This window comes from Pieris rapae, chromosome 12 (assembly GCF_905147795.1).
Source record: "Pieris rapae chromosome 12, ilPieRapa1.1, whole genome shotgun sequence".
NCBI lineage: Eukaryota > Metazoa > Arthropoda > Insecta > Lepidoptera > Pieridae > Pieris > Pieris rapae.
Window position 1 is genome coordinate 1,018,192 of NC_059520.1, and position 57,575 is coordinate 1,075,766.

Genomic DNA, 57,575 nt, shown 5'->3' on the forward strand with positions numbered 1-57,575 from the left:
CAGTTAGTAAAAACTGTTTTAGTGCTAGATATTATTATAGTGCCTTATTTTGTAAAAAAAAATCTAAAACCGTATTGCCAAAATTTATTACATAGGAAATCTATATCTAAAATTATTCGCTGAATATATTTGAATATCACTGTCTAGCGCTGCCAATTTAAGCCTTTCATATCTATTTCATAGTGTTTCATACGAAGTTTTGCAGTTTTATTCGCTCCCCGAGTGCGAATTCCGTTTTTAATAATTCCTTGATGCTGCCAACATTTTTCATTTCGTCCACAATCCAATTAAAATCTGGCAAAGTATAAACAGCGGATTACTTCCACGCGACTACATTTTCTATTTGTTTTATCAATACGATACTAGCTAGTACCCCAGGCATGGGTGACGAGATGTTTTTAGTTATGTGGCCTCATTTAGAACATAAGATTATCATGGTAACACCGTACAAGCCGTATTAACTCAAATTACATCAGCATCACCTTGATATGTGGAAATCTCTCACGGTCCGCTGTTTACCATTTTTTGCAAACTAGCGATCTGTAAAATCGACTCCCGATGGGGTTTTCCCTAGTATATACGACCTCCAATTGTTCAAAGAAAGAGTATACTCCTCCCTGAAAAGCCGGCAACACAACCACTAAAAATGTGTGTCCCTATGGACTAATGTAAAAACTGGCCTCTATCTCTCCCGTGGTTTGCCGCTAATCGCCAATTTCAAAAATTTACGTTACAAAGCTAATAGCAATACCAACTATTTATTTTAATATTCTACGGTTTTCATATTTGTAAATATGTAAGGAACATGTTTATGTACTAACAATACAACAATATAACTGTATAGTTTTATTCCACGAGTACATTGTCTTCTCTTATAATTATTAAAAACATGTATTTAGGTTACTGTTAACCCTACTTTAGTAAGAGTAAGTGGGAGGTTCTTGCCCATTTCTATCCAAACGAAATTACTTTTTGGAAGGGGCAATTAGAAACATCTTTAAACAAAAAAAAACGCCATTTTAGGTCGTCTAATTGGAATAAATGATTTGACTCCTTTGAATTAATTTCTACGGCACATGGGCACTTAGTACCAACCCGTAGAGTTATTTATCTAGATCATGTACTGATCAGATCACATTCGCAATCACGCGTGGCTGTTTGCCCGTATTATTATTGATTATTGTCCGTAATTATAGAAATCTATTAAAATTTAATTTAATTAAATTATAGTAATAATTTAGTTAAAACCTCTGCTATAATACATAAATATACTAAATATTTTTAGGGTCGATTCGAGCGTTGATGAAACTGTTGCTGTTTTTACCAACGATTATAAAATAATAGCACAAAAATCGTAAACAAAATGCTAGAAGTTTTAGAAAGCCTATAGCACGTGGCTTGCTACTTGTATTAGTCGAAGAGATTACCTGAATCACGTAAATTGCGTAACAACGAACTGCTCCTTAGATAACACACGCAATATCGAAATTTCTCTAATAACATCCCTTTCAATACCTCAAAAATTTACGTGACCTTTCCCTCATTACGACAAAAACCAAATACATATGCTTTCAGATATCCACCAAATCATCCATTCCTGGAACCGAGGATAAATACGTGGGCTTAATTGATTCGGGCCTATATAGGGGGCCCTCAAATATATTACCTTTGTTCTCGAGTCGCAAACTTAAAATGTATTTAAACGCCTCAGAAAACCTTCCAATTAGCAGTGTGTATACCAGTGTGTATGCCAGTCGCTATGGGGTAGAGTATCGTATTCAGCGGAAATTTAGCATGAAGTTTTATGATAAAGCAACCTGCATCAACGAATACTTACATACAAACCTCTTTCAGAGGCATTTTCAATTTTGATTCAAAGCTTTATACTAACTTTTTTTTTTATAGAACAGGGGGCAAACGGGCAGGAGGCTCACCTGATGTTAAGTGATACCGCCGCCCATGGACACTCTCAATGCCAGAGGGCTCGCGAGTGCGTTGCCGGGAACTAATTTAAGCAACATTTAAACCTGTCTTATATAAGTCATACCGCCGAACATGAACTTAGTATGTATAACTATAACTATGTCAAATGGAAGTGACTAGCTGCACGACACAGGGAATCCTAGTTATAGTGCATTTTCATATTTGCCGGTTTATCTTATTACTGGGTATTACTGTTTTTCATATTCTTTTCCTTTATAGAGTTAGATAATACATTTTCAATCAATCTGTACCGTCAGAAGGATTAATGTTTTATGAATATTGAGAAACGGGGAAACTTTCAAAATACTGTGTGATTCGCAGCCCCTGGATATGATTTTTTTTAATGCATTAGATTTTCGCGGAATCTACCTGCCTTTTTATTTAGAGGTACGTTGTTTTTATTGTCATTACAATATTGGAACCTTCTTACGGGCAGGTACTCTTAAAGAAGTAAACGATAGATTTAGTAAATAATCTTAATATTTGCACACTAATTTTTATTTAACAATAATTGTGACTCTTCAATTGTTTACCAAAATAATGCAGACGCCAACACATGAGATTACTCTTCTTTCTACCCAAAAACCGATGATTGCGCATGTGTATTGCACGTCTTTGAAGAAAATATAGTCAAGGTCATAATCAGTGGTTGTGTTATTTTTGGCGCCAATTGCCAATCTTTCAACGACTCGGCGTTGTTAAGTTTATTAATTATGTTAAGTACATTCTCCTTTTCGCAATGTGGAGCCAATAAATAAATAATGTATCTTGTAAAATGTGTTAACTATGATGGTGCATGCCGTCTCACAACAGTGCTGTGCCTAACCAAGGTCAAGGTCAACATTAGGAAAATAAATAATCTTAGGTTTGTGAAATGTTTATAAACTTATTATCTTTTTTTCTTCTTGAGTTAAATGTGTATTCCGTTTTAGGCTACTTAATTGTATTATTATTATATCTAGCTATAGACATTGATAACAATTAAAAAATAATTTAATCCCATATTTAAAATATTTTCATGGAATATCCACGTCTTCGGAGTATCGTTGATTTTTGTATGCTATAGCCAGTGTATGATAATACTTGTCAGAAGGGACCGTCAATTATTGTTTAGTAGTTTCTTCGCGTCTTACAAATAAACAAATCTTAAAAACGATATATATATACATATAATGTCATAATCCAAGAGCCATAAAGGGATTTGGTAAGCCATAAAAGGCGGCTACCGCGTCCATTTCACACCCTTTTGGTTAGTGAATGCATTGACGACCTTTTCTACTTTTTTAAAATACCTACTCACCGGGAAGACCTACACTGGGAGCTGATTCAACAATTCGCTAGTTCGCAATAGAAAATGAAATAGTTGTTCGACTTAGGGTCCTTCAAGAAAAATTACCGTAGCTCGTACGTAGCGTACCAATTCTTAAAAGGCCGGCAACGCACTCGCGAGTCCTCTGACATTGAGAGGGTCCATGGGAGGTATCACTTAACTTCAGGTGAGCCTCCTGCCCGTTTGCCCCCTGTTGTAAAAAAAAATTGATAATCGATATAAAAATACATTGTGTTGTATTAGGTTTAAGGCACTAAATACTTAAATACAACACAATCAGTACAACTGTGTTTATCGTATTTATGTAATTTAATATAAAAAATTTATTTACAGACCCGGTTAGAGAGTTCACGAAAGAACGTTACCTTGATAAAATAATTCTAATCTGTATCATGTTATACCCAAATAATCTACGAGTAGAAATATTGGAAGATCACAGTTATTACATTCATATTGTAATATATTTGTATACGGTTCGTGCTCAGATTTTCTCCCCAAAGCCTTCGTAATGCCACGCTCGTGGGCTGTGAAACTATAAGTTATACTCTATTGGTTTTCCGCACTAAATGTTCACAACGTAGAGTGATCGTTTTATCCCCTAATCCTGTATCACGCATCACTAATGCACTATATACACTGACGAGAACAACTTGGCTATATTGACCAATTCACGTGAAAATAGAACGAATCAATCATCGCTTTGTAAAAACTATTAGCAGGTTTAAATTGATTTGAATTAATCGTACATTTTCCTTCACAAATAAGGCTATATAAATCTTCGATATTTACATAAATGTTAAATATGAAGCTTCCATTATTTACCTATATTTGAATATAATATATTTAATATCGTTTACATTATAGGATTTGTTTTCAGGCATTAATCGTTTAGCCTTATAACCATTGTAGAGGTAGCTTTATATAAATACGTTGCCAAATATAGTGACATATATCAACGGGTAAAAAGTGTCAGTTGGAAGCGGATGATTCTTGTAAATTTATCAAGCGGGTGACGGTCATTTGTTTTCGCGTTAGAATTTGTAATTACGTCGCGTGGAAATGAATCCTTTTTCATGAAGATTGTGCTTTGAAAATGATTATATTTTGCGTTGGGTTTTACATATATGTCAGACGTGGGATTTTTATTCGATATTCGAATTTTATAATGATTTTTGAGATACAAAAACCGTCCAGATCGCCTCCCACGAGTTGTATAACTGACTGTATTTTTCTTTGATATATTGCTAAAGTTCTGATGTAATTAATGTGTATGTGTGTTAAATTTGTGATGTCATATTTTCTTGTATTATTTAGACATTTTCAACACATTGTTTTAGAATATATATATATATATATATAAATAAAATACAAAGTGTGAGCTATAGACGCAGATGATTACTAGTTAGGAGCAAAATTTGTTGCAGGTCCGTCCAAAATCGTCATGCAGAAATCTTTTTAATTTCTATGAGATAGCAATAATAATCACTTTTCAAATTTGCCGCTTTAAAAATCTGACACCCTAGGCTCCAGGCTACTCAGTCTGCTGATAAATCCGCTATTTAATCATTAAATAGACTTCTTAACACTCATAGTTGTCCGAATATTTCGGATAGTACCCGACATACATGTACTTCACAGTACATTGGGTTCCCGCAGACTGTGGCGCGTGACTCATTTACATCCAGCCTGCTCAGTTTTTTTTTTATTTGCTTGCTTTTGCGCGATTTTCACACTGTTTTTGTGAATTACTTCCGAGTTACATTGATGAACTGGTAACTCTGGTTAACATTACAATTTGTAACAGGTTTCGATCTCGAGAATAATGGGAGTACTTACGAAATGCAATCCCTTTCACGGTCTTTGTCGATTTTACCAATATTAGCTAACTATGCTGTTAGTCTGTTGGCAGCCAATGTTAACTTGGAAAAAAATGTATATACACAAAACGTGTTTTTGAAAACATGTTTTGTGTATATACATGTATTTACAATACAGACAAGAAATACTAGAGAAGAAAATACAAAAATTACAAATGTTATAACAGTTAAATATTTAATGTACACGGTTCTCTTAAATGAAAATTCTAAAATTAATTATTCCTAGCTCTCGGATCCGAGTATTAAGCAAGTAATGTGCTGTGTGCCGACCACTCGGAAAAATGATTTTTTAAATATAAATACTTAATCAAAATTCGCCACAAAAAGTGTTGGTTTCCGGCTATTATTTTGTATCAATTGTTTAAGCATTAAATGTGTAAAAAACCCTCAGTTGTGGAACAATTGTATTTCTTACTTCCGCATGCGTGTGTTGTGTGTTTTGTATATGTTGTAGCAATAATTTAAATACTAAGGGTGACGTATTACCAATTTGTTCAGGAACATAAATATTGTTTGTTGTCGGAACAATAGTATCGTTTTACGCATTTTCAAACCTGTATTACTTAATTGGACGACTTATTAGGACAAAAATACGAGAATAGCATTAAATTCAGATCACATGATGAGCTAAGTACAACGTCTAGCGTGTGATTAATCTAGTTGCGATGAGCTTGGGGTAAGCAGGTGCTCATGATTAATTATACACGAAATCACTCAGAAACAATTATTTATCATTTAATTCAATGGGCGAATTTCGTTCCACATTACATTATTATTTTTTAATATGACTATTGGTAAATGTTAAGTAAGGCAAGTTGTAACGAGTTCTCCGAGTTGAGATTTTTGTAACTAACCTATATAAAAAAATAATATATACATTAAAAATAAATATTAGTGGTGCCTCAGATTTCTATATCGGGTTCATAAGTATTTGTTACTCTAAATGGCAAGTAGATGATCTGTCTCCTGTGCCTGACACACATGCAAAAACTACAAGGCATCTTAGTTTTGCCACGTTCTTTTCCTTCACTGTTCGAGCAAAAGATAAATGTAGGTATATATAGAAAGAAAGTCCAATTCACAGCCGGGGATCGTACGTACCTCACGTACGGACCTCAGGCAAGAGATTCTAAACCTACGTTTATACATTCGTAAAAGAATTATTAGTAAGACACCTATCTAGACCTTCTATTAATAGTTGGAGAAAAAGGCAGAAATAATATTTACTTGGGTAGACCCAAGTAGGAGAGGCGTAGATTTTTTCTACCCAACTTATTGTTTACCCATAGTTGTCCTATACAAGTTTTCTAAAAATTTTCGCCGAAATGTTACACAGCCACGTAACGATAGGGGAAGAAAAATTGTATTATGTCACTGGATTGATGGAAGAAGAAAAATTATGCTGTCAGAATAAAAATGTTAACTCCGCATATTTTTTCCACATTTTCTTAACCTGTTTATAGGAAACTATTTTTATCGTGAAAACCAATTTATCATCTACTATATATATTAGTTCACATGGCTAAATTCGCATCTAAGCGTACGGTAGAAAGATATTAATACCATGTAGTGATCATCATATATTATTAGCATGTATTGTTTATGAAGAATGGGTAATGCTGAAGTTTTTTGTCGCCTTTATTCAGAAAAATAAATAAAATAAAAAATGCCTTTTTATTTCTTGCAAACGAACAAATACTATTTTTTTCGTATTTTTAGATTTTTATTAAAGTGTTAATTCGTCATCGTTGTTGTGAAAAGAGATGAAATTTGAAGTTGTCGAAAGATAGCGATCTAGAATGAATAATAAAATAATCTGTCAAAGACTATATGCTCGATTGAACCGAAAAAAAATTATTAAAAATTTGTTTGATTTTGATAAAGATACGTTTCTTACATTTCTATTACACTGTTATCGGTCCGAACTATAGAGTAACTGGACCATAAGGGCGTCCCGGTGGTGAAGCTCCATTGCGAAACGATACAGAAGAAGATCGCTCATGACATGGGCGGATGACATAATCATGGGCTGGCTCGAGCTGGATACAGTTTGCCCATGACACATATACCTAGAGAAACTTGTAGGAGGCAAGCAAGGAGTTCTTGTAAATTAATTTAGTACGGATAAAAAATTGTGGCTTATATTTTCTTTAAAAAAATATAATAGAATTAAGTTAACTTAGATTTTGCAAGAAATAAAGGGCTTTTTATTATGTCCCACTGTTATAAAAACTACGCTCTTCATAATATATAAGATTCTATGAATTGTCTATACCACATATATATAGAACAGTTACGAATAATTCAATATTTTATTTATTTATAGGGTTATATGAACATTTTGGCATTTTCAAAAAAGGAACATAAATCAAATAATTATAATTCTTTATTCAAAACCAGTGACGCTCTTCAAAAGTTAATGATGTGACAGTGAAGACCCTTGCATGAAAACGCCACCGCTCCGGTCGCACTTGAAGAATTTTTCACTGCTTTTTATTTAAGATACTTGTTTCTAATTTCGTTAATTTGTGTAATATATACGCTACCTACGCTAAACGTGTATTTAGATACTACTACATCTTTCTCCAATAAATTAATTACAGTTTAGATTTTTTATCACTTTTTGATCGGATAATATAGTATCAGGAGTCAGATTTTTAATTCATTTATTTTATTTATAAAATACATATAGTATTACGGCGTACTTAGTATTTAACTAGTCTTAAATACTAAGTACGCCTTTTAACTGAAGGGGTAGACAGAGAACATTCGCTAAGACATTCTTCTCTCTCATCACCCACTTTCATGACTTTCACTATGTACGCAGTATGCAACTAGACCTACCCAACCCGACGACACCATCCACGGTTGATCGTATATGTCGCAGTAAGGTAGTTAAATCAGAAAGTAAATTGAATCTCTAGACAGTTAATTAAAGATCGATATTCAATCAAGTCGCTACCACTTTGATTTAAATAAAGCAGCGTCAAAAACGTTTAACTATCTGCCAGCGTATTGATTATAATGTAAAACTGTCTAGAGATTAAATTGACTCTCTGATTTAACTATTTTACTGTGACATATTATATATTACATGTAAGCCGCTTTTAAGCCGCTTTTAAGCCACTGTACTCACGTATCTAACTATTACTTTTGGTCTACTATTATGATTGAAAAATTAAAAGAAAATATAAAAATTTTAAAAAGATTTTACCGTTTTACTATTTACACAGAATGTTTAAGGTTGCTACTGTAAACTCGATCTATATTAAAGGCTGGGCTAATTTCGGCTATTGTATTTATCTTTTAAAATAACTAAGAATTGAATTATACTTTTACCACATATTCATATGTTCACACTATTGACACGTATGTTCTATATCTTAATATATATAAATCTCCTATCACGATGTTTGTCCGCGATGGACTCCTAAACTACTTAACCGATTTTAAATTAAATTAGCACACCGTGAGCAGTCTGGACCAACTTATATATATATATAGGAGATAGGATAGCTTAGATCTTTAACTATAGTCGCAATTTTATATTATTGCATATTATTTATCTGTAATTAATTGATAGTCACAATTATCTGTTAACTGCAGAAGATTCTATCACATGTCGATAATTTTCGACTGGATTGAGTAAGTAATCAATAAATGGCACTACTATGGTAAACCGACAAACGTGTCATATAAGCTACAATTCAATATCATAATATAATAAGTAAATTTATTTTGTGAAACGAAGTTTGCGGGGGCAGCTAGTAAAACATATAGTTGTTAAACAAATTTTTGCGGTGAGTACCATATACCGACGAAGCGCTGTTCAGCGCTCTCTGAGTGTATACATATTGCTATTGTTCTGTTAGTTTAACTTTTTGATTTTTGGGATTGATTAGAGTAGTTTGTTGTTCATAGTGTAAAAATGTTAAAACTGCAGTTTCGACTCATAAAAAAGTTGATGTATGGTCCACTGTATGTGGTAGTTACATGTTTAATAAAACCTTATAGGTTGTTTTTCCAGGTGTTAATAAATGTATTTCTGAATAATTTTTGTTTTAGAATGTTAATTATTTTGAGAAATGAATGAATGAAACATATTCTTGTCAACACTAAAAATTAATGTCAATGACATTAATCATTAAAAAATAATCCTAAAAATAAAGGAATATTAAATACATTTAACTAAGTAATACCTAATTCGGATGTGTTTTGTGACTTTGTCTGTGTGAAAAGAATAAATATGTTATCGACCTATAAAAATCTATCCATCCCCACATCATAAATAATGTTTTTGAAAGCAGTTTTCCGTATACTTGACGTCAAATAGCACATTTCCCATTCGGGGTCGTAAATTCGACAACTGTGCTTCCATTTGCAATTGAAAGGATTCTTTATTCATGGATATGTCCACTTTTACGAGTGACTACAATTTCAATGTATTTAACCATATATTTCACTGATTATATATTTCACTGTGTCATTGAAGTTAACAGTGCACAAACACTTGGAATTATGGTAGCACACATAGATTTTGAAGGAGCTCTGAACAGAAGTTCAGATTATGATTTTTTACACACGTAAAATTTTCTGTTAGCTTCCAGCAAATCATTTCAACTCCGCGGTTTCTAAAATATATAATATCAGTTAACAGTTAAAGGCTACCAGAACTCTTCGCTTACACATAGTAAAAAAATAAAATAATTATATATTTCCACTTGAAAATAAAAGAATAATTATTAAAAACATTGCCATTTTAGTCAACACAGTTTAGTTTTAATAACACAACAAAGTCTTTTTTTTACTTTAATAAAATGTTTCAATCATACTCATTATTTTCTCGTTGTTAAATAAAAAAAACCACTTGATGTTGAAAAATTTAAAACGTTTAAGATCTTGTCTGAGCAACATAGTTTTATTTAAGAAATTTAATTTAATGTATGATAAATGCTTTTTATTGTTTCTTACAATAATACAGAACTGTATATTGTATTGAGACCTTAATTTTCAAAATTCAGAATAAATGCTCTACAACTCATACAATGGATGTAAGAATATAAATCAAACAAAGGTTGACGAAGAGGTTACAAATCACAAATAGAATTGAAATCGAATTCACTAATTGATTAGTAATCCGGCAGAAAAGCCGGCGGCTTTGACCGCCCAAAGGGTAAACACACTCGTACACAAAATAAACCTCTTAACATTATGAGAGCCTATCCACTTAAAATTCGGACTTTTTTCATTAGTCGAAATAGAATTTACAGGTTTTACTTGTCCGCCGTTGGTAGACCATGATGCTTAAGGACTCAATAGAAGCGGCTAGGCAAGAATGGTTATAGTATAATCTTATAACCATTCTTGCCTAGACCCTTCGAGATACTCAACCTGTTTTGAACATCGTACACCCGAGAGCTTTTTACAGCAAAGTTGTCTTTTATCTAAGGCATCTCTTTACAAAAAGCTAAGTGCTTCGTGGAGCACTATGTCATTGACAAAAGTTGTCGGGCAATTAATCGCCGGAGAGTCAAGTTCTTAATTGACAACGTCCGGAGAGTCACTTAAGCCTGAAGGATACTTGGGATGAGAATACATCGGAAAATGTTTAAGGCTAAACTTTGATTAACGAATTTATTAGCTTTTGTTCGCAAAGGCTAAGCGGTCGTGCTTTCAAAGCACTGCTATGGTGAACGGTTTACCGATGGATTGTTTCTGTGAGTCGTAATAGCTGTGACGGAAACCGATGAACATTTTTTATTTATAGACATAATATATACATAGTATACTAAGCCGATACAATAATGTCAAGAAAAATTTATAATTCATATTACTTATAATAGTGGGATATTCTTATAAAAGAAATAGGGTTTTTGTCATCGGTCAGACCATAAAAATTCAATTATGAACACGCCTTAAGCAGTGTTGAGGATGCTTCTGAGACCCAATACCTTAGTTACACATTTCACTAGGTATTACACACTCACTCACTCTCTCACGCATTTCCTCGCGTGCACCCACACACTTACTCATTCACTAACGCCCCACTCACTCATGCACACGTGTTGAGAACAATTTAAAAAAACAATCATTAAAAAAAGACGTTAATAAATGAGATATTTTTATAAAATTTACTATAAAGTTAGTTATGGAAGAGCTGAGATCTCTGACACCGGTATTATTTTAAGATTGCCAAAACTAACATATTATAATGAATTGGTTTATGAATACACGACTTTTTATTTATTTACTTATATGTACTGTGAACACACATTGCGAAGATTAAATGTCGATAGTGTCGGGGACAGCATGCAGCAGGCGCAACGTCTTTTTTAACGTGCATCTGACTGTAACAGACTGGTTCTCACCCATGGTATCCCAAACAACCATGGCCTACGCCGTCACACACATCCCACAGGTAGGTAGATAGTACCGACTTCTTGAAGAACATTTGTTTGTGATTTCCGTATAGTGTGGGACAACTTCTCCCAAAAAAAAAAATACAATAATTTTCACGCATCTGCCTACGGAAATTCTGGGTTCTTTCTGACTAAAGTTTGGTTTAATACTATAATAATCCATAATGGTTGTATTTACGAACCAATTCGACTTAAATAAAGAGTGTACAAATTCTTAAAATGCAAAATAGATAGTAGCTTGGGTATCACTTTACATAAGTTTAGCCTCCAGCACGATTACTGTTTGTTGCATACTTGTATGCATACTTTTTTAATAATTCAATAACACAACTGGGCTTTGTTATGATGCCTCAGGCTAGCCTCATAATTTTTCTCAGCCACAAGTCAAAAAGTCTGAAAATTTAAAATAATTTTAAGACTTGATTTAATTGATATCAGCGTAAACAAAAGTTTAACAAGAATCTCGAGAATATTCAATTACTAAAAGCCAGTTGTTCATTTGATTGCTTGTAAACAATCTCTTTGTTTAAATTAATAACGATAACAAACAAAGTGGGCTGGGAAGCATTTAAATCTTAGTTATTGAACGAAATAACCGTAAGTCCGACTGATATATAATATTATGGCACTGCAGCGACTACCAATCGTTGTAAAATACAAATTGTACAAAATAAATAACTGAAGAAATTATTCTATTACAATTATTTCGACTGCAACTGAGACTATACACAGATACAAAACTTATGAGTATAAACCAGACATACGTTTAGAATACCTCAATTTTACAAAAATGTATAATTTACATATACATAAAGTACTACCGGACACCCTTAAACTATTATAATTATTCTTACGTTATATTATAAAACCTTAATTTTATATATAATTTTTTGGGGGCCTATTAATCTTCATTTACATAATTGCCGGACAGATTCGACGGTTCTATCGTCTTGCCAGACGCATTCTAAGCAAGGAGCGTATACTAGTGCGAGTGAGACAAAGCGCTTGGTCTATTGTGCATCAGCTGTTGTAAAAAAAAAGATATGATAAAGGGATATGAACGTATTCTTCGATTTGAATCTGCACAAATGGAGTATACTATTGCTGGGCCTGAACAAGTCCGTCCTATAATATTATATCTGGCTATCAGTGACAGAAATTCTATATAATATATTCTATCCTATTCGCCTCAAGTGTGGCGTCGGCAAGGAGAGCTAAAGTCAAGTCAAAGTCAAAGTCAAAAATAGTAATTTATTCATATAGGTAACATAATGTACACTTATGAACGTCAAAAAAAGAAAAAAAAGAAAAGGCTATAACATATAATATAAGTTCCTTAATGAAAAAAATAGTGAATAGGTAGAATAAATACTTACTAGACTACTTTAAAGCATGAGTAATATATGTAATGATTTATTAATGGCATAAATAGAATATTATATTTAGTAAGTAGGTTAGTTATCCGCTGTAAATCTTAATATTTGTATTTTTCTCATTATATTTTCTTATTGTAATAAAATCAATTCAGAAAATGTTTTATGTAAAAGTTGCTTTTGTTAGACGTTACAAAGTTCGCCCAAGTTTCCGATAAAAATATTTTGGCGCACTTTTATCTTGCCTTTTAATAGGCAAAGTTTTAACCCGTGAGATAGGATGCATAAATTGTATTAAAGCTTCCATAGTAAAAGTCTTAGCTTGCTTTTTAACAGTTTTTATGAATTTCAATGCTGTAATAAAAACTATTTTATCAATACATTTCTTATCATTTGCAATCCGTATAAACTTGCATAGTGAAGCGACTGCAGACCATAAGAAATCCATACAAGTATAATTATGATCATTATGAAAAATATTCCTTGTGTATAGTACGAACCCAAGAAAATCTAGACTGTATTAAATATCACTACTTTTTTATTATTTAAATTGGCGCGTTTGAAGTAAGTATTACTTTTACAATTACGTAATTATATTAATTAATTAGCAAGATCAAACTATAAAAAACAAAGCTATTGTGATAATTGTTTTTTTTTTACAGAAGTTCAATTTTCAGGTCTAATCCAACAATGCTCCTTCCAAACTTTAATTACCCAATGAAAATTTCCAAATTAGCGAGCGTAATGAAAGCTTGAATTTCCAAAGCAAATTGTGGATTAGGTCGTCCAAAATGGGCACATAGCTTTAAACCTTTTATCGTAGACCAGCAGTGTAGGGTGACATAAATACGACACTCGACCACATCGGTTTACAGATATTTTCCTACCAAACATGAATATTAAACCCAATTTGCGTTAGGTTCTCCTCACAATGGACGACTAATTTCAATTTCTGACTGAATTTACTAATTCCATCACTGGTTATGTTTAAACAGTTAACGTGACGGAATCGTGTCAGTTTTTATATATTAATTCAATATAAATAACTGTATTTTCCTTTGAAATAATAAACATAAATTTTTGTATTCACAACTGGACAGTCGTTGGTACTTGGTAATATATATTGTGTTGAACACGTCCGCGCCACAGCATAATGCTGAACCAGCGCCAGTTACAGTTGTTCCTTTTTCATTTCTTTACATAATTTAATTAAACTATTACATAGATATTATCGCGGCGGCTGATTTAAAAAATTCCGTAACGAAAATAAAAAAAACCTAAGACACGATGTCGTAATGAAGGTGCTGCCAATATACGGTAGAGCGAAACAGAACGCATGCTGCCTCTCACATCGGTCTGATCGGTGACGTAGTGCAGGTGCGTTAGAGTAGGAAAGAACGCTACTGCGTATTCACATCTCTCTGACGAGATCGGTGACGTAGGGTAAGCGCGGCCGGTGCAGCCGGTACGCGTTAGAGTGAGACAGACTATATAGGCGTGTTAGTGTGAGTCTAGTAAAGTGGTAGATTGAATTAATATTTGAAAAATACTACATATATAAAAAATAAATAAATAATTATAATTGCATAAGTTGATAAAAAATGCTTTGCAGCTATTGCAATTTACTTGAGTGCCACACGTTTTTTTGTTTTATATTTCTGTTTTTAATTATTAATATCATTTTGTGCTTAGTTAGTAAGAAATATTGTCTATGTCTATGTTCAAAAACACACAAGAATCAACACGTTTACAACAAAATGGAGAGACAAATGCGGCAATGCGGGGAACCAGCTCTGCTCGTTAACGGATACTAACTAGCGTATTTTAAACCGTCCAATTAAGGCACAGTTTTACTTACAAATCCATTCACAATTTGTTGACCGCATCAAATTCATTGCTGAACCCTTAATTTTGTTTTATTCTCCTCTTCTGTACTGTATAGTGATAGTACGAAAATCTTCATTATAAGTGTGTATACATTTTCACATCTGATTCTACCGGTTCCGAAATTGAAGTTCAATTGAAATATTTTTGAGTTTACTTACTTCAAATCTCTCTATAACTTTCTTATCTTCTTTTAGTGCCTTTCCATTATAAGTAGTTGGCTGTCTCTAGAAGCGTGTCTTGTCCTATACCAGATGCAGCAGCTTCCGCAGTCGCAATACCCATTTACTCCTTATCGTTGCGAAGCAATGATTTCTTCCTTCTCTAACACGTGTTTACCCTGTAACCCATTATAATTAATTGAAATATGTAGCAGCGGTCATGGCAACACATGGCCCAGGTACGCAAGTCCGTTTTTTAATGTTCTGCATAAGTTTTATCGACATTCCATCTCTTTTAAAAACATTCACATTAGCGACCTTCTGGATTTTGCTCATGCGAAGCATACGACCGGCAGGTATCAGTGAGAGACAGAATAAAACTTGACGATTCAAAACAGTGGCAGAAAGTTTGTTGCCAGTTCTTCTTGCCCACTCTACGCCCTTGACTTGCAAACTGGTATGTGAATTTATATATTTTTTTAACGTTCATAAGGTTTGTTTACCTATATGAATAAAGATATTTTGATTTTGATAACTTGATACTTACTATTTATTATTCGGCTTAATATTACGAAGCAATTATTTATGATATAAAAGACCTGTTTTCGGTCAATTAAAATTGGAATCTTTAGCAATCGTTAGAAGCTACTAAATTCTTACTTTATAATGAAAATAATATGTTTTATCGTATTTAAATTATTTTTACCTTCTTAGAAAACGTACATTAATATAATAAAAAATAATATATTATCTAATAATTTAGTAAGAATAGACATCCCTTATTAATCAACATAATACTATTCTAAGTGAAACCACGGGTAAAATCTATACAAACAAGACCGAGACTTGGTGAATCATAAATAAACAAAATCCGAACACGGGTCAGGCGAACAACGCAAAAATTCATGGCTCGCCGACCTGCTAAGCGGATCCATTCCTCAAATCTTTCAATTTATTTGAGCAGGATTTCCTTCTGGAATTAATATTATTTAGTTACATTGTTAACGAAGTTTACTTACTTAAGTCATATGGAACATGGTGTAATTGTTGCAGCTTCGTACAAACATTATGTTAAACAAAAAACTTGCCGATTAAAAAGTTTGGCGGAGTTAATGGCCAGATCTTTTCATCCGTTCTACGCTCTTGATTTGAGAACTGGCAGTAAATGTAAAATTAGGAGCATTTAATATTTCTTCTTTTGACGTTCAAAAGCGTACATTGTGTTATCTATACTCGGATTTTTAATTCTCTGATAACAAACCTGTTTGGCCAGCCACTATTTTCAATTTCAATATGAGTTCGAACGAATCTGATCTATACGAACTCGTACATTTTATTTGTAAGTGAATGTATGCATTTTGTTAAGTGCAGTGCTCCACATGAAAAGTGGTTTTACGGCGAGTGATAATTATGTCCCTGTTAAAGTCCCGTAAAAAAGCACAAGTAAAGATAACCGTAAATTTAAAAAAAAGGTTTACTAAACCTGGAATTAATCAGTGATGCCAGAAAAAGGGCTTATTCAGACAGTCTTACTAAGACTGTCTGAATACCGCGTAGTGTAATAAGCGCTTAAAGAAGAAAATATAGTTATAAACCTTAATTGGATATATTGTTGGTGATATTGAACTATTTGTTATTTTAGTATAAGGTCAATTGAGTAAGTAAATATTTAGATTTATATACTATACGTAGCATTATATCCCTAAAATGGGTCAAATATTGTCCCTTATTTGGTGGAGAACTTTTTTAGTCGCAACCCAAATGGAATGTCAGAATTCTACGGAATGAAAAATCTGTGTATAAATGAAAAAGCGATTATGACTTTGACTTTAATGTTCAGTGAAAGTAGCAGTTTCTATGTGTCGACAGTTTAACTGTGACCATAATTAAAACGTTGTTTTATAATTAGGCTTACTATAAAGTTAGCGATTATCTAGTTGATAAAAGGGTCCGGGACTAGTGCTGGGCAGGCTACTTCTAAATTATTTGCTATATTTGTTTCAAAATAAGTATTGTTTGATGATTTGCTTTTTTAAAAGAGTACCGGGAGTTTGTTACTCCGTCTTTTTCTCTCGGCCTACACCATCTATCTTCTTTGCCGATGAGTAGGGTTGCCTACAGGTTCAAATTTAATGACGTGGAATAAGTGATACTTTGATGATCTTATGTTCCAAAATAATATAATAGTTTAATTTATGTAGTAATTTACATGATAAGTTATAATCTAAACGTTCGACTCAAACACAGCTTGCCGCAATATGTATTTACCTTGCGATCAAAAATGCTAATTGCCCATTTAGAAAGTAAAATATTAAAATCCCCAAGTTTCAAAGCGGCTAACCTTACTCTGCTATATGAGTTACGTTTGTAAATTAAAAACATGTTTAACTTTCATAGTTGACATATGAAAAAATCATAAACACGAGTAGTTCAGTTGACACAGTAATTTCGTTGAAAGTTCGCGTTGCAAAGTTGTAAGGCGGTAAAAACTAGTTACGCCAAATCGGCCACTAAAACTCGCGAAGCGAAAATTCTATCCAACTTCAATTTACTTTTATTGTTCTTGCTTCCTGTTGTGAAAAAAAACTTTGCGCCAAGACACGCTAAACACACTTATAAACTAGTTGACCCAGCTTCGCATGGGTCCAGTGGCTTGACGTTTTAATAACTACCAACAATTATTGTTCTATTATTTTACTGTTATTACATTCCCTAAGGTTTTTTTTTAATTTCTTGTAAGTCTGTATGTTATAAGTCTTTTAATTGCAACACTTCATAAATTGTATATTCATAATGTTAGTGTAATTTAAGGTCCTATCAGGTCGCAAAACTCGTAAAAAGTGCATTGTTTCTTTCCATTTTTGTCATAGTTTCTTAAAGCAGGGCAAATGGAAAAAAGATACGGAAATTGAATAGTTTATGTATGCATTTTGAAAGATCGATACACGATTTAAATAACTTCGCTCGATAGAAAAAATTCAATTTAATGTTTTACTCATTCATTTAATGTTTTACATTATAAATACTAGTTATTGTAATTACTAGCCGGCGTGCCTCAGTGCTACAGCTCTCCAATGCGTACCGCAGTCCACCCCGAGACATCATTCATGCTGGGATAGGGCCTTAAGAGGGCCCTTCCCCATCCGACGAACTTCAACGCGAGCATGGCCAAAAAGCTTGTTGTTTCATCCAGCGCAATGTCAGAACAAGAGGTAAAGCAGAAGAAGTAATGCTCTTTAGCATGCGTTGTATAATATATATAATAAGATATTTATTTATTCCTTAGTTTATTATTCTGCACTGAGACTCCAGGTTATTTTCACGTTAAACAATTGTTAAATATCAATTGCTTGGTTTAATTTATAACATTTAGGGCATGTTTCACAATGTCCGGATAAGTTCTAAATAAGCTATTTGTTACTTATTTGTAGGATAAACAGTATTTTTGCGTTTCACGACTGTCAGATAGCGCTATACGTCATGAAATTCGAAGTATCTTATTTGGAACTTTTATCTTTCGAATAATTTATGTGTTGTATAGCTATTTGGCACTTTATCCATACATTGTGAAACAGGCCCTTAACAAACTTGTATTGTAACAATTTAAAATTATGATCTCTCGTTTATGTCAGTCACTACTTTTTTGTATCTTTATCCTTCAGTGTATCATTATTATTTAGCTCAGTTCATCAAAAACGCAACTTAGAATAAAAAAAGAAGCTTTCTCAGTAGTATCTTAATCCTACTTACAAATTATGCCTAAACCTCATTTCAACACTCTGCAGTAGCACGAACATGGAGACTATATGTCTATATGACACGGCAAGACGCTGTTTTATGAATTTTTGTTGTTTACATATTAAACCAAGCATGACTTCCATATGTCAAGATGTTCTATAGTTTATGAATCATATAACGAAATTCAATACTTAGGGCCTGTTTCACAATGTCTGGATAAAGTGCCAATTAGCTATGCAACACATAAATTATTCGAAAGATAAAAGTTCCGAATAATATACTTGGCATTAAGTTCCAAATAAGCTATTTGTTACTTATTGGTAGGATAAATAGTATTTTTGCGTTTCACGACTGTCAGATAGCGCTATACGTCATGAAATTCGAAGTATCTTATTTGGAACTTTTATCTTTCGAATAATTTATGTGTTGCATAGCTATTTGGCACTTTATCCATACATTGTGAAACAGGCCCTTAATGTAATAGTTACATCAATTGACGGCTAACATTTTAAACGTCACCACGATTAACATTAGTATTGGTTTACATATAAGTGAGAAAATATATTTTTATGAGAGACGGCTCAAATATAAGAATCTTTCCTCTTACTTCGGTTTAGTTCCTTTTGGAGTAGAGAGAGAGTCTTGGGCCGTATGATTGAAGTGCACGGTCGCTAATTATAGATTTATGTTGGCACCTGGTAGATGGTACCGGTGGCCCCGGTAGATGGTGGTAGCTGGTGCTATCCTCGCTCAACAAATAACTATCGCGATATAGCGATATATATAAATAAATAAATAAATAAATAAATAAATAAATAAATGCTGAAGGTACACAGGCACCACAGGAAACTAACTTTTTAAATCTGTTATTATTATAACTATTTACTACGTAGGTTAAGAAACTTGTTAATACTGTGTATTTGATAGTAATGATTACTAATGAACCTATTTTTAAAACAGTCATATATCTTGATTATCAATACTAAAAAGATTTTCGGGTATATTGTCAAATCCGAGATATCGATGAAGTAAATGTGTACACGTGAACTTTTTAAAACGAAACCGGGGCCGTCAGTTATATACTAATTCTTTTGAGTTGCAAAATTTTACGTTTGAATTCGCTTTCTTTCTGATCAAAAGCCTCCGGGAAAATCTTTCTCAGTGAACTTTATTTGAGTTTTCGTTCACGTTCGACAGAGGTAACGTTTAATTTGCGGATTTTCATCAAATGCCCTTTGTTTAGCGGACGAAAGATATTTTTGTATACTTTTCAATTTTCCGAATTGCTACAGTGACATTTAGAGCGTTTCTTTTTTTAGATGCTCTAAATAATATTGTCTATGTACAGAATCTTGATTATAAAATGTGAAAAATACTTAAATTATCTTAGACGAGTACTTAATACTACTTTATCGATAACGGGTTTATTCATAGCCTTTTATTTTGAGGTGTAGGGGAATATAGGGATTGCTTGTTCGGGTTTTAGTGAGTTCCAAAGTGAGTAGACTTAAAACTGGTGAATGTAGAGTCTGAAGATTTTTACAGAATTAAAATTAGAATTTCATTAATTGTAATACACTTACTACTAACGACGAACTAAATTATTATTATCATTGTTGTAGTTATTATAAATTTCGGTTATTAATGGCTTCGAATCTCTTCGAATCAACGGTGGTAGTGTCAAGAAAAAGATGGCGCGTAACCGAAAAATGTTACGCGTAACCGAAAAGTGTGACGGTAATTTTTTTCCAACGCCGATAAAGAAGTTTCACTTCAGAAATTTCCTAGCCTACGAACTTTTCAGACCATTGATTACACTAAAATGTTCGGAAATAACTATTCATATCATATACATATAACAAATATATTTTTAATAATTGTTTTGCCATCATGCTGTTCAATTAATCATTTGGCGCCAAACGTTCAAACAAAACGCCAAAATCGATTATAAATTAAACAGTCATTTAATAAAATACTAATTGTCAATTTGCGTGTTAACTTTATATTAAGCTTTTGTATTGGAATAATACTCGTTTGGTGTTGATACTACATAATTTCTCTTAAAACAATTTAATTGGGGTTAAAATACTTAATTAAGAGCCCTCTCTTTGCGAGATTTGGACCTCTAAAAGCAGAGTACTGATAATGTATAAATTTCAATTGCGATAAGGTTTGATGTTGAAGAATACAAATTCAATGATCAACCCTGGGATTACGTGGTATTAGCAGTGGCGTAGCAAGATGGGGTGGGGGGCTCCGCACCGGGTGTCACCTTTTTTGGGTCGACACCAAAATGAAAAAATAAATCGGTAGCATAATTTTGTTTAAGGAGTCCTCCACTAGCACTCTTGGTACGTTTTTTATACTCTGCTGCTCAAATTTTCACGCGGTTTCTGAAAACGGGACAGTGTTGCGCCCCGCAGTTCATTTCAGGGTCACCAGGACTCGTAATTGGAAATAGAGACAGTCACATAGGTTACAAGGTATCGAAAAGATTGTCAAGAACTATGAAAAATTATTTCTAACATATTCTGTGGTTAACATTAGCTTTTAAAGAAAACACTTTTTTACCGGATTGAAGCTATGTATTAGCAGTCAATATTACTATTATCATATCAAATAAATCTACAAATTTAAAACACTATCAAATTATATCTAAAATAAACACTGCGAACATTCTGATAATGCGAAATAAAACTCTCTACGAAGCTCATCGTTTATAACATATAAATCTCAAAGGAAACCCTGATAACATCTCACTTTTCCTTATAAATGTCCTTTAATAAAAACAAAATGTCAAAACGGAGAAAGAAAGCAATTGTATACTTCATCATATTTTTTAATTAAACCTCAAACAATCTAATAAAAGCCAAAGATTTTGGTCATAATAGCAACTCGTTCTTATAATTACACTCACAATGGCTTTGAAACGATTAAACTAATTGCTGTGATAACAATGTAGCTTATAATTACATTATTTAACTTTAATAAATTAAAACCATAGTTGTTCCAGCATAAAGTAACATGATTATTATTCTTCCCATTGTTTGTAACAAATGCAGTCGTCGTGGTACATCCTCCCTCGCGAAGGGGATGCCTAAACCCGTACGGGGCATATACCCCCTTCGGGTGGTGTCTTGGGTCGCACCCTGCTGATATAGGGCGGCACGGGGGCGGTCTATATAGCCCTTGATGGGGGCTGCTTCGCGCGAGGAGGCATTAGCTCGTCTTGCTACGCGCAGCCGATGGGGTAGTAACAAATGCCAAAGCTTTGTCAACGGTTTATACCACGTGATAACGTAAAAGATTCTCAATATGCTTATTTGATTGGTCTAGATTGGACTAGAAAAGCTGTTGACCAATCACAATCAATCAAAACGCGCTATCGTTTAGTTACTCTTAAATATATCTAATTATTCGTTATTGGTTTGTGGATAAAGTTAAGTTAAGATTTTATCGGACATAGATTTTTTACTTATGTAACTTTAATGACGTCGTAATTTATGCCATAGTCCTTTGAAAAATTAAAATGTAGAGGGAGGGTAAAACTAGCTGAGTTTCATGCCCGTTCTTCTCTGATCAAGGCCTCCTGGTAGTTTTGCGAACGGATGGCGTAGTCTTGTTCTTCACTAAAGCCATAAGCCTTCATAAGCATGACTAAAGCCTAAAAATCCATAAGCATGCCCTAAGACGCATCTAAACTGAATAAACATATTTTGATTGTACATAATTGTATTATGTTTCTGTATACATGCAACGAAGTGGTGATAAATAAAACTTATACAAGATTACGAGATAAAAAAAACTATGTAAAATTCGACCATTTTGTAATTGCAAAGTATCTTGAAGAAATTGGATATCTTGTTATGCATAACTCTTGGTTGTTGTACTAGTCTGGAAATTTCATAGTCTTGCTGCTTTGCGAAACAGTAAAAGTTAAGTTCATGAATAGCGATCTAGTTTCGATCATTGTAATTCCGTAAAAAAAAATCTTTAAACTACAATTTATTTCTTGGATTATTAACAAAGTAATTTATTAATGAGAACTCTGGGAAATATATATGTCGCAGTAAAGTAGTTAAATCAGAGAGTTAATTGAATCTCTAACCAATTATACAAATACTGTATATTTGATTGTTATGGTCACAAATAAACTACATGTATTGTTATATATTTCATAATATTCAATGCAAGTATTGTAAAAAAATAACAATTTAAAACTAAGCAAGATTAACGCACTTAATTAACATTAATTAATTATCATCAAAAGACATTAAAAATGGCTCAGCAGATTTCTCCATTAGAGCTATTCAAGAAGTTGAGCTAAAATCCTTTAGCAGCTAGAACATTATATTTTTGTACCGTGACTGCGAAACGTGAGGCACATACCAACTGTCACCTGATTATAGTTCACAGCTCTCACATTATGAATCGGGCATTTTTTGAATACAAAGTCTTTTCAGGGACGTTTTCACTGTGTTGAATCAAAATTCTTCTATAGTCTATTAGCGACTCCTATGAGATATTAAACCACTCAAATTAATACTTCATACATATACCTAAAACTATCTGAGATTTTTTCTACAATTGCAGCAAGCGATTTAAATATCAGTACTACGATAGCGAATTGTTATGAGCACATAGACAGACAGTCCATTGGTGCACAGCCGAAGCGGGGCACGAGCGGGATCGAACCTACGACCTCAGGGATAAGAATCGCACGCTGAAGCCACTAGGCCAACACAAAAATTAAATTTACATTCCACAAATCTAAATTTATAGACTTAATCCGATTGTTTAATTAAAATAATTATTTACAGTAATTAATTATTATTGGCAAAAATAGCTATATATTAATTTCGCATTTGTCTAACAGTACAATTAACGGGCAATTAGCTGACAAAGGGAACACGACCTAGATACAACAAAAGATGCAACGTTTGTCATACCGTATTCTATTTGGCCATATGTGGCTTCATTGCCAGGTGACAAATGTGTCCTGTCCGTCAATGATTTGTGTCCACACTAATGACTACGTGAATGTTATAGAAGCCACAGGCTGCGGCTACTGCCATTGTATATACGACGCGACATACAATTTAACATGTCATTCTAATGGTAATAAATGAGGAAATGGAAAAAAGAATTTTTGGGTTCTCGAAAAAATAATGCCTATGGATGTCAACTTTGTTTACAAAATTCGCGAAAGAGCAAGACTACGCCATGCATCGCAAAATAACCAGGAGACTTTGTTCTGAGAAGATCGGGCAAGAAACAATTTTTCAAAGTTAAATGTCGTTAAATGTCGCATATGCCTATGCCAGCATAGGACAAAACACGATTCACAAGACTGACGGCCAATAAGTTATAGAGAGGCACGAAAAGAAGACTTAAATCTCTCTATTCTTGTAAGACTGATACTATAGACTTTATATTAATACTTAAATTAAACCATACATACATGAATAATATTTAATAAAAAACTGGGTTTTTAAAACAGTTACATATAGAGAAATTAATTAAGCCTGATGATAATTTAGAGTTTTTGTAATACAAGTACAATCTAAAGTTAAGTTTAAGCCTCGCAAGTGTTTTCGTTCTCAAACATCATACACTCAAGGAGGATAATCAGATACTTATTAAAATTTGTTACAGAACACGTGTGAAAATGACATGATATTTGCAACTTCCTTACAAACGAGTAGCCCACAATATCGCAGCACACAACTCATAAGAAGACTCTTTGTAACGAAGAAGCCGCATTTTACGTCAAAATCAAGCACGTGTTTGACATATGGGAGTCGTACACAGCTGTAAGACTTTTCTATAGATATGCAAGTTATTAGGTTAAAACAACAAATTCATATAACACTTTATTAAATACATGTCATCTTCCGTTTTAGCTTTAACGCCGTTAAAAATGATTCAATACAGGTCAAGTACAATATTATTTAGCTTTAACGCCGTTAAAAATGGGTATATCGCTCACCCGTATTTCGAAATAAAATGGTCTGTTAGCATAGAATATATTAACCGGTGGCGAGTGAAGACTGGATGAGTAACCTATGAGAACTGAAACAAAACATCCGAATTATAATAAAATATTATAATAAAAATTATCGAACGAATTTTTATCGTCATAAAAAGTAACTGTCCTAATTTTTTGAGTAACATGGGGCAAACGAGCAGTTGAGAAAGTGATACAGCTCATAGACCGTTGCCAGTGGCCGCACAAGTGCGTTGCCGGTCTTTTTGGTTATATACGAAAAATGTAACCCAGGCTCCCAATATATTGAGAATTGTATTTCAGGAGCTTTAATAGAACGCTTTAAAAGCGTTAATAGAACTTCATTATAATAATTTACATTCAAAAAAATGTATTCTATATTCCATACATACACAATAACACTCATATTTTTTTTATAAATAGACGTTCTAAAGTAACACAGATTCTGATTTTGTTTTATTACAGAGCAAAGAGACTCCATCGCTATATGGAAATAAATTATTTTCTTTATAAAAATATTTTATATGAAGACCTATGAGGTTTAAAATGTAAGCCCTATGGTTGGTATTTGGCAAAATCCCAACTTGAAACATTTAGTCTTTTAATGAATATTACATAAACATGTTTCGCATTCATGCCAAATATAGTTTTAATTTTAATTAAATACCTTCCACTAGCCCTGTATTTTTTATTTATATATTTACGCCTTTTTCTCGAAGGGGTAGGCAGATCGGATAACTCTCCCTAGCCCTCTGGTGTTGATAGTGTCCAAAGGGGGGCGATGTCATTCAACATCTAGTGAGCCTCCTACCCGATTGCCTCCTGTTCTTTAAATAAACTCTACTCCAAAGCATGATTTTCTCATTAATGTCAATATCTATTGAGAGTATAGTACCACCAGTTGATTCAATATTTTGAAACAGGTATTGTGATATTGGATCATGATATTTATTGACCGTCTGACCTCTGCCAAACAGGCTCTATTTTAACTAGTCCGTAACTCTGTCGCACTTGTTTTGTTACAAACCTTTATTTCTCTTCAGTGAGTATACTCATAAACCGATTTAAGTCTAAATTGAGTTAGAATTATGTTTAATTGCCATAATAAATAAAATCGCGCTTACCGTTGGCTGCTGCAGCTTCTGCGCCATCCTCATCGATTTCAATGAAAGCCTTCTGTGTGGCTTCGCTTATAAATAAGTCATCCCAAGTCCTTATCATTTTACATAAATGGGCTTCTCCGGGTTGAAATAGTTTCGTAACGTTCATCTGAAGAAATATTTAATTCTAAATTGGATTCTTCTAAATGCCGATGAAAATGTAAGAAAAATTTCGAATGTAGTAAGCATTTAAAATAAAGGTTATGTGTGTAATGTTTTCCATATCTAATGGACCAAGGGATAGAAGGAGAACAACATCCAAAAAGAAGATGGATAGAAGATATAAAGCTTTAGGAAGCGAATGGAGAAAAGAAGCATTGGACAGAGATAGGAAAAGGAGGAGGAGGCATTTACCGGCTGGTACCGATCAATGGCACAGATGATAGTTAGGATATAAAGATAACAAGAAAAATAAAATGTACATAATAAATCCTAACTACATATATGTCAAGATAAACGGCCTTTGTTATTCACCAACATAAATATAGATTTAAATTCGGAAGTTAGGTCCCATCTAAAAACGTTGTAAAAAAGACAAGTTTTAAAAACATCAGAAAATAATGAGTCACCTTTGATAAAACATGTTTCAGATTTGTAGTGGTTTCAATTTTGAACTTAGGAATTGTGACATGCACTTCAGATTCGGTCATGTACATAGTGGCTTTTTTGAGTACTGATCGGTCTCGTAATTTCTCCTCCAACTGGGGTAGTCCATCGATTTCATTGGGTAGCACCAGTACCATGCTCGCTTGATTACCTTCATAGAACATTTGGAGGATCTGTAAAATATGTTTATTACATGTTAAGTATACAAAAGGTCCAATAAGTTTGTTGAGTCTATATGCGAGTACTAAATAATCAGGATTACATTTAGCTCACGTCATTATGTTTAACAGTAGTAATCAAGAGGAGGATCTGGAGGTCTCTTCTAAATTCTTCTATTTTAATCTCATCCTTGCCATTATTATCCAATCCTTCCCCGCTATCCCTTTTATTCTACAATACTTTATTATTTAAACCTAAAGGTCTTTGCTGTATGCAAACTACAGGAGATATAAAACTCTATACTATAAACCTTACCTTAGCGTCTAATTCTGGAACGTCGGCGTACTTGAAATAAGATTTTTGGTACATCATCGGAATTTTTACTGATTTCTCTTTTGTAATATAGAAATCGTGGTTCTTTGTCGAGTAATAGTTGAACGGGCTTTTCCATAGACCCTATAGAACGTTAAATAATGAAAAACAATTTAATAAATTATTCATGTATTTATGTGTATAATTGAATTCCTATTTCCCTAGTAAACGCTAATTCTTTTGCTGTAGTGTTTTGTTATTGTCAGGAAAAGGTTCTCATTAAAATTTCTTCTTAAAAATTAAAATTTAAGAATACTTAACCACCGTATTAAGTAATAGCAATACAGCAAGGAAATGCTGCCAATATTAACGATACACTGCCACAACGACCAAACTTTTTAAATTTGTTTTAATACATTTTATAAATATTAATATTACTATGTAGATTTAGAAAAGAAGAAAACAGCAGCTCATACTTTAGGTCGTAGGTTCGATCCCCGCCTGTGCACCAATGGACTTTCTTTCTATGTGCGCAATAATCATTTGCTCGAACGGTGAAGGAAAACATCGTGAGGAAACCGACAAGTCTTAGACCCAAAAAGTCGATGACGTGTTTCAGGCACTGGAGGCTGATCACCTACTTGCCGATTAGATGGAAAAAGGATCATGAAACAGGTTCAGAAATAAGGCCAAGATCTAAAGAGGTTGTAGCGCCACTGATTTTTTTATATAGATGTAATGAATTAATACGCTTCAGTGTCATAGAAAAAATGAAAGCGTATTTGATAAGATCCAAGCCACAGTTGAGATTTTGTGTTAATCTCTTATGTAATATTCGTATTGGATTTGTCATAAAAAAGAACCGATATCAATCAAATTTGTACACCGTGACCAGTCTGGTCCAACTTAAGAGATATGATAGCTTAGATCTTTAATTGTAGTCGCAATTTTATTTTATTGCAAATCATTTATTTATTATTTGATACAATTCTAACAGATGGCGCTGTTTACAAAGTACCAACGTTTTACATAAGCTATCTACCTTTCACGTAAGTTCTCCTACCTTTTCCCTTTTTTTATAGAACAGGGGGCAAACGGGCAGGAGCCTCACCTGATGTTCAGTGATACCGCCGCCCATGGACACTCTATGCCAGAGGGCTCGCGAGTGCGTTGCCGGCCTTTTAAGAATTGGTACACTCTTTTCTTGAAGGACCCTAAGTCGAATTGGTTCGGAAATGCTTCAGTCGGCAGCACAAAGTGGTGGTGTGCGGCAAAAACTGCCTAGAAAAACGCGCAGTTGTGAAACGGTGGATGTCGAGGTGATACGGGTGGAATTTCGTATTCTGCCTGCGACGTCCGATGATGAAACTCAGCTACAGGTATTTATCCGAAGTTAAATTATTTTCACACATGTATATCGTTTCTACATCATATAAGTATCTGATAGTCTTTTCTAAAAGTAATTGCGTATTTTAAATGTTACCTTAAAGTAGATAGCGTTGACAAGAATAGCACGAGTATTGGCATCCAAGGAGTACGGGCTGACAAGATCTTTAATTTTTTCATTCGTTTGGTCTTCAACCTGTAATTAATGTATGTGTTAATTATTACTTATGTTACTTAGTTATATATAGATATAACGATTTTAATTGCATTGGAGACTTCTATGGATTTATAGAAAGAAAAAGAGAAACCCGAATTAAAACATGTTTCTACGAAACACAAAATTTTGTTAAACCAGACAACATACCCTGGCAGAAAAATCAACTGCCTAACCGCTGCCAAGGCTGTTTAGGAAATTTAAGAAAAGTCATAAAATTTTCGCCTCAAACATATGAAGTTTTATTCTTGTCTTAATTTACTGAAATGGATTAGACTAAAATTACTAGGGAGGTAGCTACATTTTAATTATTTTCCAACGATTTAAATTAATGTCTGAATAGTGATAGTTTTGAATTTTGAAATTATTTTTGTTAACCAAAAGAAATAAATGATCTTCCAACTATAAAAATCGACTTCATTAGTAGTAATACATTTTTTTTAAGTAATAGCGTCTTTAAAAATCGACGCTATTACTTTAAAAAAATGTATTAATCAAAAAATTATTATTAGCGTACTGTAGTTAATATAAATTGAGTATTGAATATGATATGTGCGATACAAACGATAAGAATTGACAAACTCATATGACTAATAACTTAAAATGTAAAATTCCTTTGAAGACAAATTTGTGGCAGATTATGAGAACTTACAATTGTACCACCTTACACATTTTTGTACCCTATTCTTGCAATAAAATATTATTATTAAATGTATTTATTACCCAAGCGTTAATTTCGCTAGCGGTCCTCTGTCTTCGAGTGAAGTTTATCGTTTGGATTTCGGAATCAAACAAGGCACGGGTGTCATTTACAAAGCCTTGATATAGTTTATATTTGGACGCGATGTATATTTTACTTGCTGTTTTAAGTTCAACCCCTTTCACGGTTTTGAAATAACTTGCGGCCAGTGAAAACATTTCCTTAGTCTGAAATATTAATAAAAAAACGTTTACTTTTGAGATGAAAGATCGATTAAATTATCTTAATATGTATAAATCTCCTGTCACGATGTTTACCGCGATGGACTCCTAAACTACTTTACCGATTTTAAATTAAATTGGCACACCATGAGTAGTCTGGTCCAACTTAAGAGATAGGATAGCTTAGATCTTTAATTATAGCCGTAATTTTATTTTATTGCAAATATTTGTTTATTATTTGATACAATTCTAACAGATGGCACTGTGTTAAAAGTACCAACGTTTCACGTAAGCTCTAACCGTTTCCCTTAAATAGTTTACTAATATATTTTTATAAAATTTATATTCAGTTAGTCATGTTTTTGAGAATTAATTGTTACTTATACGATAGAAAAGGCATTATGTATGTGATGTACTCGAATAAATATACTTTAAAGGTCGACTTAATATTATTTAAATTATATAAAGAGGAGGTGGATGAGCGACCTGTGCACTTTACATAAAATAGCAAATGGCTCATTTGACACCTGCCTTTTAGAGAGACTAGAAATCAAGGTACCGACGCGTTCTGTGCGCATCCAGGAATTATTTATGATACCTATGACTGATAACAATCTGTCCCAGAAGGCTCCGCTCGTAAGAATGTGCAAATATTATAATGCTGTGTGTGCTGAGGTTGATATTTTTCATAATAATATTTGTAAATTTAAAAAGATAGTTCATGTTAAATACTTGCAACCTTAATTACTAATTTAATTAATTAATGTATATATATATGAGGGTACCGCGGCACAGTTAACAATAGCTCTGTATATTTATTTAAAATTAAAATAGAATCGGTGCGTAAAAAAGGTTAAAAAAACGGGAACTATGATACTTTAAGCAACATTTTTACACAGCAAATGTGAACAATTATTACAGTGCATTAAATAGTGTTTAGTTAGCCGTGATCAAACAATTTGCTATCCGCCATACCGCGTTGGATATTTCTCGTTCGGTTATGGTTAAAATTACAAATGCTGCAAAAAACTGACGAAGTGTAGTGAAGTGACTTTTAAGAGTGTCTTGTGCAAATCAAGTACTTTAATCTAAAATCCTAAGCACTGTTTTAAATAAATCACAATATCATATGTATTATATACGATTTATTTGCGAGCTAAGTAATTAGTCGATTGGCACTTGCGACGAGTCGTTGGGAACATCGTACACATAGAGGCTTCCGGATCGAATCCTGCCGCTTTCATACCTACCTATTTTTTATTTTTTTTACCACTAAACAACAATGGAAGACCAATTTCAAATGTTGTTTGAGAAAATGAGAATTGAAATGAAGGAACAAAATACAAAATTGGAAGAATCGTTAACTAACAAAATAATAAATAGAATTGATGAGAAATTAAAACCTATCTTAGCAGAAAATGAAAACCTAAAATTAAAAGTCGCAACCTTAGAAAACGAAGTCGAATATTTAAGAAGAGAAAAAAAGGAAAACAATTTAGTCATTTTTAACTTGAAAGAGGAGGAATGTAGTAGTACCGAGTTATTGCAGAATGTCCAAAGGCAATGTCTGGCGGATTTAAATATAACACTCGAAAAAACAGAGGTAAATAAAATATACCGTATCGGAAAACCGACAAAACAGGAAGGAAAACCAAGGCCCATTTTAATATCTTTCGTTAATAGTTGGAAGAAACAGGAAATCTTAAAAAATAAGAGAAAGTTCAAGCAATTGTTTATTTCTGAAGACTTTTCCAAAGAAGTGTTAGAAAAAAGAAAATTATTGAAATTAAAATTAATAGAAGAACTAAAGAATGGCAAGATTGCATATTTAAAATACGACCAACTTATAGTCAAGGAAAATGTTTCTAACACAGACAAAAGGAAGAGAGAACTATCAGCTTCTCCACAAACTGAACATATGGCTCAACCAAAAAAACAACAGGCACTTCTTTCGTCTAAAACTAATCGAACAAATGCTTTTGACATGATGAGGGCCAGATCGAACTCTCTTTCTAAACCTACTTCCTCTGATAAAAGATCATAGCAACCATGTGTTGGTACCCAGAAAACAAATAAAATAATAAGAACAATCTCCCCCAATACGGCTGGTCCCCGTGGGGGCAGTAGACCACCACCCTCCACCCAAAAAAGAGAAAAACACTCTCGCCCTATTCAAGGCACACGAATTTGTACAATGAATGTAAGGTCGCTCGTAGGCAACGGCCGTCAAGAGGAATTAGAACATGCTCTGCAAACCATAAAGTGGGATATTCTTGGTCTCTCTGATATAAGAAAAGAGGGAACACACATTATTGAATACGAAGACTACATCTTTTTATACACCGGAAAGAAAAGTGGAAGAAATGGTGTAGGATTTATGGTTAAAAAGGAGTTGAAATCAAATATTGTAGATTTCGAGGTTCTATCAGACAGAGTAGCAAAACTTGAAATGTCCTTTAATAATTATAAGATTAACATAATTCAAGTCTATGCCCCCACAGCGAAGTCAAGCCAAGAAGACATAGATATTTTTTATGATAGCTTAAATAATGCACTAGTAAATTCTCTGCCATACACAATTGTGCTTGGAGATTTTAACGCACAAATAGGCCGAGCCACTCCAGATGAAAAGTTGGTTATGGGTATATGGGGACACGGTAAGAGAAGCGAGCGAGGCAAACGACTTATTGACTTTTGTTTAGAAAAACAACTGTTTATTGTGAACTCTTATTTCAAGAAAAACACCAAAAATAAATGGACATGGTTATCACCAGATACTCGAACCGCTAATGAAATAGACTTTTTTATTATTAAAAGACCCTATCATCATACCGTCGAAAATATAGATATAATTAATACCACCCACCCAACAGACCACCGTATGGTTCGGGCAACAGTGAAAATTTCAGCAAAAATTAAAAGTAGAAAACAATTTAAAGGCAGACAATCAGGACTGAACCCACTAGAACAAGAAACACTTAAGAATATTTTTTCGGTTCAACACATTGAAAAATCTAAGAATATACAAGAACAATATAATAATATTATACATCGAATTAAAACCAGTGTTGAAAAGTTACCAACAATACCAGGGATAAAGAGAAATAACTATATTATAACTGAAAAAATAAGAGATATGATAAGTGAAAGAACTGAACTAAAAAATAAACCTACCAAATCAGAAAGTGAAAAGAAGCGTCTTAAGCATCTGTATGGAAAAATTAGAAAAAATATAAAAAGAAATAAAGAATATTATCAACTCAAAATATTAGAAGAAGAAATAGATAAAAATCTGTCAGTTAAACGAGGAAACAAACGCATAAATAATACGAAACAATGGGTACAAACACTAAAAAGTCGTACAAACGCAACAATAACAAACAGAGATAATATACTAAATATAGCCACTAATTTCTACAAAGAACTGTACAGTTTGCAAAATCAACCACTAGATATTAGTAATAATGGTATATTAGAAAGTTATAAAAATGAAGAGACCCCTTTGCTACTGGAAAGTGAAATCAGGCATGCCATTATGAAACTTAAATCTGCAAAAAGCCCTGGAGATGATAACATAACTAATGATATACTTAAAGCAATAGTAGAACCTCTAACATCACCTCTCACGGAACTACTCAATGAAATTTTAAAACAAGAAAAAATACCTAAACAGTGGGAAACATCTGTAATAACATTACTATATAAAAAGGGAGACCCAATGAACATCAATAACTACCGACCAATAAGTTTATTGCAATCCACTTACAAACTTTTTACAAATATCATCCTTACCAGAATGAAGATGGAGCTAGAGTTCCAACAACCAAGAGAGCAAGCTGGTTTTAGGAGTAAATATTCAACTCTAGATCATATATTCACACTTAGACAAGTCATTGAAAAATACATGGAGTACAAAAAGACAGTATATATAGCCTATGTGGACTACTCCAAAGCCTTTGACACAATCTTACATAACAAACTCTGGTTAGCTTTACGAGAACAAGGAATACAAAATAAATATGTTAACTTATTAGAAAAGATATACCAAAGAAGTAAAGCCACAGTGAAGTTGGAGAAGAAAGGTAACATGTTTCCACTGAAAAGGGGTGTTCGGCAGGGCGATCCCGTGTCGCCAAACTTATTCATCGCACTTCTGGAATTTATCTTCAGAAAGCTGGATTGGTCAGGGTTAGGAGTAAATATCAATGGCGAAAATTTAAGCCATCTTCGGTTCGCAGATGATATTGTTCTAATAACTGAAAGGCATGAAGACTTACAATACATGCTGCGTACCCTAGAAGACATAAGTAAAGAGTGTGGGCTGGAAATGAACCCTGAAAAAACATGTATAATGACAAATGGCATAAAATATAGTATAACCGTCAACAATAGAAATATAGAATACGTCGACCAGTATGTCTACCTTGGCCAAAATATTTCGTTTAAAAGCCATTATATAGAGGAGGTAGAGAGAAGAATTAAAAAAGCCTGGATTTCATATTGGTCACACAAGCATATTTTTAAGTCTCAAATGAGTCTATCACTGAAGAAAAAAGTGATGGACTCAGTTGTGACACCTACACTGTTGTACGGCTGCCAATCATGGCCTATCACAGTTGAATTAATAAAGAAAATTCAAATATTTCAACGATCAGCCGAAAGGAGCATGTTAGGCTTAAGTCTCAGAAACAGGGTAAAGAGTACAGCGATACGACAAAGAACAAAAATTATAGACGCGGCAAAAATGGTGTGCCGCCTGAAATGGCGTTGGGCAGGGCACACAGCAAGAACAAGTGACAACAGATGGAGCGAGAGAGTGCTGCACTGGTACCCGCGCGGCACGAGCCGGCCGCAGGGGCGCCCACGCCGACGCTGGGCAGATGACATCATCGCAGTCGCCGGGGTTACCTGGCCGCGCCTGGCCCGCGACAGACGCGAGTGGAACCGGAAGGAGGAGGCCTATGTCCAACGGTGGACAAACCAAAACTTAAGTGAATGACGTTTTATTGTCCCCTAAATTTTAAAGTTTTTTGGAAATAAAGGCTATTATTATTATTATTATTATTATATATATATATATATATATATATATATATATATATATATTAAATATATATATATATATATTTTCTTTTTTTTGTCATTCAGTTTCATATTTGTATGTTGTTTAGTTGATATTTAGTGTGAAATGCAGTGTACAGATATAATTTTAAATCAGATTTTCAAATGTTGTTTAGTGTATAAGAATTGTATGTATGTAACCAATCTGTCTTCTTCTTTTGTACCTTAATGTAAAAATTAAAAAAAAAATAAAACAAAATAATAACTTATAAATAAATTATACTTTAAGGTAACTTGAATCCCTCGCATATCCTTCACTTACCACGACATCGTTGGGCATGCCAATTGCCTTCAAAAGTTCGTCGTGCGATTCACCCTCAGAGGCCAAAGCGAGTTGGGCCAATGGGGTCAGAACAGAGTATGCTGACAGCACAACACTCTCTTGTGGTTTCTCCTTCACTATTTCCTGTAAATAATATAATTAGTTTTTTAATTAACGGCAAAGCAATCGTTATTTCATTATTTACATATCTTATGTAAGGTATGAAATAAAAGAAAATCTAGACACTCTCAATGCCAGAGGGCTCACGAGTGCGTTGCCGGCATTTTAAGAATTGGTACGCTCTTTTCTTGAAGGACCCTAAGTCGATTTGGTCCGGAAATACTTCAGTGGGCAGCTGGTTCCACAAAGTGGTGCGCGGGAAAAACTGCCTTGAAAAACGCGTAGTTGTGGAACGGCGGACGTCGAGGTGGTACGGGTGGAATTTAAATATTTAAAATAAGCTAAATATGTTAATAAACAAAAAAGATAATAACAATATATTTCAATGTGTAATTCGGAAACCCTTTGAAGTAAAAAATAATATACAATTTTGTTTTTTTAAACTGTTTACAATAACTTCCAATTTTTTTAACGATATGATTATTATTATTTTTTGGGCAGATTTAAAACTAGATTTCAAACAATTAAAAAAATATATTGTTGCCTTCCCTGATACCCAATCCGCTGTTTTGATAGTGATTTTTTGCTTAGCAATAATATAAAAATACTAGTATTTTTAATTTTTGTAACACTTATGTGGCTTACTTTAATAAATGAATTAATAATATATACAAATGAAAATAGATAATTTCTTTTTGTAATATGTATAGATATATAAAATACTCACATAAAACATTCTCGATGTAAACGCATCATTTCCGTCTTTGAACTGTCTCGGTACAATTACGGCTATTGTAACGGCGACCACAGATAACACTGAAAAATATTAGCGAATTTTAACACTTAAAATTTAGTTCATTTTACTTTTGGATAATACAGGTCAATTGCTAAATTAAAGTTAAAAGCTATGTTAGAAATTACATATTAAAAATGAGAGTTAATCTTAATATAGTGTAAATTAGACGTAAATTTGCAGGAAGATTATTATAGTTTAGTAAAAATAGTCTTACAGTTTTTTTTATTATTATTTTCCTTAATATATTATAAATAAACTAGAAGTACAGAAAACATTAAAAAAAAAGGTTCTAACATTGAGGCCTGAAGGGGTTAACCACAGTAATTCCTTACAAACTAAAGAGTAAAATAAAATTAATAAAAAACCCGTTTAAAAAATGTTTTATAATTTTCATTTCAATCGCTTTTAATTTAGGGTATTGCAAATATAATATAATACTCGACATTGTGCTCCCGGGAGTCGTATTACTGATCTTCGGAGTTTGCAAAACCTACCTACGTCCTTAAAGTGAAAGAAATATAAAAAAAACTAAAAACAAATATATAGAGGATAAAGGGCATAACCAAATCTAATAAAAAAAATAAACTTATCTAAAATTAAAAATGTGTGCGTGTACTAGTGTACACACATAAGAAGTGAATCTTTTTATGGCCCTATTTTACGAAAAATAATCTACTATATGCAACTTTACAGCAATTGGTTAGATAAAGTTAAATTAGATAAAGTTTAACAAAAGGATAAAGCCTTTTTTTATCACAGACGTGAATACAAATAATAAAATTATTTCAATTATCCTTTTTACTACTAATAATCTTATTACTGAATTTCATTAATTGTAATATAATTATTACTATCATTGTTATTATATATTTTTGTTATTAATGGTTTTGAATCTCTTCGAACCAACCGTAGGGACAAGAAAAAGATAACGCGTAACGAAAAACTGTGACGCGTAACCGAAAAATGTGACGGTAATTTTCTTCCAACGCAAATAAAAAAATCTCACTTCAATACAAAAAGAAATAAACTTAAAACTATTCGGTGTTATTTGAACCAAAAATACTAAATACAGTCACGGTATAGAGATTATTTAAATAGTAAAATATCTTACAATAAAATAAAGCGAGCTTCATAATGCCAGTCGATCCGTCCTCTTGCCGGCCACACTCTAAGCAGTTTTACAAAGGTGTACTCTCTTTAAGTATATCTCAAATGTTGTTATGTCAAATATGCGTGATAGAAATTCATAGGGTGCGTCCACATCGCGGCCGCGATTCACGCCGTGAACTGTGCTCGTGTGGATTGTGTTCGCGTTCGCGCGCTGTGAACCAAGCGCGAACCTTTGTCGCGGGACAAAAAACCGACACCGAACGGGGAACGGCGCGAAGCGAAAACGCGAACGCGCGAAACCATCTACACTCGCGTTTCGCGGCTTTCGCGGCCCTTCGCGCCGCGAGTGTAGAGCGCACTATATACGATCCTTGCATGAGTTGCACTTAAGTGGCGCACCAAACCATTGCCGTGACTGCACGCGCGCAGTTCGCAAACTTACATTGCACATTCGCGGCACATTCGCCAGATCTGCACGCACCCTTATGCTTTTGTTTAATGCAAATCTATTTATTGGTGTTATTAAACTATTTTTCGAATCTAACCTATGAACTTTTTTATTACGTTCAGGGATATCTATTTATTGGTGTTATTAAACTATTTTTTCGAATCTAATCTATGAACATTTTTATTACGTTCAGGGTTCATATTTATGTAAATTATAAATGACTAACACAACAGAATGATTGTGAAATTAAAAATTATTCTATAATCCATCTGGAATAAGCCAAAAAGTGTTCTCTTTGTTCATCAAAAATGATAATTATGTTATATACATATACAATACACGTGTATCATGTTAAGTAATCTATATTTTTAAACAGTATAAAAAAACATGAATTTCATGCTTATTATTTGACTTGTATAATTGGGTATAATGCAAATAATAGGCGTGGAAGTCTGATAACAACAACAGAATCGCTACTCTGTAATAGCGAAACTGATTTTAAAATTGAGTTTTTGCACCACACAATTTAAAGGTGACGAAGTTGAATCTTTTTGTATTTTAGACATACATAGACATATTATTTATATGCGGTTTCCATGTATTCCATCTTTGGCTATATCTTTAGTACGTGGATAACACTGAAAATGTTTAAAACTAAATATAATAAAACTGAAAAAATGAAACTGGCCAGTTAGAAATATCGCTAATGAAAACTTTTTTTCAATTTCAATTTTAGAACGCTTTGGTAACCTACTATAGTATATTGCATTCATTTGTCATTTGTTTTTGAGAATTGGCAGCAAATCTTACTTACTCTTACTTCACGTGAAAATGAACCTAACACGAGAACATTTTCGGTCAATGATTTATTACAACTTTCGTTGTGGGCTTACTCAACAACAAAGCTATGATAGGCTGAGATAAGCATTTCTTTATGAGGCCCCATCTCGTGCCCGTCACTATTTACAATTGGTTCAACGAGTTTATGCGTGGACGTAGCAATGTCAATGAAATTCCGCGTGAGGGAGGTCTTTTAATAGCAACTACTGAAGATAACATCAGTGCCATGCGACGCGTGATTTAGGAACTTAAGAGCCTATAAAGAGACCTAACTACATATATACCTGTACATGTAATTGTTTTTGTCATATATTATTTACGTTAGCTTTTTACGAAATAAATACCAATATAAATATTATGTGGTGTATTATTTTTTAGATTTTAACAGTTGATGTCTCCGTAAACGATGACGAACGACAAAAGACGAAACGAATACGTTTTGATTAAACGCTCAAGTTGTTTCATATAGAACATCTTTTTTTAATTTTCTGATTTGGTACAAATTCATTGTAAAGAAAGTTGACTTAAGATGGTTAGGGGAAATCACGAAGAGGACATTTCAAAACAGTCAGTCGACGTCAAAAAAAATCTTATTGTAATTTAATATTGAACGAAAGTGAATGGCTTAAGAAATATAACCACTGTGATGATTTCATGAAACCTATTCTAAGCATCTTAAGTATCCATTGATAAAAAAAATGTTGAGTATCATCTGCATTATTTAAACATAGGAACACACAGGCTGCCTTCTCAGATCATTTTTCTAAATACATAAATAAAAAAATGTTTTTATTAATTGTATCAAAACTTTATTCATTTAAAGATTTACGTATTAAAATTTAAATTATAAGAAAATTATCATTATTACACGAATTTTGATCCCGCAAAGTATATTTTGTAGTTAGTTATTCGGTCGTTTCTTTCATACAATCTGACGTAAAGAATTTTTTTATGTGCATTTGTCGCGGTTTGATAAGACTGCTATTGTTTTCATAATGATTAATTGCATGATTAAAAGTTATGCATAGTACAACATATTTATTTCGTAAACAGCCAACGTAAATAATATATGACAAAAACAACTACATGTACAGGTATATATGAAGTTGTTTTTTGTTCATTTTCATTCATTACCCCAAATTTTTTTTAGAAAATGAAAAACGGCTAAATGTAGAAAGTTACCAATTTTTTGCCAAGTTTGCTATTATATTTTAACAGGCGCATATAAAGTTTTAGAGTCCAGACTTAGTATTATTTTATGGAGCCGGAGACAAAAGAGCAGGCAACTTTGAATGAAAAGATAACCGCGGCTGATTGACCTGTTATGCTGGGGGCTAGTGGGAGAGTTGCCTACCTGGTAATGGTACACTCTGTTCTAGAAAGCCCTTAAGTTTTATCAGTTCAGAAATCACCAGCTGGTTCTACAGGTCGTACATAACAGAAAATTCTATGTTGTGAAAGGCACTCGAAAATCTTGACGTAAGCTGATGAACAATTTCTCAGAGCAAACACAAATATGACTTCCATATGATAAATCTCGTTTTTGAGATATGGGAATGATAGTTCCCGTTGAGTTTCAATGTTAGAGTACCCTTAGTGAGGATGGGTCTAGCGGTAATGCGTATTACGGTTTTAACCTACTGGGCATTACCGAAATTTTCTAATTGTAAGGGTAAGATTCAAAGTCGAGACTTTTATGACATTAAATAAAACCAGAGTTCTAAATTCTTCACGCCGCCCTTTTATTATTGCAAAAAAAGTTCCTGTATGCACTCATGAGCTTATATTTAGCCGTATTAGCTGCAATGATATTATAAAAACATTTAAACAATTAAAATCAAAAACGAAAGCTCTTTGGGGAGTATATGTTTCATTGTACAATCAGTAATCAATGCGCTAGTTTACGCTATAATATTTAATGATTGTGAAGTCCTTCCAGACCAAATGAAGCTAAGTAAAATCAAACCGTTATAAAACAGGCAGCACTTAACCCCACAAATAAAACCAACAAAAACACCCCACATATTAGACCCAAATCTGTGATGCCGACATTAAGTACAATTTAAAAAAAATATTCTTTAATTATAATAAACTTATGCTTGGTTAAAAAAAAAACAAATAATATAAAAACTTTATTAAATATGTCAGCATCCTGGTTCTCTTAAGAAAGTAATTTTAATTAGATTTAACACCGTTGAAAATGATTAAATCGTTGAGTCTTATTTCGAAGTAGAATGGTCTATCAGCCAGGAACTTCTTAGGCTGTTCCGAAATAAATCCAGCGCTGAAGCCAACAGCAAATACTGAAAATCAACGACAGATATTTTATTAATAAGAAGGAATGCATATCCATTAATAATGGCACTTAGGCACTAAAGTTTGATTATCTCTAGGATCGCTTCTGATTAGACGTAAACTACAGACTTTTTACACATTTAGGGTCTGTTTCACAATGTCCGGATAAGTTCCAAATAAGCTATTTATTACCTATTGGTAGGATAAGCAGTATTTTTGCGTTTCACAACTGTCAGATAGCGCTATTCGTAATGAAACGAGAAGTATCTTATTCGGAACTTTTATCTTTCGAATAATTTATGTGTTGCATAGCTATTTGGTACTTTATCCATACATTGTGAAACAGGCCTTTAAACTTAAATATAAAGACGAATGTTCCAATATTCACAAAACTAAAGTTTTTGACGTCGAAAAGAAACGTCTTAGATTTGTTTAAGATGTTCAATGTGAGAACTTGTGTGTGAGACTTTCTTATTAAAGTTTTTTTTTCCTCTTACTATAAACCTGATAATTATACAATACCACCGGCGTATAACTTTTTTAGGTATGATCCTCAGATTTCTGGTAAGAAGGTGATCTGCCTCCTGACACACGCTAAGGATCTAAGTCAAGCGGGTTTCGTCACGATATTTCCTAATGTTAAATGCGCTCATAGTAAGTCCATTGGTGCACAGCCAGAGTGTCTTCAGCGTGCGACTCTCATCCAGGTTCAATCTTCAGAACCAATGAGCTTTCTATCTATATGTGCGTTTAACATTCGCTCGAACGGTGAAGGAAAACATCGTGAGGAAACCGATATGTCTTGGACCCAAAAAGTCAACGACTTGTGTGACGACATGGCACTGGAGGCTGATCACCTACTTGCCTATCAGATTTAAAAATGATCATGAAACAGATTCAGAAATCTGAGGCCTGGATCTAAAGAGGTTAAGCGCCATTGTTTTATTTTATTTATAATACAAATATCATTACGACTTACCGTTGGCTGCTGCAGCTTCAGCCCCTTCCTCATTGACTTCAATGAAAGCCTTTTGAACAGCACCACTTATTGCTAAGTCATCTTCTCCAATTATCAGTTTACTTAGATGAGCTTGGCCGGGTGTAAACAATTTTTTAACGCCCATCTAAGGGAAATATTATTATTTCATTTAAATTAAATGATTTGGATTTAGCAATGCATGCTTCATCAAAAATAGGTATTGCTATAAAATCTAAGTTTTTAATTGTTTTAAGTGTTTTTGATCCTGCCAATGAGAAAGGAAAAAATATGGTTGAATAAGCTAACTCATCATCTTCATCATTATCATCATCATGATTTAGCAACGCACGCTTCATCAAATAGGGTTATTTTAAAAAAATGCAAATTATCAAACACATTGCCAAAAGGCTAGCAAAAAAAGACCGACGCTTTGATGTTCAAACATATAGTAATTAATCAAATTTAATTCTGGTCGTTTTTAGCTTTATTAATTGAAACCTCACCAAGTTAATCTTCATTTCCTTAAATAGATATAATATAATTATGGTACAAAATTTAATTAATCGAGAATCAACATTACGTGCCTTTGATAAAACATCTTTCAGGTCTGTTGTAGTCTCGATTTTGAACTTAGGAATTGTGACTTCCACTTTAGTGGAGTACATCTTATATAAAGCGTCGTTCAGTGCTGATGGGTTTCTCAACTTTTCCTCTAACCGTGTGATTCCGTCGACATCATTCGGGAGTACCAGTATCATCGAAGCATCATTTCCTTCATAGAACATTTGAAGAATCTGTTAGAAATTGTAAATATTAAATATCAGTAAAAACATATTTCTTTTTTCTTGACTTTTTCTCTATTTCCCTAATATTCGATTTATTAGAAGCTGTATCTAGAATATCTTTTTTTTTAATCGGTGGAGCATACTGTGGCTGAGTGTATCACTTGGACAATGGAGCGTCATGACCTGGTATCAGTCATTCTGGTGGATCTGACTTTACCGGATATTAGGTATATTGGCTATGCTAGGAAGTTACAAGGCCTGGGGAGCGATGAGAATGCGAATGAGGGACAGTTCTGGGGTTGACCGCAGACTGGCTAGTAGTTCATGGCTGGGGTCTCGATCTCAAACGGCCTTTAACCGCTGGACTTGATTGAGCTCTATATGGGAAATAAGTCCCTTGAATGCCTTGGCGAATCCCGAGAGCCCAACTTAAGGGCGTGTGAAGGGCTGAGGTATTTTGTAATTAGGATCTGTCTACCCCTCTGAATATCACAGGACTTCACGTAAAGGCCCAGTAGTACAGTCCCTTAAGCTGGATACCTTGGCGCAGGCCTGCGGTTATTTCACCTGATTTCAAAAAAATATTGACCATATTATATATCTTACCGTGACATTTAGTTCCGGCACCTCAGCATATTTGAAGTCTGATTCTTGGGACATCATTGGAATTGTAACTGTCGAATCTTTTGTGACATAAAACGGTCTGTCATATGTGGCGGAAGGGCTAAAGGGAACGTTCCAGTGACCCTATAAAAATATGAATAAAAACTATGCAACACATAACAATTTCAAAAAATAGTAGGTAATAATATAAAGTATATAGGTAATGTTATATCGCTCATTCAGGATCGTGCTAGAACCTAAATAGGGAATTATTTATTTCTCAACACTTTTCCAATTCATATATTGGTACTTATTTTTTTTTGGAAACAGGCGCCAACTTAAATATTTAATTTTAACCAAAGCCCGTCCCATCTTCCAAAGGATCAACGACATCCCATCCGGCCGCTTGTCATCGTCACTAGCCATGACTGTTGGCTCCAAAATAGATTGACAAAGGCAAGAGAGCGGCGTATGTCGTTGAGCGCAGCGTGGCAAAGACAAACGACTTGCATTCTTTTGGCATTGAAAGCCATGGTGTCCAAGGCTACTTACTTCAAAGCTTACTTATTTATATATACAAATATGTTTAATGTTTATTATTGTACATGGTATATTTACCTTGAAGTATATAGCATTCACCAGAACAGCTCGAGTAGCGGCGTCCAATGAATTTGGGTCAACGAGATCTTTAATTTTTTTATTAGTATGGTCTTCAACCTGTAAATAAATTTTATTTTTTTTAGTAGGTTACTAATCAACACGAGTCGTATAAGACATATTATGGTATGCGTGAATATATGAGTATGTGATTGGGTGTGTGTGCGTATATCTAGTATTTCAATTATATATAATACTAGCGGACCAGACAGACTTTGTCCTGTTTGATATTTCAAACGATTAGAATATTGAACGAACTATGCAAGTACCGCTTACAGTGCCATCTGCTGGGTTGATTTGTGAATCTAAATCATACAGTGCGCCACCCAAACGCATACTAAAAATTCATTCAAATCGATCCAGCCGTTAAAGTAGAGTTCAGTGACATACACACGTACAGTATTATATACATAAAGATTACCCATGAGTTGATTTCGTTTGCGGCTCTTTGTGCTTGTGAAAAGTCGATATTTCTAATTTCTGAATTAAATACATCGCGGGTGGATCTTGCAAACTCTTCATTTAGTTGAAAGTTGTTGCCGATGTATACTTTACTTGCTGTTTTAAAATCCACACCTCTCACTGATTTCAATATCTGTTCATTCTGATAAAATGCCGCTTTTGTCTGAAATATATAAGTAAATTGCAAAATTTCTATTCTATGTAAGTGATTATATTGTATCTAACATAAATTCAATAATTTAATTTGTAGTGCTTCTCCATTGAACTCGTTCTCGGGATGATTAAATTATAATATCGAACGGTAGATTTTCCTGGAATCTGAATTAATTAATGTAACGCATAATATAATATTATATCTTAGTTATATACGTTTCCAATTCATATAGGTATTGTTATATTAAATCAAATACAATTTAAGAAATTAGAAAAATTATTGGTATGAAAAATCCGTTACTCTCATTAGAAATTCTGACGATGAATATCACCGGCTTTTTGGCAATTTTTTCCTTAATATATATAATATCATTGATTTCTGCTTGTAGTGTTGACATCCCACTCTAGCTTTTGGTATATTTGTTTTAATATGCTAGTCTATTATTTAATTTTTTTATTTTGTTTGGTTAAATGTATAGAACAGTTTTCTATATTATAAAGTTTAATTATCTTCAGATTATATATTGCTTTATTTTATATATATTTTTTTAAGTTAAATAAAAATAGAAGATTGAATATAGCATTATTTGACAATAGAGTTTATATCTAAGAATGAAAAGTTATAAATCCAGTACTTCAAAGATTAAATTTCTTTGCATAATTTCAAACAAATTTTATACCGTATAATTTGAAAGTGTAATACATACATGTGTGAAAATGCAAGAGAACTTAAGAAGGGCCAGTGCTAACCAGATCTATGCGTCTTTTATATACTATACATATATACATAATAATAAGCGCCTATGAATAATAATTTGCAATATCATTTTCGCTTACTATATGATCATTGGGCATCCCAATTGCCTTCAAAAGCTCATCGTGTGATTCCCCCTCAGAGGCAATGGCGAGCTGGGCTAATGGAGTCAGGACGGAGAATGGTGATATCACAAAGCTCTGTTGGGGCTTCTCTCTTGCTATTTCCTGATAATGTTTACAGTTCATATTTAACAAATATATTCTATATAATAATTTAAAAGTAAAGATAATGAAGCTTTTTTCATTGTAAAATAATTTTTGAAATTGGTCTGTTTTTGTCGCTCTATCAGACTTTGAAGGGTTTCTTGCCGTTATATTAAATACTTATAATTCCTGTAAATTACTGACCAATATTCTGTATCTATAGAAAGATGTATTTTTTATGTTTCCAAATTTTATTATACTACAGAGGGCACACATGTGATACCACCCTGCCGTCCATGGAAACTCTGCGTTGCCGGCCTTTTAGAAATGGTACGTTCTTTTCATGAATGAGTCCAAGTCAAATTAGTTTGAAAATAATACAGTGGGTAGCTGGTTCCATATAGTCGTGGTGCGCAGTAAACACTACCTTCTGCCCGTTTGCCTCCTGTTCTATAAAAAAAACATAAAAAACCAACCTAAGTTGCGGAACAACGGAAGATGAGATGATACCGGTGGAATTTCGTATTCTTCCCACTTAAACTCTCCACGATAAATGCGGTAGAGATGCAACGCCAAGAGATGGTAAGAAAAGGGAAGGAAAGAGTTCGTTAAATATTTCGTTAAATATTCGACTTCGAATGCGAAGTGGTCAGGTAACTTCTAGAAGGAGCTGGGTAGGCTTTATTAGCCAGAACTTTACCCATAACGCACCAAATTAGCGTCTAAATGCAGAAATTGAGTCAACACTACATACATATGTATTGTCACTCGACATATATCCTGTCGACTGTGTCTTTATATAGTAAAAACTTACAGAAAACATGCTGTATGTAAAGATGTCATTTCCATTTTTGAGGCCTCGGGATAGTACGTTGGCCATCGTGACAGCCGTCACTGATAACACTGAAACATTAAAGAATCACTAATAAGGATTCTAGATCTATATCCAGTATAATATGAGTTACAAACATACAAAAATAGATATTTATAATATGATTAATATACTATTAAGCATTCCTCAAACAGTTAAACCTAAAGTAAAAAATCCCCATTTACGTTTATTTTTCACATTCAAGGCCGTATAACGATGGTTTGCTTATTACGTCATTTTGGCTAAACATCGTGATATGCGTCGATACCATATTTATTTAAACTAATATAAAATATTGATGTATTATTAATTAAAATAGCCACTATACAGCAGTTGTCGTAAAAGAGAACATTTTTTTTAATTGTTACTTATTAATTTTTATTGGCTGCATTGAGCCGAGGTGTATGTTACAATGTATTATCAGTCTCATGAATCAAGAAGTATGTACTATATTAATATATAATTACAATTATTATTACTTATCCTTTAAGTTAATTACTTTAAAATCACTCGTCTTATAACGTAAAAGAATAAAAATATTCCACAAAACATTATTAGTAGTATTACTCTTGTTTACTATCAACCGTAAGTTATTTAAATATAAAAAATAACTTATTAAATATTTCAGTTGGTGCTTGGTACTACAGGTGGTTTCAATTTTGTATTTATCGATTTTTTATTATTATTAATAGGTTAATAACATTGTAAATACCGTATGCTTATAACTTACTTTATTTTTTAAAATACTTATACTTTCATTCATATTCTAAATATATTAATCAAATAATAAAATAACTTACAATAAAATAACGCAAGCTTCATAATGCCAGTTGATGCGTCCTCTTGCCGGTCACACACTAACCATCGCTTCAATGGCACTTTTTAAGTAAATCTCGATGTTGTTATGTTAACAACATATTGGGAATTCCCAGAATCTTCGTTTATTATGTACAAGAAATCCGTGATAGGAAATTTTGTTCAGGCACTACCTTTTTCACTTTGGTTTTTGAAAGCTTTGATTTGGAAGATAAACTACCTAACACAGAAAAAGTGAGCAGTGTTAGCCTAGTGACTTCAGCGTGCGACTTTCATACCTGAGGTCGTAGGTTCGATCCCGGGCTGTGCACCAATGGACTTTCTTCCTATGTGCGCATTTAACATTTGCTGGAACGGTGAAGCAAAACATCGTGAGGAAACCGACATGTCTTAGACCCAAAAACTCGACGACGTGTGTCAGGCACTGGAGGCTGATCACCTACTTGCCTATTAGATTTAAAAATGATCATGAAAAAGATTCAGAAATCTGAGGCCAGGACCTAAAAGAGGTTGTGGCGCCACTGATTTATTTTTTCATTTTATTTAACACAGAAAAATTAAATTGAAACTTAGCTAAAGTAGTTTCTTATCTGAGGGTGCTACTGTCAATCTTGAAGTCCTGGGTTCGAATCAAAGCTTTGGATAGACCAATCGATGTGCACAATTAAGAATCGCTCGTAATGTGAAATAGAACATCGTGAGGAAAATGTTATGAGTAAAGATCGACGATGTTTGTCAGACATGTCAGAAGGGTGATCGCCATTAGAAAAAATAATATCACGAAACAACAGAAATAATAATAATATCCGTTGCAGTAATTCCTGATATACGAGGCATACAAACAAACGAAAGGTTTTTATCAGTTATTTTTATTATTGAATTTATATATACTTATGATTATTTTTGCAGGTTCTAAGAATGCATTTTTTCCGATCTTGTTGAGTGATTAAACTGACGTCAAATCGTTCAACAACATATTTTTATCTCTACTTGATTCTACAGAAAAATCAACAATCGTGTTATTATATTATAATCACTTGCTTAAACACCTATAGAAAAATATAAAATAATTTTACGTAAAATGCCACTCGTACCTTAAATTGAAAAAATCCTAAAATGGTTTAGGCGCCACCGATCTCATTTTAAAATGTATAAATACCTATTTAGATTACTTTCGATTAGGCATTAAAAAACCCTAATATCATACAGGAATTCTTCTAAAAGTAATTAATCAATTAGGTAAAATGAGATATCGTAGGAAAATATTCGTATAAATCAAATTAAGGTGGCAGCTTCAATGTGACCTTTTATTATTGGGATGTGATTTTTATTTGGTTATCGCGAGTCAGCAAAAGGTTTTTTATACCTAATTGATCATTCGTTTGCTTAGCTGCTTAGATGCCACGCTCAGTCTCGACATAGTCAAACGCTAAACATTTCCGTATATAGGTATTTTTTGCAGTTGGCCAGAGCGTGCAAACCTGGTTTATTGTTCATCATCAGACCTACAAATTAACGAGTATTTCATAGTAAAAGAGATTCCATAGTAATTATTATTAAAAGTGATTTATTATGTCTAAACGATTGCGTCACTGACAGCTGCCATTGGCTTTATGTAACAGAGCTTATAAATTAACGATATCAAAGTCAGATTAGTTCAAAATCTTTAATTCTTGTGGTTTATTCGATTTGCCAATACTAATAGATCTACATATTCATAAATATCTGACAGTCCATAGTAAATGTGATTCCATTGCAAATGTTATTAAAACTATTTTTTTTTTGTAACAATTGCGTTAGTTTCAGCTATCGCTAATAAAATATAAATAGCTAAAATATACTAATATCTATTTCCCACCACTTTACAAGTACCTCTTCCTAGGATGTTCAGGTATCTCTGTTGCATCTAGCTCGAGCCAGCCGTTTTGATAATGTCATCTGCCCATCTCGGTCTTCCTTTGTATCGCTTTCGAATAGAGCTGCCCCACCAGGTGGCCTTTTTAGTCCATCCAGTCCAGTCTTGCTAGCTTTGCTAGCTTAAATCGAGCTGAAAAAAGATGCTATTACAGCTTTATTGTGTTTGGTGCATCAGCTTTTCCAAACCTAACAGTACATATCTAATATAAAACACGAATAATAACAAATAAACTCTGTTTGTATAATTGGATATTTTACGAATGCACATTGTAAGAGAGATAAATAAAGCCTTATTATAATTTATCGTTTATATAATAAAGCCCACGGGCCTAATATTTCTTTCGGCGAAAGTTTAATGGACTCGGTTTTAAATTTATCTCATTATCTGTAAAATTTTCATTACAGCGTAGATAATGAGATTAAAAATATTTAAACCGGTGTTTTTGGGTGTGTCTGACTGTTTTTTGCATTTTTGTGAGTGTTATGTCACGACAACTACAATCAACACCTGTTAATCAATACAATAAGGTTATAGCCTAAAAAGCCCATCAGCTATGGACAGTTATCCAAGCGGCTTGACCCTTCTTGATCCTGATGTGGCGTAGAATTGTGGAGTTCGACACAGATCATATTGAGTATCATCCACTTATATCCCTCGTTAATGAACCTGAAAAACTTACGCTTGCGATGTCACATTCAATAGCTAGTATAATATTACTAATTTCTTTTAAGTCTCAAAAGTTTATTACGTTTCCCAACTAATCTCGCATCAATTCTCAAGTCATCTAGCCGGCAACAGTTCAGAGTGGTTACAGGAATTTAAAAGTCATTTTTCATCCCTTATGACGTAATCGCTTATGAACTCTTGGCTTTTTATTTGGCAAAGTAGGTTTTATATTCACATTTTATAAGCTCGGCGGAAAACGGATTAAGGATTTATATACTTGGTGATAGAAAATTGAATTTTTCAAATTCGATGAGTCATTAAATTCCTTATTGCAGTCATAAGATTCATATAGAACATGTACTTATGTAATTATTACTTATGTCAGGTTTACATGGCAATGTTTTAATAGGCAAGTAGGTGATCAGCCTCCAGTGCCGGACTCACGTCATCGACTTTTTGGGTCTAAGACATGTCGGTTTCTCTATCTGGCAAACATCTCCAAGTAGTTTTTCAGTCAAAATATAGCACAGAAATCCAATTAAAATATGTAACAGGAGCTTATTTTTGCTAATAAGCAATGAGCCTCTTTCGCTCCTCGGAGGTAATAATATCCTATTAGTTACGTACGTGTCGGCGAATATCGTAAAATGAGCGGCAAAACATTTTTTAATAAAATGTTACGCAACTTCAGGATTCCCCACGACAAAAGATTAGCTATGAAATTGGTGTAACATTTTATTAAAGATTTTTGTAACTGAAGTTGATCCCCGTCTGGGTACCAATGGAATTCTTTTCAAGTGCGCACTTTATATTAGCTCGAACGGAGAGTATAGCGTGAGTAAACCGGCTTGCTTTAGACCCAAAAAGCCGACGGCGGGTGTCAGGCACAGGATCTGATCAACTACTACTTGCCTTTTAGATTGATAAATAGTACTGAAAGATAATGAATCAAATTGAGAATCCAGACCTAAAAAAGTTGTATCCACAGTTTTTTTTAAATAACACACAGTGTGCCGGCAGTGTTCTAACACCCGTACAGTGAAGGAAAACCTCATTACAACGTTTTAAACTCAAAAAAATTATTCGAAAGATAAAAGTTCCAAATAAGACACTTCGCGTTTCGTGACGAATAGCGCTATCTGACAGTCATGAAACGCAATAACACTTTTTATCCTACCAATAAGTAATAAATAGCTTATTTGGAACTTATCCGGACATTGTGAAACAGGCCCTACATGACGTGTAGTTAGAAAACACGAACAATTTATTCAAAAGATTACCATAGAATCAACAATACCAACCTAAAAAGATCATTGTTCTTTTATCAGTCATTAACTAATCGAGCATTGGCCTTCATATTTATTTAGTCTTTACACGTATAGTTAAGATAAATACAATATAATACATGTAGAATCGTTTTAATACGTTTAAATTGAATTTTAAAAAATAGCTATTATAAGTACTATTCACACAATTTCAAATTTAGTGATATTATAAATATGCTTCAGAAGTCGACTCAATACATATTTACCTTATATATTGTTCCAAGTATGTTTTCAGTTCACAAAGGAGTTTGTATGGGCTGGAAACTTTGAAACCAAGATTGTGTTTAATGAACTACAAAATATTTACAGACGCTTAGGGGTTTCACTTGTTCAGAGTTTTATTTGAAATTTACATTATTGCTGCTAACTATTTACATATAAAAATAATGGCCGGTAGATTTTATAGGCCGGATTCGTGAGGCATTGAGATTGTCCATGGGCACTTAAAATCAGATGAGCTTCCTGCCCGTTCGATATAAATATACTAGGTGAATGTTGGAGGCAGCTAGTCACTTACATATTTTGATATCCTTGGGTAGAATGCCTAGCGAACCCCGAGGGCCCATCTTAAGGGCGTGCGATGGGCTGAGGTGTTTTTAGGGGGTAGGGTCTCGCTACCCCTCTGAATAGCAGAGGGTTTTGAGTGTAGATCCAGCCCCACAGTCCCCGCGTCAAGTTCGATATTGTTGATGCGGGCCTGCATTAGTGCATTTCCACCTCATTAAAAAAAAAAACAAAAAAAAAATTTACATTTCATATACTTATGATATACAGGTGCTTGAAGTAATTACAAGTAAAAGGAATTTATTGACTGACTTACTGACAACAATTAATCAATATTACATATATATTACTGTTTTATTTTTATTCAGTGTATGTATTGTTTTGTAAATTTACTTCATATAGTGAACCATATAATGAATAGTGTGTAATTTCTAAATAAACAATACTAATACGTAAATCGTTATAAAATGTATGTCACTTAAACCGTACCATTAAAACAATTCCAGCGAAAATTATCCGAGAATTTGACGGACGAGCTGTTAAAACCTGTAATGAATTTTAATTTTATGAACGCCGCGTTACATCGTTAGGCTATTTAGCATTGTACCTTAAGGCTGACTTTATAACGGAGTTTGGAATTTAATTAATCCTTTTCTTCACGAAATTAGATATAACATTATGAGAAAGTTTCGGTGAAGCCTTTGAAACGGAGCCTTCTTTGAAATTTCAATATTTTTGCTGTATGATGCCTGCAAAGTTCTTTGAAGCTTTTACTTGTAAATATGTTTATTTTATCTACATTAGTTATTTAAAAGCATGTATTGTTTTTTATTGTAGATATACTTTTAGTACCAGCATCAAAAAATTTACCACATGTTGGATTGTTATGGAAGTCATATTTCGGGGGCTGATTTTTACACATGTCCCGTTGTAAGTTTTATTTTATACATGACAAAGACAAATCAAGAAATGTTCTAGTTGACGATATTATTACCGATAACCTAACAACCTTGGAAAATTGATGCGGGATTATTTATTTTCCTTATATACGTCAATGCGCCCGTGCACACCAACCGTGTTGCGATGGCTGCCTTTCGCTGATGCGGTTTTGAACTACGTCACCCACCCTACAGCCCAGACCTGGCCCCTAGCGACTATTATTGGTTGCAAAAATTAAGCGTAAGTTTTGCGACGATGATTAAGTTAAGTCGGAAATTTCGCCCTATTATATATGAATTTTTTTCGACGTTATTAATAAGATATTTGACAGATCTGATAAATTTATGGGTTACGAATACATTGAAAAAGAAAAATAGTTATAACTTTCATATTTCATAAGTTTTTGAGTGCCCCTCATAAACTGAATACATAGAAAAAGAAAGTCCATTGCTGAACAGTCAGGGATCAAACCTACGACCTTAGGTATGAGAGTCGCACGCTAAAGCCACTAGGCCAACACTGCTCTACTAAAATATCTAAGGCAGAAAATAACTTCTAATTTACACTTACCACGAATTTTACAGGTGTCAGATTTGTCAGACTGAAGTCGACTTATCTATATGAATTGTATCCCCAAATAAGGAATCGTCATCGTATCTCAGAATAGATTGGTCAAATCCCCGAATTTCAACCCTCCTTGATCTAAATGTAAGGTATTCAATTCGAACACAGGTGATAGATGTGATCGTTACTCCAATAATTCATGAAAATGGGTGAAAATTCGTTTCTGCCTGCGGACATGATATGTTTTCTAAGGATTTAAACGAATTACCTGTTGAATTAACTTTTTCTTACTTAAAAATGTTTTAAGGTTGTCATGGGAAATGGGTTCTGCATAACCCCTTTATCTTTTAGTCGATACCAACTCCGGGAAAAATTAATATAGATAATAACTTTTGCTACAGCTGTGATACTTTTTGACATTCAACACTCCTTTGTCTTCAGTCACCGTGACCACGCACGCTGTGAAGCACGCGAAACGTCGGAAAAATGTATAATTGTTTAAAATAATTATAAATTTATAATACATAGCTTCAAATGAATGGCGATTTTTAAATATATAAAAGATGTCCAGTTTGTGTTTCCACCACACCAACTTCTACTTTTTAAGATTATTTATACAATAAATAAATAAAAATAATGAACAAAACTTTTTATTAGAATAATAACAAGAACTGATGTAGGTAATTCTTATATTGGATTTTGTCCATGACGAATTTCTCTTGATTCGAATATAATTAAATCCCTTAAACACAGATCAAGAGCAGATCAAAATGAGCTTCACGCATGGTATATCGCTGTTTAACATTCAGAAAAACAAACGAAAGTGCTTACTGATGTCTGAAATTGGATCGTTCGGGAACCGGAAATTATTCGCGCCGTGTCACGTAACCTTGTTACCGTGTCACGTCTAACACCCATAACTGAAGGATGTTAGTGGCTAATGTGTTATCGCTTCGATGGCTCAGTGGTTGAGCATCTTTTATGTTCGAAAAATTAAACAGTCAAAGGACACTTAAAAGCTGGCAACGGACTCGCGAGCCCTCTGGTATTGAGTGTCCATGGGCGGCGATATCATTTAACATCAGGAGAGCCTCTGCGCGTTTGCCTCCTGTTCTATGAAAAAAGTTAATGTATGCTTTGAGACATTTTTTTTATATAATAGGGGGTCAAACGAGTCTCTGGGACGCTTCAAAAGGGCAGTCATCGCAGGCCATAGACACCCATTTTCGTGGGTGTCTTGCCGGCCTTAAATAGGAGTACTCTCGAATTTTGAATTGTTGGAGGTCGTATCTCTCAGGGAGGATTCCTGTCGGTACTCGATTCCACAGTTCGCTAGTTCGCAATAGAAAATGCCTTGTGGAACGGATTATGAAAGATTTCCAGCCATCAATAAATAAATAAATAAAAAATTATTTGACTCAAGACATTACATTCTAAATACAATATTCAATGTGGTTAACCTTACACATAATATACTTCTATGAGAACTAGCGTTCAAACTAGGCCTAGCCTGTATATTAAACTAGTTCCTTCCAGTGTCATTAAATATTGTTTCAGTTGTTTGTCATTAGACGTTTATTGATTTTTTTTGTATATTAAATGAAGGTAGAATTAAATTTAAGTTGTTGCAACTGGTTAGACCGTAGTAAGTGTATAGATATGAAATTTAAGTAAGTATGGAAACTAATATCATCAAGATTTTCTATTGAAATTAAGTTTTATTAAGATAATTTGAAACGGGTGTATATAGGTACATAGTTCAAAAAACTTGTTGCTAACTCGTCTAGACTAAATGTCAGACCTAACGATATCCACATAATAATATCATCGTCAAACATGAAGTCACCTTGGAGTTAATACCTGCCAAATTTAACAAAAATTTGTATATTTACAGAACATTCCTATATTATATTATATTTATAAACATTGGGCGTTATAACTAAAGAGTTACTTTCCTTATCGTCATATGTATCACATTAAGTTATGATTGTTCTTTATAGAGAAGTCGGTCATATAATATATATCTTACACCTGTATTATTTTTTGAATCAAAGAGTCATTCAGAATCGAGACTTTGCATTTTGTATAATTTCCATGAATCAAATCCTTTTTGTATTCGACATGTAGGAGTGACAAAAGTTTCGTGTTTAAATCTTACCCATCTAAAAACTAAACCCATCATATAATATATATTACACTGAATCTCAATGGGAACTATTACTCCTATATGTCAAACTTAGATTTAACATATGGAAGTCATACTTGTGTGAGTGCTCTAAGCCTGCTTCTGCAGCTTAATCCCATCACCTAACGTCGAGGTAGGATACCAGTTAGTTCCACAACGCAGCAAATTCTGGTACCACCTGTAAAAGCAGCTGCTTCCAGTCTGATTCAAAGAAAAGAAAAGAAGAGAGCATACCATTACCTGGAAGGTCGGCAACTCACCCGATCCCCCGGCGTAACAGTTCTGAATCCTAATTAATATGTAATTTTTTTTTTGTCTCCGGCCCCATAAAAGAAATACTAAGTATGGCATTTAAATCTTTCTCTTTATATACGCCTGTTAACATGTGTTAGCAAATGTTATTAACTTTTGCGCTTAACGTAAATTACGTTTAAATTGTATTTGCTTTTTCGGATACTTCAAATTAAAATTTGATTCTAAGGGCCTGTTTCACAATGTATGGATAAAGTGCCAAATAGCTATGCAACACATAAATTATTCGAAAGATAAAAGTTCCGAATATAATAAGATACTTGGCATTTCATGACAAATAGCGCTATCTGACAGTCGTGAAACGCAAAAATACTGTTTATCCTACAAATAAGTAACAAATAGCTTATTTGGAACTTATCCGGACATTGTGAAACAGGCCCTAAGTATAACTTATTTACTCAGAATGATAAAGCACTGTAAAGTTGCAAATTTTCATTAACGGGCCTGATTCTATTTTATTTGACAACATAAAAAAATATTAATATTTTTTATTTATAATATTAGAAGAGATGATTTTCAATTAAGTCCTCGTGGATTATTCAAAATTCGTATTTTCTCAATCAAGAACGTTTAGAATGAAGAATATAAAATTGATTTATTAATATAAAGTATATCTTTGGAGTGCTTCGTAGGCGGTAAGTCATTCGAATTATATCTATTAAGTTCTTAACTATAAGTTAATTATGTATTTATTATGAAAAGGCACACTTACGTAACACAGAGAAAACACAACATACAAAAACACAATACATGCTTTACATTTAAACATGTGAGCACAACATTTCAAAGGAAACTGATCTAAACGTTCGGGTGAAAAATATTGAATAAATAACACATTTTTAAGCGTTTCCTAGGGCAGTTGCCTCACACCATCAGCATGTGAAGCCCCCCATGATGATTTCCGAACCAATTAGACTTAGGGTCCTTCAAGAAACGAGCGTACCAATTCTTCAAAGGCCGGCAACGCACTTGCGAGCTCTCTGGCAATATAAGTCCATGTGCGGCGGTACCAATTAACATCAGATGAGCCTATCTCTTTGCCCCATGTTCCATTGTTAATAAATATTTGATAATAAATTATTCCTCTGCTTTATCTTATATTAATGTCCAATAACAATGAACCACAAATGTCAGCCTTAAAACTAGCTTATATACATTTTAATTTATTTGTTACATAGATATACAATTAACAATGCTATTACTGTTAGGTGCGTCACGAGTGCTGTCACTGCGCAGGAGTTTTATAAGGTATTTAATATGTATTTAATTCCTCGGCTTATTTAATATTGAGTTTAGCTATATACAAGGTTATGCATAGTTTTTTTAGAATAATATAATCAATCATTATGGAAACAACAGCGGTCTCACCGGAGCGCGACAAATGCATGTAAAAAAATTCTTTCAGTCAGATTATAATAAAGAAACGATTGAATAATTAACTGCAAAATACACTTAACGGAACTAAAAGTGTTTAATAATTGTAATTTTAAAATGTAAAACAAGGTTTAGCTTGGATAAATTAAGAAAGTTTTTATATAATTCAAAATATTTTTGTAATATATTTAGTAAATTTTCTGTTTCAAATTATTTCACTGAGAAGTAAAGCTGTGTGTTCCTAGGAATAAACAATATAGTTAATACTTCTGAACACATACTTAAGTTGCTTAAAATAGGTGTCATGAAATCGTCACTGTAGTAAAAATAAATAAAGCCATTCACTCTCGTTCATCAGTACAGTAAAATAACATTATTTAATGGATGAACTTCGACTGACAATTCGAATTGTCTTCTTCATGATTCCACATTTTAAGGATCTTCTTTATAACACATTTGTACCCATGGGTTCAATTAGAAAATTAATCAGAATCGTTTTATGTTATAAATAAACACATTAATTACAACTTGAGCGTTTAAATAAAACAAATACGAATAGATGTTAAAATATATAATATTATATTACACCAAAAAAGGGTATTTATTCATTTATTTCGTAAACAGCTAACATAATATATATATACCAAAAAAATCAATTAAAAATATTTGTATTATGGTGTGAAAGTGAGAATCTCATACACACCGTATGTGGGGTTCTGGTGATTTAGTTGGATATTCTCAATACAATATTAAATATATTTCGCGAATTTAATGTTAAAACAAGCATTAGATTATCAAAATTATTTAAATAAATGTACTATTACACCGAAGTTTAAGTCCTTCAGTATTCACTAAGCTTTGGACCGTAAGTACTATATAACCTCGAAAGTTGAACTTAAAAAAACGTTCGTTGACTTCGCAACCTTGAGATCGCGTGGTGCAAAAACTTAATATTAAAATCAGGATCGCTGTTACAAAGT

General features: G+C 33.3%; 2 protein-coding genes across 2 annotated transcripts; both read right to left on the bottom strand.

Annotated features, from left to right (window-relative positions):
* Positions 1-24,625: 24,625 nt before the first annotated feature.
* LOC110998378 (alaserpin-like) lies at positions 24,626-37,023 on the bottom strand. Its single transcript, XM_045630518.1, has 9 exons — positions 36,941-37,023; positions 35,761-35,849; positions 34,914-35,057; positions 29,333-29,536; positions 28,493-28,591; positions 27,013-27,153; positions 26,502-26,711; positions 25,897-26,041; positions 24,626-24,837 (listed from the first exon to the last, which is right to left on the bottom strand). Exons 1-9 carry the CDS (start codon positions 36,960-36,962, stop codon positions 24,713-24,715), a joined length of 1,179 nt encoding a protein of 392 aa, XP_045486474.1. The 5' UTR covers positions 36,963-37,023; the 3' UTR covers positions 24,626-24,712.
* A 2,925-nt stretch (positions 37,024-39,948) lies between these two features.
* On the bottom strand, positions 39,949-46,892 carry LOC110998376 (alaserpin). Its single transcript, XM_022267004.2, has 9 exons — positions 46,793-46,892; positions 45,936-46,024; positions 44,999-45,142; positions 43,968-44,171; positions 43,508-43,606; positions 42,893-43,033; positions 42,086-42,295; positions 41,502-41,646; positions 39,949-40,530 (listed from the first exon to the last, which is right to left on the bottom strand). The coding sequence occupies exons 1-9, from the start codon at positions 46,812-46,814 to the stop codon at positions 40,403-40,405; spliced, it is 1,182 nt and encodes a 393-aa protein (XP_022122696.2). The 5' UTR covers positions 46,815-46,892; the 3' UTR covers positions 39,949-40,402.
* Positions 46,893-57,575: the final 10,683 nt, after the last annotated feature.

Excerpts from the sequence above, each read along its gene's own strand:
- LOC110998376 (XM_022267004.2), bottom strand. The coding sequence starts at position 46,814 with ATGAAGCTTGCGTTATTTTATT. Across the intron at positions 46,025-46,792 it reads GAAGCTTGCGTTATTTTATT|TGTTATCAGTGACGGCTGTC; the intron begins GTAAGTTATTTT and ends TTAATGTTTCAG. Across the intron at positions 41,647-42,085 it reads TGAAAGATGTTTTATCAAAG|ATGGGCGTTAAAAAATTGTT; the intron begins GCACGTAATGTT and ends TATTTCCCTTAG.
- LOC110998378 (XM_045630518.1), bottom strand. The coding sequence starts at position 36,962 with ATGAAGCTCGCTTTATTTTATT. Across the intron at positions 27,154-28,492 it reads TCAACGCTATCTACTTTAAG|GGTCTATGGAAAAGCCCGTT; the intron begins GTAACATTTAAA and ends AACGTTCTATAG. Across the intron at positions 26,042-26,501 it reads TGAAACATGTTTTATCAAAG|ATGAACGTTACGAAACTATT; the intron begins GTGACTCATTAT and ends ATATTTCTTCAG.